The 72089-nt window shown below is 44.2% G+C and overlaps 10 non-coding genes and 1 pseudogene across 10 annotated transcripts; 4 read left to right on the top strand and 7 right to left on the bottom strand.

Moving 5' to 3' along the window:
* Positions 1-6606: 6606 nt before the first annotated feature.
* Positions 6607-6694, bottom strand: trnap-cgg (transfer RNA proline (anticodon CGG)). Its single transcript is given in 2 exon segments — positions 6607-6642; positions 6659-6694. It is a non-coding gene; the product is annotated as a tRNA-Pro (tRNA).
* Positions 6695-15673: 8979 nt separating this feature from the next.
* Positions 15674-15755, top strand: trnas-uga (transfer RNA serine (anticodon UGA)). The gene has a single exon. It is a non-coding gene; the product is annotated as a tRNA-Ser (tRNA).
* Positions 15756-19904: 4149 nt separating this feature from the next.
* Positions 19905-19978, bottom strand: trnat-agu (transfer RNA threonine (anticodon AGU)). Its single transcript has one exon. It is a non-coding gene; the product is annotated as a tRNA-Thr (tRNA).
* A 9406-nt stretch (positions 19979-29384) lies between these two features.
* Positions 29385-29466, bottom strand: trnas-gcu (transfer RNA serine (anticodon GCU)). Its single transcript has one exon. It is a non-coding gene; the product is annotated as a tRNA-Ser (tRNA).
* A 3287-nt stretch (positions 29467-32753) lies between these two features.
* On the bottom strand, positions 32754-32827 carry trnat-ugu (transfer RNA threonine (anticodon UGU)). The gene has a single exon. It is a non-coding gene; the product is annotated as a tRNA-Thr (tRNA).
* Positions 32828-37799: 4972 nt separating this feature from the next.
* On the bottom strand, positions 37800-37872 carry trnav-cac (transfer RNA valine (anticodon CAC)). Its single transcript has one exon. It is a non-coding gene; the product is annotated as a tRNA-Val (tRNA).
* A 12616-nt stretch (positions 37873-50488) lies between these two features.
* Positions 50489-50561, bottom strand: trnar-acg (transfer RNA arginine (anticodon ACG)). The gene has a single exon. It is a non-coding gene; the product is annotated as a tRNA-Arg (tRNA).
* Positions 50562-53191: 2630 nt separating this feature from the next.
* On the top strand, positions 53192-53283 carry trnar-ucu (transfer RNA arginine (anticodon UCU)). The gene is given in 2 exon segments: positions 53192-53228; positions 53248-53283. It is a non-coding gene; the product is annotated as a tRNA-Arg (tRNA).
* Positions 53284-54862: 1579 nt separating this feature from the next.
* Positions 54863-54934, bottom strand: trnaw-cca (transfer RNA tryptophan (anticodon CCA)). Its single transcript has one exon. It is a non-coding gene; the product is annotated as a tRNA-Trp (tRNA).
* An 8392-nt stretch (positions 54935-63326) lies between these two features.
* On the top strand, positions 63327-63411 carry trnak-uuu (transfer RNA lysine (anticodon UUU)). The gene is given in 2 exon segments: positions 63327-63363; positions 63376-63411. It is a non-coding gene; the product is annotated as a tRNA-Lys (tRNA).
* Positions 63412-70690: 7279 nt separating this feature from the next.
* LOC137335664 (zinc finger protein 585A-like) overlaps positions 70691-72089 on the top strand; it is an 18143-nt pseudogene continuing 16744 nt past the window's right edge.

Below are 72089 nucleotides of genomic sequence, written 5' to 3'. Positions count from 1 at the left end.
TTTGGGACCGGTTCGGCGGAAGATGGGATGGGTAACACCGGACCAAGACTGATGTCCTCATGGGGGCTGTTTGCTAGTGCTGTTAGGGAAGGTTAAAACTAGAATGGCAGGGGGATGGGAACCAGAGCAGGAAGACGGAGGAGGGGGAAACAATGATAGAAACAAGACAGAACGGGAAGAAGCAATAGTGGCAGGCAGAGAAAACATGGTGATAAACAAATAGGGCCATAGTGCAAAATAATACTAAGCTGACTAGCAATCTTGAACAGTCTAAATGTGTTAATGTGCGGATCATTTGCAATAAGGTCGATGAATTTACAGCTCAGATAGATATTAACGGGTATGATATAATTGCGATTATAGAGACATCCAGGGGTATTCAATATTTAGGAAGGACAGGCAAAAATGGAAAGGAGGTGGGGTAGCGTTATTGGTAAAGGAGGAAATCAATGCAATAGTGAGTAAGGATATTGGCTCGGAAAATCACGATGTGGAATCTGTATGGATGGGGTTAACACCAAGGAGCAGAAAACGTTGGTTGGGGTTGTTTATTGGCCCCAAACAGTAGTGGAGGGCATTAAACAGGAAATTAGAGACACAGGTAAGAAAGGTAAAACATAATCTGACTTAAATTTACATACAGCTTGGTCAAACCAAACTAGCAATAATAAAGTGGGGGAGGAATTCCTGGAGTCTAGAAATAAATCATGTACACTCATACATTGATGAACCAACTAGCGAACAGGTGATCCTAGATTGGGTATTGTGCGATGAGAAAGGATTGATTAACAATCTTGTGCGGGCTCGCTTAGGGAAGAGCGACCATTACATGATAGAATTCCTCATTAAGATGGAGAGTGAAGTCGTTAAATCCGAAACTAGGGTACTGAATCTAAATGAAGGAAATTACGAAAGTGAGTTGGCTAGGATAGATTGGAGAACTTGACAAAAAGGGATGACGGTGGACAGGCAATGGCTAATATATGAAGAACATGTGGAGAAATTATAACAATTATTAATTCCTGTCTGGCACAAAAATAAAACAGGAAAGGTGGCTCTACCGTGGCTTACAAAAGAAATTAGCCATTAGTATTCGTTCCAAAGAGGAGACATATAAAATTGCCAGAAAAAGCTGCAGGCCTGAGGATTGGGAGCAGTTTAGAATTCAGCAAAGGTGGACTAAGAGGGGGAAAAGTAGAGTATGAGTAAACTAGCCGGCAACACAAAAACTGACTGCAAAAGGTTCTATAAATGTCAAGAGAAAAAGATGAGTGAAGACAAATGTAGGTCCCTTACAGTCAATTGCGGAACAAAGAAATGGGAGAACAATTAAACACATACTTTGGTTCTGTCTTCAAAGGAGGACACAAACAACCTTCCAGAAATGTTAGGGAAGTAAGGGTCCACTGAGGGAGAAACTGAAGGAAACCAGGATTAGTTTTAAAGAAAAAGTGCTCGGGAAATTAATGGGGCTAAAAAATCTACATCCCAGAGTACGAAACGAAATGGCCCTGGAACTCGTGCATGCATTGGTGATCATCTTCCAAAATTCTACTGACTCGAACGGTTCCTACAGATTGGAGGGTGGCAAATGTAACCCCACTATTGAAAAAACGAGGAAGAAAAAACAGGGAATTAAAGATCAGTTCGCTTAACATCAGTCGTGGGGAAAATGCTCGAGTCTATTTTAAAAGATGCGATAACAGAACGCTTGGAGGGCATTAACGGGATTGGACAAAGTCAGCATGGGTTTATGAAAGGGAAATTATGCTTAACAAATCTACTGGACTTTTTTGAGGAGGTAACTTGTAGAATAGATAGGGGTGAACCAGTGGATGTGGTGTACTTGGATTTTCAGAAGGCTTCTGATAAGGTCCCACACAAGAGGTTAGTGTGCAAAATTAATGCACATGGGATAGGGGGAATATACTGGCATGGATTGAGAAGTGGTTGACAGACAGAAAAGAGTAGGAATAAATAGGTCTTTTCCCGGGTGGCAGGCAGTGACCAGTGGGGTACCGCAGGGATCAGTGCTTGGGGCCCAGCTTTTCACAATATATATCAATGATTTGGATGAGGGAACGTAATGTAACATTTCCAATTTTGCAGATGACACAAAGCTGGGGTGGAATGTGAGCTGTGAGGAGGACGCAGAGGCGGTCCAATGTGATTTCGACAAGTTGGGTGAGTGGGCAAGAACATGGCAGATGCAGTATAACGTGGATAAATGAGGTTATCCACTTTGGTTGTAAAAACAGAAATGCAGATTATTATCTGAATGGTGATAGATTGGGAAAATGGCGAGGTGCAACGAGACCTGGGTGTCCTTGTACACCAGTCGCTGAAAGCGAGCATTCAGATGCAGCAAGCAGTTAGGAAGGCGAATGGTATGTTGGCGTTCATTTCAAGAGGATTTGAGTGCAGGAGCAGGAATGTCTTACTGCAGTTGTACAGGACCTTGGTGAGACCACATCTGGAGTATTGTGTGCAGTTGTGGTCTCCATATCTGAGGAAGGATGTCCTTGCCATGGAGGGAGTGCAATGAAGGTTTCCCAGACTGATTCCTGGGATGGCAGGATGATGTATGACTAGGCCTGTATTCACTAGCGTTTAGAAGAATGAGGGGTGATCTCATCGAAACATATAAAATTCCAACAGGACTAGACAGACTAGATGCAGGGAGGATGTTCCCGTTGGTTGGGGAGTCCAGAACCAGGGGTCACAGTCTCAGGATAGGGGGTATGTCATTTTGAACCAAGATGAGGAGAAATTTCTTCGCTGAGGCTGGTGAACCTGTGGAATTCTCTACCACAGCAGGCAGTGGAGGCCAAGTCATTAGATGTATTCAAGAAGGAGATAGATATATTTCTTAATGTTCAAGGGATCTGGGGAAAAAGCGGGAACAGGGTGCTGAGTTAGACATCAGCCATTATCATTTTGAATGGCGGAGCAGGCCCGAAGGGCCGAATGATCTACTTTTGCTCTTATTTTCTATGTTTCTATGAAATTGATAAAGATAAAACAGTCTGAACCCCCAACAGAATATGACGTGTAGCATAGATATTAATGAGAGGAAGTGAGAAGCGTTCCCGTGGATTGGCTCCGTGGCTCAGTTGGTTAAAGAACTCCGGTCCTGGATTCAACTCCCCGTGGTGCTTTTGTGGAATTTATGATATGTAATGAATTTGACCAGCAAAAACAGCGTGCGGTGTTTGTACTTTGTTCAGGGTCCAATACGGAACTTCTCAGAATATCTCTTCAAAATGCCCTTTTATTTTACAGACTGACCTCTCATAGAATGTGAGCGTAACATCTCAACCTAAGGACAAGTTTTTGTTTCTGGGCTCGTTGAGGTCGGGGTATAATTCTCGATTCGAGGTTCATATTCCGGAGAATCCCCATTTTAGCCTGAGAATTGTTATCTTTAGTTGCGGTTCAGACTTTGCAAAGAGGGAAAAGAAGTCCACAAATCACACCACCTCAATCTCAAACGCCTTCGGAAGAAATTCAGTTCAAACAATCACTACCTTTCAAGGCACGTCAATGACCTACACGTTCATTGAACGAGCTTTGCTTGCAATTGCATTCGACCTTGAAACCGGTCTGGCCTTTCATCTCATTGAAGCAGAGTCTGGCCGCTTTATATCTGTGAGCATGTCATTGACGAGGTTTGCTTTGATATTGGTCTCTTTCAATTTTAAAAATTTCACCAAGCCTCAGGGAAAAGAAACCGAAAATCGAATTGTCACTGCAAGTGAAGAATTGAAGGGATTGGTGCAACAAGCAGATCTGGAAAATGCACAGTGCGGTCGCTCAGGAATTTCAAATCCACCCTCTCGCCACTCAGCGATCATATTAACTGAACTTTACACTGGCCCAGTGTCACCGCGCTGAAATCGAGTATTTCTCCGGCACGTTTCTCTTAACTTCACAGTTGCTGGTTTAAGAGTGAAGACCAGCTCGTTGGATTTTCACTCCTGCAAGCTTCAACCATTCATTTTGGAGAAGTAAACTGACAGTAGACAGCTGTTATATTGGTGGCTGCAATCTTAAAGTTTAGCTCAGTAAATTATTGGTTTAGCAGGTGATCTCTTCGTCTGTTTCGGTGGTGCTATCACTTCGCGAGAAAGTTTGATGGTTCGAACCCTTATTTCATTGTCCCTAAGGATTCATCGCCTCAAATTTCCAGGGTTTCAATGTGTGTTTGGTCTGCAAGAAAATGTTTCGTGATCATAGCCGGCTGCGCAGGGCTGATATTCCACCACTTACCCTGTGGTCGGAAATCAGGCACATGAAACATTTAAAGGAATGAAACATTGGCTTCACGGAAATCACAATTCAGAACCCATTTCTTTTAATCGGGTTTATTTTAAATCAGTTAACGCCTGCCTTAAATAGTTGACTCAGGACTGTCTCACAAACAGGTTAAATCTTCATAGAATAATTACCACAGTCATTTTTAGACTGGACGCCGGACGGCGACTTTGCTGTCAGTGAAGAGAGACGGGAAAGACCAAAGTGCCGTTTACCACTCTCAGTGTGGCCCTGAAGGACTGTGTCCAGGCTGAAGTTCTGTTCCCAATGGCCGATCCTCCTCCCAGATTGTCCTTTCTGAGCTCTCGCCAGGTGATGCTAAACACTCAGGTGGGAAAAACCAAAATCCACAACAAGGTGTTTAAAACAAAGCTGATTTATTTAACAGATATCCAGAATATTAAACTCCAGCTCAGTTATAGGGGTTATTAATATCAGCAGTCCTGGATGCGATTAACAGCAGAATCCAAGCCCTGCAATCAGATGTGAACTCGCTCAGCACGTCTGATGATTGAGCGAATCCTCCACACACGGATCACAGAATCATCGAAAGTTACAGAACAGAAGGAAGCCATTCAGCCCATCGTGTCTGTACCGACCGAAAAAGAGCTACCAACTTAATCCCACTTTCCAACACTTGGTCCATAGACCTGTAGGTTACGGCACTTCAGATGCACATCCAAGTACTTTTTAAATGAGTTGAGGTTTTCTGCCTCGACCACCCTTTCAGACAGTGAGTTCCAGACCCCTAACACCCTCTCCGATTCTGTGTATCCTGTTACTTTTTCACTGCTGTCCGGAAGTCTATGAACAACTCCACCAACGTCTTGCATTCTATTCTGTTGCTAATTTCTACGCAAAGCCTTTCTACTGCGTGCTCACCTTTACTGATATCTCTTCTTTCTAATGCAGTAATAGTATCACTCCTAAATATCGCTACTCCACCGCCATTTCCAATGTCCCTATCCTTTCTAAACGGCTTATAACTTGAAATATTTATCTGCCAGTCATGCCAAGTTTGTAGTCAGGTCTCAGTGATGAGCACTACGTCATGCACTATAAGCTGAATTTACGCTTCTAATTCACTTGTTTTATTTCTTATGCTACGTACATTAATGCATAGAACATTTAATTGGGCAATAGAACTTGTAACACCCTTATGCCCTGATGTTGTGTTTAACACACTTCGTAAATAATGTTGGTGAGCTGCAGACACAAGTGGTAACATCGGATTATGTTATAGTGTCAGTAATGGAGACCTGGCTCAAACAAGCGGAGGAATGGCCACTTAAATATTCCTGGCTGCAACGTATTCAGGAAAGGCAGGGAAAAAAGTGGGGGGAGGGGGTAGAGGGGAGCAGGCATTATTGATCAAAAATACTGTTACAGCGGTAGAAAGGGTCGCCATGCTTAAGGGTTCAAAGGCAGAATCTTTTTGGTTAGAATCAAGGAACAATTGAGGAGCTATTACGCTGCTGGATGCATTCTACAGGCGACCAAATAGTGGGAAGGAGAAAGAGGAGCAAATTGGCAGGTAAATTGCAGAAAGATGCAATAATTTTAGAGTAGTGATAAAAGGGAACTTCATTTATCCGAATATAGACTGGGAAGTAGCAGTGTAAAAGTAAAAGAGCGCGAGCAATTCCTGAAATGTGTACAAGAGAAATTTCTTAATCCGTATGTTTTCAGCCCAACGAGGAAGGAAGCAGTGTTGGATTTATTTAGGGGAAAGAAATGGGGCAAGTGGAGCATGATTCTCTGGGGGAGCATTTGCAGCAGGTTTAGTGTAGTTATGGAAAATGCAAGGAAAAATCAGGTATGAAAATACTCAACTGGGAAGAGCGAATTTCAGCGAGTTGAAAAGGGATCGGGTCCAGGTGGATTGGAATCAAAAATTGGCAGGTAAAACAGTAAATGAGCAATGGGAGGCTTTGAGTGAGGAGATAGTTCGGGTACAGACTGGATACATTCTTACTCGAGGAAAGGTTGGGCATGGAAAACTAGAGCTCCCAGGATGACAACAGAATATTTGAGACAGCATTTTGTACATTCTGAATACCAATGTCTGGACAGGTGTGCCCGCGGTTATCAACCACAACCTCGTCACCTCCACGCTGACAAATAAAAAGCGGCCACATTCTGCTTCAGTGAGATGAAATCCGAGAGCGGTTTCAAGGTCAATTGCAATTGCAAGCAGAATGCATTCAGAGGACGTGAGATCATTGAGATACCTCCAAACACCCTGCCAGTTTGAACAGCAGCTCAAGATCAAAAGTCTGGGGGGGAAAATGAGGGCTCGTCCGGGATTTGAACCCGGGATCTCTCACATATTTTAAACAACAAACCCGAAGCGAGAATCATACCCCTAGACCAACGAGCCCGCTGAAAAAAAAAAACAAGTAGTGGTTTCTCAGTATCAGCGGCCACTTTCCCCAAATCTCCCTTAAAGTACCGTAAACAAAAATGTGTCCGTACATTAGTGAAGAATCATAAAGCCAATTTCTTCACTGTTGTGTTTTGTTTAGGTCTCCTTACGCTGATAAAGATGATTGGGGACAGTTGATGAGTTATGGGTGTGAGGGCGCAGAAACTCCGGTGTGAGGGCGCAGAAACTCCGGTGTGAGGGCGCAGAAACTCCGGTGTGAGGGCGCAAATACTCCGGTGTGAGGGCGCAGATGCTCGGATTTAATGGTGCAGATACTCCGGTGTAATGGTGCAGATATTCCGGTGTAATGGTGCAAATACTCGGATTTAAGGGTGCAGATACTCGGATGCAGGGATTTGTTGCCGCGACTGAAATGCGGCTAAGAACTGTTGTTATTATCCAAGGCAGCGCTGCAGGATCCTTTCATGATCTCTCACAAATCAACTGAAACCCATCGGAATGTGAATACAATTTTGGGTTTCCAAAATAAAAGGGAGTGACATTCATTGTGGAAACAGTCTGGCGTCACTCACTGCAGAAATATCCATGTCAGTGTGAAGCGGCTCTCCTGCAACCTTCGGACCTTGTCTGTCAAGAAGAATTCAGATTTCCGCGAAGCCAATCACAGGTCAAATGGTGGAAGATCGGCCGTGCTCAGCTGGCCATCGAAACCGGGCATTTGTTTTGCAGCCAAAACAAACATCAGAACCAGGAAATGCGAGACCATGAAGATAAAAGTTCCCCCACCGTCCCTGGGTGGGATTTAACCACCAGCCGAACGCGCTAACCGATTGCGCCACAGAGACAGCACACGTTTGTGTTGAACTCCTGAATCAACGAACGAAAAATTCAGGTTGCAGCGATCAAAATAAATTCTCTCTGCTATCAGTTTACTTTTCCAAAATAAAGTGTGTGAAGTTTGCACGAGTGAAAATCTGTGCTCTATTATTCCTGAACATTAAACTCACCTTGCCATTAAACACCTGTATGTTGGAAGACTCCGTCCCCTCGTGGTCGAGAGGATTGATTTTTGAGCTGTGATTCTCCATTCTCTATTCCAGTAATATTCAGGTTTGCTGAAAATGAGATGAGATGAAATGAGCAGGTCCGACGAGCAGGTCTGTGACACGACTCGTTGTTTACAAAGATGTCTCTTGCACTTACAGTGAAGCGGACGGCAGTTTTCACTCTTAAACCAGCAACTATGATGTTCAGAAAAAGTGTGGTCGAGAGATACTCGATTTCAGCGCGGTGACACTGGGTCAGAGTAAAGTTCAGTTCATGCGATTGCCGAGTGGCGAGAGGGTGGATTTGGAACTCCTGTGCGGCTGCACTGCGAGTTGTCCAGATCTGCTTGGAACGATATTCACTTCAATTTCTCACTGACAGGGACAATTTGATTCTAAGTTACTTTTTCCCTGCTGCTTGGTGAGATTTCAAAAGTTGTAAACGACCCATACCGACCCCAAACTCTTCACTTGCACTCTGACAGATGTAACGCGGTCACACTCTTCACTTCAGTGAGATGAAAGCCGGGAGCGATTTCACCGTCGAATGCAATGGCGAACAAAACTCATTCCAAGAAAGTGCAGGTCATTGAGGTGCCTTTAAATTCCTGATTGTTTGCACTGAACGTCTTCCCAAAGCGTTTGAGATTCACGTGGAGCGATTTGGGGACTTATTTTCCCTCTTTGCAAAAGTTTCAACCGCAGGTCAAGATCAAAAGTCGAGGGCGGAATGAGACGCCTTGTTGAAATTTGAGAACCAGGGAAGCAGACTTTGGAGCAAGGTTCTGTTTATTGAGAGAAAGCAGATGAAATATTCATCCCGGAACGATCCAGAATCTGATCAGCTCGAAAAGTAACGGTTACCCCGTGATTTGAACACGCAGCCTTCTGGTGACGCAATAATTCATGAAGATTGAAGCAGGAAGTTGAAAAGTGGGAATTGATCGATTCAGTGAGTGGGCAAAACTGCGGCAAATATAGTTCAATGGGGGGTGAGCGAGATCATCCAATTTAAATCTAAGAAAGATAAATTAGAATGTTTTCTATATGGTGAGAAACTGGGAACTGTGGAGGAGCAGAGAGATTTAGGGGTCCCAGGACAGAAAGCGCGACCAACTAGCGTTCAGGTACAGAAATTAATTAAAATGTCTAATGGACCGTCAGTACGGCCGGTTAACTCAGTTGCTTCGAGTGTGTTGTAACACCTTAATCACGGATTCGATTCTTATAATTTACTTTACTTATTTCGGCTTTTTATAACTTTTAAAATCGAAGCTTTACAAAAAAATAGATAAAGACAGATTCGAGGGGACAGTTTTTTGAATAATATCCATTGTCACAATGCCTCTGGACAGGAGGAACACGTCTTTCTTTTTATTCGGGTTTTTTTGGCAACTGACCCTGTGACGCAATGGCGACTGTGTTGGACTTCTACTTGTTTTGTTTGATAAGCCATTCAAAGGTTGTGGATTCGAGTTGCAACGGCGTTGGATTTTAGTTCGGGAGCTGGGAAGTGAAATGTTGCAGCAAAACCGCAACAGGATCATTAATGTCCGTCAAGGATGTGAAACTGCCCCCGACACTTCATCTTACACAAGTGGCTCCAGTCACACCCGAATTCATGATTCTTAAACCACTCTGAGCTGGATTGGCGAAACTCTCTCAAGAAGGAGACTCAGCGCCTGCTCAGACCGAAAGTCAATCTGCTGGACTTCCGGCTCTGTCAGACTGCATGTTCCTTCAGACAGGTTTCTAACTGGACACATGCATCCTGCTGCCGTGTGAGCATTGGTGCTTCAGGGGTAGAATTCTTGCTTGTGGTAATTCTATTCCTGTAAAACTAGCTCCTGAAGTGTAGGATGGAAAGTATCCTGGCTGAGCGGCCTCTGGCGCTGGTTTAAAGCTCCAGTTAAATCCCACGATTTGAAGATGGATCAAAGTCATAGTTTGTGTCTACAAAATTGCAGCCTCCCTCCTGTGAACAAGTAATACTAAACATCTCATCTGCTCTTGCAACCGCGTAGTCCGGAGGAACCACATGGCAATTCAGATAATTAAGTGAATTTTGGAACACACCAATTGGAGCTTCAACTCCGGTCGAAATGTTCAAAAGGAAAAGGATTGTTTGACCTTGGTGAGACTCGAATTAAAAACCACGGCATTTCCCGAGCCTGTAACTCATATAAGCACCGATTGCGCCGCGAGAACCCGGTCACTCTGATCACCTGTCCCACTCTGCTGGAAAGAATATTAAGGTGAGATTTCCTTTCCTGTGGAAACGTGTCCTGCCCCCGTGATGAAACTAATATCTGCACTTTCACTTTCAGCAACTTTCACATCCTCTGCTCCATCGCACTGCAATCGGGTTTTCTGTGAACAGGTCAATATGGATATTTGCAGAAATTCTGTCAGTGGTAAAATTCGAATCGAGAAACGCCCCAGACATTGAAACCGGCGATTCAAACCATTCGCTCACACTTCCACAAAACAAAGCCAATCTTTAAAGGTCTGTTTAATGATCAAACAAATTAATTGAAGCCAATTGACCGCATTTGCCTCGTGCTGGGGTTGTTTTTATTTATTCGTTCATGGGATGTGGGCGTCGCTGGCGAGGCCGGCATTTATTGCCCATCCCTAATTGCCAATGAGAAGGTGGTGGTGAGCCGCCTTCTTGAACCGCTGCAGTCCGTGTGGTGACGGTTCTCCCACAGTGCTGTTAGGAAGGGAGTTCCAGGATTTTGACCCAGCGACGATGTAGGGACGGCGATATATTTCCAAGTCGGGATGGTGTGTGACTTGGAGGGGAACGTGCAGGTGGTGTTGTTCCCATGTGCCTGCTGCTCTTGTCCTTCTAGGTGGTAGAGGTCGTGGGTTTGGGAGGTGCTGTCGAAGAAGCCTTGGCGAGTTGCTGCAGTGCATCCTGTGGATGGTGCACACTGCAGCCACTGTGCGCCGGTGGTGAATAGAGTGAATGTTTAAGGTGGTGGATGGGGTGCCAATCAAGCGGGCTGCTTTATCTTGGATGGTGTCGAGCTTCTTGAGTGTTGTTGGAGCTGCACTCATCCAAGCAAGTGGACAGTATTCCATCAAACTCCTGACTTTTGCCTTGTAGATGGTGGAGAGGCTTTGGGGAGTCAGGAGGTGAGTCACTCGCCGCAGAATACCCAGCCTCTGAACTGCACTCGCAGCCACAGTATTTATGTGGCTGGACCATTTCAGTTTGTGGTCAATGGTGAACCCCAGGATGTTGATGGTGGGGGATTCGGCAATGGTAATGCCGTTGAATGTCAAGGGGAGGTGGTTAGACTCTCTCTTGTTGGAGATGGTCATTGCCTGGCAGTTGTCTGGCCACTTATGAGCCCAAGCCTGGATGTTGTCCGGGTCTTGCTGCATGCGGGCTTGGACTGCTTCATTATTTGAGGGGTTGCGAATGGAACTGAACACTGTGCAATCTTCAGCGAACATCCCCATTTCTGACCTTATGATGGAGCGAAGGTCATTGATGAAGCAGCTGAAGATGGTTGGGCCTAGGACACTGCCCTGAGGAACTCCTGCAGCAATGTCATGGGGCTGAGATGATTGGCCTCCAACAACCACTACCATCTTCCTTTGTGCTAGATATGACTCCAGCCTTTGGAGAGTTTCCCCCCTGATTCCCATTGACTTCAATTTTACTAGGGCTCTTTGGTGCCACACTCGGTCAAATGCTGCCTTGATGTAAAGGGCAGTCACTCTCACCTCACCTCTGGAATTCAGCTCTTTTGTCCATGTTTGGACCAAGGCTGTAATGAGGTCTGGAGCCGAGTGGTCCTGACGGAACCCAAACTGAGCATCGGTGAGCAGGTTATTGGTGAGTAAGTGTCGCTTGATAGCACTGTCGAGGACACCTTCCATCACTTTGCTGATGATTGAGAGTCGGATGATGGGGCGGTAATTGGCCGGATTGAATTTGTCCTGCTTTTTGTGGACAGGACATACCTGGGTAATTTCCCACATTGTCGGGTAGATGCCAGTGTTGTAGCTGTACTTGAACAGCTTGGCGAGAGGCGCAGCTAGTTCTGGAGCACAAGTCTTCAGCACTACAGCTGGGATGTTGTCGGGGCCCATAGCCTTTGCTGTATCCAGTGCACTCAGCCGTTTCTTGATATCACGTGGAGTGAATCGAATTGGCTGAAGACTGGCTTCTGTGATGGTGGAGATATCGGGAGGAGGCCAAGATGGATCATCCACTCGGCACTTCTGGCTGAAGATGGTTGCAAACGCTTCAGCCTTGTCTTTTGCACTCACGTGCTGGACTCCGCCATCATTGGGGATGGGGATGTTCGCAGAGCCTCCTCCTCCCGTTAGTTGTTTAATTATCCACCACCATTCACGACTGGATGTGGCAGGGCTGCAGAGCTTTGATCTGATCCTTTGGTTGTTGAATCGCTTCGCTCTGTCCTTCGCATGTTGCTTCCGCTGTTTAGCATGCATGTAGTCCTGAGTTGTAGCTTCACCAGGTTGGCACCTCATTTTTGGGTCCTCCTGGTGCTGCTCCTGGCATGCTCTTCTACACTCCTCATTGAACCAGGGTTGATCTCCCGGCTTGTTGGTAATGATAGAGTGTTCCCCTTAGAGCAGAGAAGGTTCAGAGGCGATTTGATCGAAGTGTTCAAAGTCATGAAGGGTTTAGATAAAGTAAATCATGAGAAGCTGTTTTAATTGGCGGAATGGTCGGGAAGCAGAGGACACAGATTTGAGGTGATTGCAAAAGAACAGGCGAAATGAGGAAAAACTTAATTACGCAGCGAGTAGTTATGATCTGGAATGCGCTGCTTGAAAGAGTGGTGGAAGCAGATTTAATCGTGACTCAAAAAAGGAATTTGAAGGGGAAAAATGTGGAGCACCGGGAAAGGACCGGGGAATGGGACTCATTGGACTGATCTTACAAAAAGCAGTCACGTGCTCGATGGGCCGAATAGTCTCCATTTCTGCTGTAACTATTCTATGATTCGATGGACAGAAGCGGCCTGAATGAATTGGCGATTGTTTGTGGGTAGCAGGGAAATTTTCGACTGGTTGTCCGGTTGTGTTACTGACGGCTCCTTGTTCTCGGATTATGGTTTTCATTTTGGGTGTTTCACTGTTTGATCCCAGAACACTCCTGTTTCACTATTTCCAGTGAAGATTCACTTATTTCTTTCTCACATCTTTTCAGCGTTGCAGAAAGCAGGATTGATTTAATCCTCGAGCATGTTTGAGGTCCAGAGGCCGGAATGCAGCCATTTTATCGACGCAACACACATGGAGAAAGTAAAATGTCTCTCGGCGGTATGCAGATTGAAACTGAAGGTGAATTTATCCCAATTCAGGCGATCTCAGAGGTGCAGAATAAAAATGCTCCTTAATTGGTCGGGAATACGAACCCTGTTCCCTCGCGTGGTAAGTGCAAATTCTACCAGTGAAACAGCAACGTTTGCATGGTATCGGACTCTCTGTGTCCAGTTGGAAACCTGTTTAAAACAACATATAATTTCACAAATCTCCTCTGAGTACCTTGCGCATTCTGATTTACAGCCGTGCATTACTAGCACTCGCTGCTTGTGATGGCCGAGTGGTTAAGCCGTTACATCTAAAACTCGACAGGGTCTTTCGGTGAATCATTGGAATCCTGCTCGTGGCGCTATTGTTTACAGTTTTGTTCAATGCTCAAATAAATATGAACTGGAGATAACGGGCCGCATTTCCTTCTCTCAGACAGATCCTCCACCGCGGCAGAGCCTTTTAATTGGGAGCCCAATGGTCTCTTGCAAAATTTCAAGGTGCTTGAAGGAAACTTCACAATAATCCACAACTGGAGTATTGTGTCCAATTCTGAGCATCGCACTTTAGGAAGGATGTGAAGGCCTTAGAGGTGGCGCAGAAAAGATTTACTGGAATGGTTTCAGGGATGAGGGACTTCAGTTACTTGTATAGACTGGAGAAGCTGGGGTTGTTCTCCTTAGGGCAGGAAGGTTGAGAGGAGATTTGATAGAAGTGTTCAAAATCATGACGGGTTCAGATAAAGTAAATAAACAGAAACTGCTCCCGTTGGAGGAAGGGTCGAGAACCAGAGGACACAGATTTACGGTGGTTGACAAAAGAACCAAAGGCGATATGAGGAAAAACGTTTTAAATCAGCGAGTAGTTATAATCTGGAATGCATCTCCTGAAAGGGTGGTGGAAGCAGATTTAATCGTGACTTTCTAAAAGGAATTTGATTAATATTTGAAGGAAAAATATTTGCGGGTCTGCAGGGAAAGAACGGGGGAATGGGACTAACTGGATTGCTCTTAAAGAGAGCCGGGGCAGGCTCAATGGGCCGAATGGCCTCTTTCTGTGCAGTAACGATTCTATGAGTGTATGATTCCATCTCTCTCAAGCTTCATTTCAAATTCTGCTAACTTGATATTCAGGCTTTTTTTTCTTTACTTTCACCTCTCTATCTCTCCCTGTCTCTGTCACTCTCTGTTTTCCCCTGATGGACTTCTCAAGCTTCCTTGAACGGCCAAAGCTCATCGAACCTGCGACACCAGCAGAGAACGGTAAAGATCGAAAGACTGAGACGGGAGGAAAAGTAAAGGACCAACCCAGATGATGAATTCTTAGCCAATGTCCACATATTGATGTCGCTTCGTCCTCATAGTGAAATCATCAGTACTTTTAGCCCAGTATAAAAACAAAATCTTGTATTTATAAAGCGCTTTTCACGACATCAAGACCTCCCAAAGCGCTTTACAGCCAATGAAGTATTTTTGAAGTGCAGTCACTGTTATACTTGTGGATAATCTGCGGATGCAGAGACAGACAACAATGTAGCTTTAGAGCAATTAATTCTGCAAAGTCTCACTTGATATTACAACTCGCACATTCGAAACGAATGTGGTAAAGAGATGCTAATATTGTTGATGTGAAATAGTTAATGTACGTCTTCACATTGCCGTACATCGGAATAGAAAAAGTGATCGGATGGACAGAATGGTGTCCGATCGGCTGTGGGTGGCACGGAATTCTGCATTGGTTGCACCCCTCTGTTATCAGTGGCTCGTTGGTCTTCGGGTATGATATCTCGCTTTGGGGATTTGCTGATTGTTATGTGAGAGGTCCCGGACGAGCCCTGCGGTGTTACCATTTTTAGTTCAAAATCACTAATTGGCTTCTCACGTCTTGTCAGATGTGTGGTCGGCAGGATTGTCTGAATTTCAGTGCATGGAGGACAGAATGCAAAGGTTCTGTCGACGACAACACACATGGAGAAAGGAAAATGTCACAAGATGGTGTTCAAATTGAAGCTAAATGTGAATGTATCCGAATTCACAGGACCACATGAATGGAGAATGAAAAATGCTCCTCTTTTGAGCGGTGATCGAACTCGGGCCTCCCGCGCAGAAAGCAAAAATTTGATCACTGAAATAACAAAGTCCGCACAGCTGCCGGCGGTCTGCGCTCAGTTCGAAACATGTCGAAAAGAACATACAGTCTCAGAGTTCTCCTGTCATAACCTTCTTCATTCTCTTCTGCAGCCGTGTCGGATTTGTCGCTTGCAGCTGCGATGACCCAATGATTAAGAAGTAGGACTTGCAATGTGATTTTCCAACCCAGCTTCGACGCAACACACGTGGAGAATGGAAAATGTCTCAAATGGTGCGCAGATTGAAGCTGAGGGCGAATGTCGCACAATTCACGCGATCTTATGAATGGAGAATGAAAATAATCCGAAACGAACCGGAAATCGAACCCCGGTTTCTCACGTGATAAATGAGAATTCTGTCACCGAGACAGCAAAGTCAGCACATTAACAAGCTGTAAGTTTCCAGTTGGAAACCTGTCTGAGAGAACAAAGTGTCACAGATCTCGTGTGATAACCCTACGCATTCTGATTTATAGCTGTGCATCATCGATGCTTGCCGCTGCGATGGCCGAGTGGTTAAGGCGTTGGACTTGAAATCCAATGGGGTTTCCCTGCACAGGTTCGAATCCTGTTCGCAGCGCTACTTTTTAAAGTTTGTTCAGTGTTCAAATTAATCTGAACTTGAACGAACGGACCTTGTTCGCTCCCTCAGAGAGGTGCTCCATCGCCAACGACGCTTTTAACTCGGAGCCCAATGATCTCTTGCAAAATTGCAAGACACGTGAAGGAATCTCTCCCAAGCTCCATTCTAAATTCTGCTCGTTCGCAGAACTTGACATTTATACAATTTATTTCTGTGTTTTAATCTCTCCCTGTCTCTGTCTCTTGACTTTGCCTGTTTTCTCCTGATGGACTTCTCAGGCATCGTGAACAGCGAAGAATGATGGAACCTGCAACACCAGCAGAGAAGGGTAAAGGTGGAAAGACTGAGACGGTAGGAAAAGAAAAGGTGCAACCCAGCTGATAAATTCGAAATTAATGTCCACACATTTATGTTTCTTCCCCTCACAATGAAAAAATCAACAATTTGAGCACAGTACACTTATGGTAGAGTGTATAATATGCGGATGTTGAGACCGACAATCGAACCTTTGCCGTGGTGATGAAAGCGCCGAATCCAAAACACTAAACCCCAAGGAAACGCTGAAAATTCTTTGCTGCGAACAAGCAGAGCACCGCAGCCTTTCCGACTTGGCCCTTTGTAATTCAGGTCATTTTCCTGCCAGACAAACTGCTCGCACAAAATGGCATTTTCTGTTCGAAATAATACCGCGACAGATGTGATGTTCAGGCAATGACAGCACCAAGTGCAAGTAGGCATGGACATGAAATGGAAAGTGAGGTAAAATACGACCACAAGCTGCTGATGGACATGTTTCCATTTCCAAAATTCACGCACTGAATGCAGCTCCTTGGAAAACTGCAAGGCCACGCAGGTCCATCGTGAATCGTTTGAAGCAACTGGCAGTTTAAAGTGGCATCTCCTGCTGCTTCTGTGGGGAGTGAGAGACAGACACTGTCGGTATTTGCGTGCAGTTTGATTTTGCACAGAACTGCACAGAGAAACAGCAAATATACCGGGGCTGTGAGATGTTCTATATTATTGATATTTAGCCACAGGAATATCCGCGGTCAGAAGCTGAAAAGAAGGAGAGATAAGAGGCCTGAGAATAAACACAGAGCTGAATGAATCATGAAAGAGCGAAAGAAAAAATAATGTCATCAGTTCCACTTTCTCTCGTGCGCAATCTTGGGAGCTCCCCAATGGCCCGGTGGTGAGAATTCGGTACTCTCACCGCCGCGAGGTTCGATTCCCAGTCAGGGAATTAACTTTAAAAAGATATATGAACGGATTAAATTAATTACATGAAGCTAATTAAATCCTGTTCGTAGTTGAATCCCTGTTTTAATCACCATGAATCAATCGATAACTTTCTATTTCAGACTGAAGGCGATGTTGACGTGGTTACCGAGAGACAGGCAAAACTTTAATTAGATTTTTATGCTTTGAATGTGATGAATTTTTTTCATTTTATAGACTGCATCTTAAGATTGCGATTAAAAACGCAGTGTCGCTGTTTATCACAGGAGCGCCCGAACTGGTTCTCCGATCAAGATGAAAGTAACGCAACGAGGAACTTCTGATACAACACGAAAGGCATCGGGCGATGACAAAAATCCCCACCGTTTTGCTTTTCCAAAATAACGGGTGTGAAATTTATTCTCTGAACATAGGAACAGTCTGGTCTCACTCACTACAGAAATCTCCATGTCACAGCGAACCAGCTCTCCTGCTGTGAATGCGGCCTCCCTTCGGGCCTTTCGGGGGCTTGTCTGTCAAGGAGAATTGTAATTACCGTGAAGCCAATGTTCCATTCCTTTATATGATTCATGTGCCTGATTCCCGACCGCAGGGTAAATGGTGGAATATCAGCCCTGCTCAGCTGGCAATGATTCCGGTACATTTTCTTGATTCCAAAACATGCGTTGAAACCCTGGAACTTTGAGGCGATGAATCCTGAGGAAAAATAAAATAAGGGCTCGAACAATCAAACTTTCACGCTAACGGATAACACCGCCGAGAACAGGTGAAGAGATCACCTGTTAAACCAATAATTCACTGGGCTAAACTTTGAGATTGCAGCGACCAATCTAACAACTGTCTACAGTCAGTGAAAAATGAATGATTAAAGCTTGTAGGAGTGAAAATCCAACCAGCTAGTCTTCACTCTTAAACCAGCAACTATGAAGAAAAACATGCCGGAGAAATACTCGATTTCAGTGCGGCGACACTGGGCCAGAGTAAAGTTCATTCAATATAATTGCCGAGTGGCTGGAGGGTGGATTTGGAACTCCTGACCGATTGCACCACGCATTTTCCAGATCTGCTTGGATCACCAATCCCTTCAGCTCATCACTTAGAGGGACAATTCGATTCTAGGTTTCTTTTTCCTGACGATTGATGAAATTTTACAAATTGGAAGCGATCAATATCAAAGCTAAACACGCCACCGACATGCTCACAGATACAAAGCGGCCACACTCTGCTTCAATGAGATGAAAGTCAAGAGCGATTTCACGGTCGAATGCAATGGCTAACACAATTCATTCAACGAAAGTTCAGGTCGTTGAGGTGCCTTTAAAGTCCTGATTGTTTCTATTGAACTTCTTCCCAAAGCATTTGAGATTCACTTGGAACGATTTCTGGACGTTATTTTCTTTTGTGCAAAAGTTTCAACTGCAGTTCAAGATCAAAATTCCTGGGACGACAGTTGTTCACAATTTATCGGTGCTGGGACCACTGCTGTTCACAATTTATCGGTGCTGGGACCACGGTTGTTCACAATTTATCGATGCTGGCACAACTGTTGTTCACAATATATCAGTGATGGGACCACTGTTGTGAACACTTTATCAGTTGTGGGACCACTTTTGTTCAAAATTTACATTCATGATTTGGACACGGGAATCGGAAGTACAATTTCAAAACTTAGGGACGACACCTAATTGCGAGCTATAGTTAATACAAAGAAAAATGCGAATAATAAAGGAAGACATTAGTAAATTTGCAGAATGGGCGTGTAAATGGCAAATTAATTACAATATTTGTTATATACTCCCTTGCCTTTTTGCCCCCCCCCACTAAATGCATTACCTCACACTTCTTCAGATTGAATTGCATTTGCCACTTTTCTTTCCACCTGTCTGCTCTATGGATATCTTCCTGCAGTCGACAGCTTTCCTCCTCACTCTCAACCACAGGAACAATTTTTGTATCATCTGCAAATTTCTTCATCATGCCCCCTACATTTAAATCTAAATCAATGATCTGTACCATGAAAAGCAGGGACCGAGTACGAAGCCGCATGGAACCCCACTCGAAACAGCCTTCCAGTCACAAAAGCACCCGTCGACCACAACCGCTTGCTTCCTGCCACTCAGCCAATTTTGGATTCAACTTGCCAATGTCCATTGGATCCAATGGGCTTTTACATTTTTGACAAATCTGCCCTGTAGGACTTTGTCAAAAGCCTCGTTAAAATCCATGTTGATTTCATCAATCGCGATACCCTCATCGATCCTCCTTGATACCTCCTCAAGTAATTCAATTCAAACGACCATCCCTTAACAAATCCACGCTGACTGTCCTTGATTAATCCGTGCCTTTCGAAATGACGATTCATACTTCAGCTCGAGTTCAGGCCGACTGGCCTGTATTTACTCGATCTATCCCTGTCTCCCGTTTTCAACAATGGTACAACGTTAGCAATCCTCAAATCCTCCTGCACGACACCTTTTGCCAGGGTGGATTGGAAAATGATGGTCAGAGCCTCCGCTATTTCCTTCCTTGCTTCTGTTAACATCCTGGGATATATTTCATCTGGACCTGCAGATTCAGGTCGAGCGATTTGAGGACTTCTTTTTCCTCTTTGCAAACGTTTGTCCGGCAGGTCAAGATCACAAGTCTTGGTCCAAATTCGGACGACGTCCGGCTTTGAACCTCAAATCGTGAATTATACCCCGATCCCAACGAGCCCAGAAACAAGAACGTGTCCTTTCATTAACGTGTTGCAGACACATTCTCTGAGAGGTCTGTCTGTGGAATGAAAGGGCGTTTTTGAACAGTCATTCTGTTATCCGTTTCCTCCTGAAACCTGAACAAACACGAACACCACATTGTTATTTTGTCGCTTTATTGCATAAATTAGGTAAAGTAATGAGCTGCACAAGGCGCTGCTGGGAGTTGAACCCAGGATCTCCTGTTTACTAAACAGATGCTTTAACCAACTAAGCCACAGCGCCAATTGATGACAGGGTGCCCCCACCTCCTCACTAATATCTATCAGCGACACTTCACTGTTGGGGGTTCAGGCCGTTTTATCTCTGTCCATTTCGCTTGTCCGTTCACCTGTGCATCCCGACACTGACTGCATTTCTCGCTGTGTTTATCTTTGTGTATCCTTCAGTGCGTTGATAAATGGATGATTATGTGTGATTGTATTTGTGACATTAAATAAATCAGGGCTTCAGAGAATTCTCGCTCTGACATTGGAGAACTATTGAGCCGAACTTTACAGCGGAGTGTTGTTTATTGTGGTGCTGAAACTAAAAAAAAGCGTAAGAGGAGCAAAAAGGGAAAAGGAGAAAAACTTGTGAGGGAAAATGTGGACAACTCTCAAGGTTTTTACGAGTATATTAAGAGAAAGAAGGGAGGCTGAGAGTAATGTGGGCTGCTTAAAGACAGATGGAGGTGATATTGTAATTGAAAATCAGGAAATGGCAGAGTTGCTAATTTTTTACTTTGCATCGCTCGTCACAGAAATGGATGACGCTAACATACCAGAGACACGAGGAAAACTGTTAATAAATCAAGGGGATTCAGTAAAAGTAAAATAATGGCAATGGAGAAAAAGAGGAGGCGAAAGATCGACAAATCTCCAGGACCTGATGGTTTCCACCCCAGGGGATGAAATGGAACAGGTGAGGAAATTGTACACACTTTAGTCATGATCGATCAAAACTCTCTTGATTTAGGAATTGTTATTTAACGAAGCGCATCTTGATTGGAGGCTTCTGTTTGAGAAAGATCTCGAAGTGATAATTGAGAGACCGAAAATAAAGCTGTTTGGCAGGAGCGCTGATGCTGTCGGTTGTTCGCTGCTCTCGTATTGTACAATTGTTAAGCGTGCGTTACTTATTTATAGCAGTATGGGCTCCAGAAATGACCAGGTTGTGAGTTCGAGCGTCTTCTAAAACAATCAAACCTTTTTCTCTGAACATTTTGATCGGAGTTCAAGGTACAAATGGTATCTTCCATAACGCATCTTGTTAACAACCAGTCGTTTTTACAACACGCCCTTGTGGGACAAACGTATGGAGGTCAACAATCGGCTTCTTAGTTTTCCCATGTGGGCACTTGGGTTCCTCTGGCCTACCGTCTTTCAATAGCAAGTGCCAGTTTACTTGTTCAAAGGGGGAGAGGGGGCTTTTAGCGGCAGCTCATATGGCAAAGGGGCCGGTACAAGATCTTTAAATCTAAAGAACCAAACAAACAATTATTTTCTTTAAGCCGATTTTGATCGGTTGGAAGTTTCGTGTGGGGAAAATTTGGAAGAAAAATATGCTGCCTGGTTTCACTGTGTAACGGGTGAAATTATTCAGCTCACAGATGTTAATACGCTGAAAGGTCGAGAGGCCGTTTCCAGCTCCCGTGTGGGACAAGTTCAGCTTTTGAGCCGGTGGGTAAAGTGTTATTTTAATTGCTGCTAACGAATGACAAGACATTTGGCACAAACAAGAAGAATTGTAAACTCACGAGTTCACTGTTCATGTTTCTTACATCTTGTTCAACAGAAACAAGGATTCTCCTCAACACGTTGCTGAGAATTTTATCAAACGGTCCTCACCCTTGCTCGACGGCTGCAGGGTTAATTCAGAGATCTCCCATGAATATGTACGATGGGAGCTTATGTAGTATCGAGCCTGGGTAGCTCAGTCGGTAGAGTATCAGACTTTTAAAGTGGGTAGTGAGCTGAAGGTCCAGCGTTTAACTCCATGTCCAGGCTCCAAATTTCGGAACAGCTGGCAAGCTGTGTCTTTGCAGGGGGACCTGCGATGTGTTGTCAAAGTTTCGATAGTATCTTGTTTCCCAGGGATGGGCAGTAATGCGCTGTCTGAGGCGGTTTCCGATCAGGAATTGAACTTTATTGTGTTAGTTCACTGTATTAATTTCGCAAAACTCATTCAACTCTGTAAAAAAGACGAATATTTGTTCAAATCGCCATTGATCATCCAGTAACTTTCTGTTTCCGGCTGAAAGAATTGCTTACTTTTTTTATCCGCTCATTCACCAGGCCGAATTTAGGGAGTTCAGTGGGGAAGTGAAAAAGGAAATGAGAGGCAAGGAGAATTATGACTATAGACTGACGGCCAACATAAAAGGGAACCCAAGAGACTTCGACAGGCATGCAAACAGTAAACGGGTAGTCAGAGGAGGGGTGAGGCCGATTAGGCACGATAAAGGAGATCTACTCATGGAGGCAGAGGGGATGGCCTGGGTACCAAATGAATACTTTGCATCTGTCTTTACCAAGAAGACAGAGTATCAGCAAAGGAAGTTATCGTTGAGATACTGGATTGTCTAAAAATTGATAAAGAAGAGGCACTTGAACGGCTGGCTGTACTTAAAGTAGATAAGCCACCACGTCCGGATGGGATGCATGCTCGGTTGCTGAGGGAAGTAAGGGTGCAAATTGCAGAGGTACTGGCCATAATCTACCAACATCCTGAGATATGTGTGTGGTGCCAGAGGACTGGAAAGTTACAAAGATTACACCCTTGTCCAAAAAAGGGTGTACGATTAAACCCAGCAACTATAGGTCAGTCAGTTTAACCTCAGTGGTGGGGAAACGTTTCGAAACGATAACCCGGGACAGAATTAACAGTCACTTGGACGAGGGTGGATTGATTAGGGAAAGGCAGCACGGATTTGTTAAAGGCAAATTGTGGTTAACAGGCCTGTTAGAGTTTTTTGATGAGGTAACAGAGAGGATAGATGAGGGCAATTTGGTTGATGTGGTGTATGAGGACTTTCAAAAGGTGTTTGCTAAAGTGCCGCATGGTCTGCTTCTGATCAAGATTGCGGCCCATGGAATAAACGGGGCAGAAACAACATAAATGCAGAATTGACGAACAGAAGGAAACAGATTACTGGTGAACGGTTGTTTTTCGAACTGGAGAGAGTTGTACAGTGGTGTTCCCCAGGGATCATTGCTGGGACCACTGCTTTTCTTTTATATATTAATGACTTGGACTTGAGTGCACAGAGCACAATTTCAACATTTGCAAATGAAACAAAACTTGGAAGAGTCGTAAAAAATGATAAGGATAGCGATGAACTTCAAATGATATAGACATGCTGGTGGCATGGGCGGAGACGGGTCAGATGAAATTTAACGCAAAAAAAATGCGAAGTGATACATTTCGGTCGGAAAAACGAGGAGAGGCAAAATAAACTCCAGGGCACAAATGTAAAAGCGGTAGAGGAACAAAGAGGGGTTTATGTGTACAAATCGTTGAATGTGGCAGGGCAGGTTGAGAAAGCGGTTAAAAAGCATACCGGATCCTGGGCTTTAGAAATAGATGTATAGAGTGTAAAAGTACAAAAGTATAGAAGTCAGGATGAAACTTTATAACACACTGGTTCGAACACAACTGAAATTTTGTGTGGGGTTCGGGACACCGCACTTCAGGAAAGATGTGAAGGCCTTCGAGGGGGTGCAGAAAAAAATACTGTCATAATTCCAGGGATAAGGGACTTTACTTACGTGGATCGACCGGAGAATCTGAGGTTGTTCTCCTTGGAACAGAGACGGTTTTGTCGAGATTTGATAGAGGTATTCAAAATCATGAAGGATCTCGGCATGGAAGATGGAGAGAAACTGTTCCCATTGGCGGAAGGGTCAAGAACCAGAGGACATAGATTTAAAATGATTGGCAAAATAACCAAAGGTGACATGAGGAAAAACTTTTTTACACAGCGAGAGGTTCGGATCTGGAATGCGCTGCCCGAGGGTGTGATGGAGGCAGATTCAATCATGGCCTTCAAAAGGGAGCTGGATAAGTACTTGAAAGGAAACAAAATGCAGGGCTTCGGGGAAAGGCGGGGGAGTGGTTCCAGCTGGATTGCTCTTGCAGAGATCTCGCACGGACTCGATGGCGCGAATGGCCTCTTTCCGTGCTGTAAGCTTTCTATGATTCAATTCTATGTGTTGGTTGCAATGCAAAGGGAACAGAGCGTGCCATAAATCGACACGACTCTGAGTATCCTCACAAGCAATGTATTTTAAGAGCAACTAATTCTGAAACGTCTTACTTGATATCTCAAGTCGTGCACTTGAAAGCAATTTGGTAAAGGGAGACTAATATTGGTGAATGGAGATAGTTGGTGCACAACTTGATATTGCTGTCCACCCGAACAGAAAACGAGATTGAATGGATCGAAGTGGTCTGAAAGGATGGGCGATCGGCTGTGAGACGCAACCAACTTTTACACTGGCTGCACAACTAAAGTAACAGCGGCTCGTTGGTCTAGGGGTATGATTCTCGCTTAGGGAGTTTCATTGAGTGATATGCGAAAGGTCCCGGGTTCAAGTCCCGGACGAGGCCGTATGTGTTTAGACAATTGGTGAAAAGTCACATCTTTTCAGTTTTGCTGTTGGTGGAACTGAATTATATCCGGAGGATGTTTGAGCTCCAGTGGACTGAATGCCGAAGTTTCGTCGACGCAATACACATGAAGCAAATAAAATGTCTCAAGATGATGAGGAGATTGAAACTGAATTTGGATTTTTCCCAATTCAGGCGGATATTAGATGACGGGATAGAAAGCCACATATCCAAGTTTGCCGATGACACCAAGATGGGCAGCATTGTGAGCAGTGCAGATGGAAACATAAAATTACAGAGAGGCATTAATATAATAAATGCATGTGCAAAATTGTGCAAATCGATATGAATTTCGTCAAGTGTGAGGTCATCCACTTTGGACCTAAAAGGATAAATCAGAGTACTTTCTAAATGGTGAAAAGATCGAAACAGTGGAGGTCCAAAAAGACTTCGGTGTCCATGAACATACATCATTAAAATGTCATGGACAGGGACAAAAAATAATCAAAAAGGTGAATGGAATGTTGGTCTTTATATCCAGAGGACTCGAATACAAGGGGATAGGCATTATGATACAGTTATACAAAGCTCTGGTTGGACCAGACCTGGAGTATTGCCTTCGGATCTGGGCAACGCACCTTAGGAAGGATATATTGGCTATGAAGGGAGTGCAGCGTCGATTTACTAGAATGTTTCCTGGACTTCACAGTTTAAATTACGCGGAGAGATTACATAAACTCGGGTTTGCCTCGAATTCAGTAGATTAAGTGCTGATTTGATCGAACATTTCAAAATATTAAGGGGAACTGATGGGGTAAATAGAAAAAAAAGATTTCCGCCCGTTAGCGTGTCCAGGACTCGGGGACGCAGCCGAAATATTAGGGTCAGGACTTTCAGGAGTGAAGTTGGGAAACACCTCTGCAAGCAAAGGGAGGTCGAAGTTTGGAACTCTCTTCCGCAAACGGCAGTTGATGCGAGCTCAATTGTTAATTTTAAAACTGAAATTGATAGATTTTTGTTAACCAAATGCATTAAGGGACATGGGGCTAAGGCGATAATATGCAGTTAGGTTACATATCAACCAGGATCTCACTGAATTGCGCATAAGGCTCGAGGGGCGAAATAGTATACTTTTGTTCTTCAGCTCCTCATTGTTACAGAATGATCCTGCATTGTATCGGGAATCGAACCAAGGTCTCCAGCGTAACAGGTAAGAATTCAACCCCAAGCACCATCAATGCGCGCGTTTGTAACTGCAGCATGTGTCCATTTGGAATCCGATCTGAATGAACATGCCGTTTACAGCTGCGGTGGCCGAGTGTTTAAAGCGTTGGACTCAAAATTCAATTGAGGTTTTCCTGCCCAGGTTTGAATTCTGCTCGCAGAGCTACTGTTTAAAGATCCCTTCAGTGCTGAAATAGATTAATTGGAGTTAATTGACCGCATTTATCTCTCTCCCAAAATGAGAGATTCTCCAGCGAGGCCGGTGCTTTTAACTTGTGTTCAATCTTCTCTTGCAAGATTTCAAGACCCAAGAAGGAATCTCTCCCAAACTGTAACATAAATTCTGCTAGTTTGCAAAACCTGACATTTATACTCTTTATTTTCTTTGCCTGCATCTCTCTATCTCTCCATGTCTCCGTCTCTTGTCTCTCTGTATTGTCCACAATGGACTTCTCAGGCTTCCTTGAACGGCGATGGCTGATCTAACCTGCAACAATAGCAGAGAAGGGTAAAGAAAAAAAAGACTGAGGAATTCGGAAAAGGAAAGGTGCAACCCAGCTGATAAATTCGTAGCTAATGTTTCCACATTCGTGGCTCTTCGTTGTCATGGTGAATGAAAGCAGCAATTTGAGTAAAGTGTACTTATGGTGGAGTGTAAACTATGACGATGCCGAGACAGACGACAATGTCGTTTCAGAGTAATTCATTCTGTAAAGTGTTACTTGATAATACAAGTCGTACATTCAAAACAAATTTGATAAAGAGAGACTAATATTGTTGATCTGAAATAATTAGTTCAGTACCTGATATTGCTCTACATCGTATATCGTACAAGAAAGCGAGTTTGAATGGCCATGGTGTTCTGAAAGGATGGCGGATCGGCTGCGTGGCAGCGAAATTTTACAGTGGCTGCACGGCTCTGTTACCAGTTGGACTTTGGATCTGATTCTCGCTCAGGGAGTTTCACTGGTTCAAATCCCGGTATGAGCCCCCTTGCGTCCCCATTTTTCGTCAAAAACCACCAATTGGCTTCTCACATCTTTGAAGCAAGTGCAGAAGGCAGGTTTGACTTATCTCCAGCCGAGCATGTTTGAACACCAGAGGGCAGAATGCAGAGGGTTTGTCCATGAAAGACACGTAGACGAAATGAAGATAATCTTTCAAGAAGTTGTACAGATTGAAGCCGGCACATGAATTTATCCCAATTCAGGCGATTTCATGGGTACAGATACAAAAGGTAAAGGAAGCTGCATTGGCCTGGAACCAAACCCCTGGTTTCCCGTCGGCAGGCGAGGGTTCTACACTCAACCACCAATCCACACACGGCTGCAGGCTGCACGTGTAGCGTTGGATACAAGTCTGGAACATGCAGTCTGGCAGAGTTCCTGTGATAAGCCTGCGCAGTCTCCAACCGCGTGCGACGTGTAGGTGACCAAACGGGTGGGTCAAGCATGGTCTTGAAATTCACTGAGATTCGAAATCACTTCACACCGCCACTGTAAAATGGTCAAATAAATAAGAGCTGTAGTTATCAGGCAGTGTTTACTTTTTTCAGAAATAATGTAAGAATCCAGCCCTATGTACACGTCTAAGATTTCACGACATGCGACGAATTTCCTTTAAGCTGCCACCTAAATTCTGCTCAATCACAGAATTGGAGATTTATACTATTTTTCTTTGCATGTATCTATCTATCTCTGTCTGCGTTTCTTCACTTTCCCTGTTGATCCCCAATGGACTTATCAGGCTTCCTTCAACAGCCAGGTCTGCAAACCCGGGATGGGAAAAGGCTGTCGGTTCTTCGTCCAATTGTTGGATTTCGACGGGATGAGATTTGCTATTTTCCGTCTCCGTTTTCGGAAAAAATAAACCCAGATGGGATTCTCCCTCCTCGGGTCCCGTCACCTCCGGGTAATGGGAATGAACCCGATCTAGCACTCGATTTTATATCTGTATTCTCATTGTTTAACAATAAAATTATGGGGATATATTTATTTTGAGGACACATTTTAGAAATGAACACATTACAGACTTATTCGAAAACTAGAAGCACGTGGGATTAAAGGGTCGGTGGAAACGTGGGCAAGTAATTGGCTAAAGGATAGGAGGCCGAGATTCGTGGTGAACGGATGTCTTTCTGACTGGAGAGAAATATGCAGTGGGATCCCCCAGGGTTCGGTATTAGGATTATTGCTTTTCTTGTTATATATAAATGACTTGGATGTGGCAATAGGGAGCACAATTTCGAAGTTTGCGGATGATACAAAACTTGGTAATGTAGTAAATAGTGAGGAAGATCGCAGCAGACTTCAGGAGGACAACGACAGACTGGTGAAATGGGCAGTCACGTGACAGATTTAACGCCGATCAGTGTGAAGTGATGCACTTTTGGAAGAAGAACATGGAGAGGCAGTATAATCTAAATGGAACAATTTATGGGGGGTTGCAAGAGCAGAGGGACCTGGGGGAGCATATTCAGTGAACAGGGCAAGTTGATAAGGTAGTTAAGAAAGCGTATGGGATACTTGGCTTTGTAAATAGGGGCATTGAATATATTAAAAAGGGAAATCATACTAATCCTTACAAATCATTGGTTCGCCCTCAGCTGAAGTATATTGTACAGATCTGGGCACCACACTTTAGGATGAAAAGGCATTGAAGAGGATTCAGAGCAGGTTGACCTGGATGTCACCAGTGATGAGGGACTTCAGTTATGTGGAGAGATTGGAGAAGCTGGGATTATTCTCCTTACAACAGAGATGGTTAACGGGAGACCTAATAGAGATATTCAAAATAATGAGGGGTTTTGAAAGAGCGAGAAGGGAGAAACTGTTTCCTCTGGTAAGTGGGTCGGTAACCGGAGATCACAGATTGAAAATAATTGGCAAAAGAACTGGAAGGGAATTGAGAAGAATTTTTTTCACACAGAGGGTTGTTAAGATCAGGAACGCACTTCCTGAAAGGGTGGTGGAAGCCGATTACATAGGATCATTTAAAAGGCAATTGGACATAATTGAAGAGGACTAATTTGCAGTGTTATGGGGAAAAATCTGGGGTGTGGGTCTAATTTGGACAGGTCTTCGAAAAAGCTGACACTGGCACGACGGCCGAATGGCCTCCTTCTGTGCTGTAAGATTCTATGATTCTATGATTACCTTCTGAATCATTGCAATTGAGGCTATTCAGTGTTGAGCAACCAAGAAAATTATAACCGTGATATTCGGCTTCTCCATTCCCTTATGAATATCGCAGCTTACAATGTCCAGGCGGGGGTGGGACTGAATGGGGGATAGAGTGCGGAGATTGGAATGGAAGTCCAGCGGAATGAACTTGGTCTCATCAGTTTTTGTTATTTTTCCTACCAGTTGCCCGAAGCAGGCGGTGAACCTTCTTCTCGAGAGAGGATCGTTATTTCAGTTCAGAAGGAAAAAGGTATCAAGAAAATCGGGTAAAACGCACACAGAATGATCCGGGACTTACAGCACACCCCTTTTAAACAGACACAGATACGGAATAATCCGGGACTAACAGTACGTCCCTTTTTAACGGACACAGACACAGAATGATCCGGTCATAAATCTTCATTGTGGTCCATACGTTTCTCTTACGTTGACCATAAGATTTACTCTATTTACAATGACACCAATGTACAATCTGATACTTCGCGACCTTACAATCTCAACACCTTCCTGGAAGGAACTGTTGCTGACTTCAGCAAACAATGCAATACCCACGGTCTGCCGTTTCGAGAAGGATGGGACTTTGACCCGATCTTCTGGGTGGACTGAATGAGAGAAACAAAACTTGAACAAAATACCGACGAGAATAGGATTCGAACCCACGCGTGCATAGCACAATGGATTAGCAGTCCATCGCATTAACCGCTCGGCCACCTCGTCGCATAAGGAAATAACCGAAAGGGCCTTTATTCAAAATGAAAATACTGGCTATGTTGCCAGCCTGAAATAGAAACTGCAAATGTGTTTATCCTCAGCAGGTCAGGCAGAATCTTTAGACACAGAAACAGAGTGAACGTTTCAGGTCGATGACCATCACATGAGTATTCCAACTCACTCAACTTGCGCCTTGCAGATGGTTGAACGGCTTTCGGGAATTAGAAGGTGAGTGACTTGGCTCAGAATATCCAGCCTCTGATCTGCTCTTGCAACCACAGTATTTATGTAGCTGGTCCAGTTATGTTTCTGGTTAATGATAACCACTAGTATGTTGATGGTGGGGGTTCGGCGATGTTAATACCAAATCCCAACAGAAGACATTTACTGTAAAGAGTCCAGGGATATGGGGTATTAATTTCATGGATAGACTGGAGAAGCTGGGGTTGTTCTGCTTGGAACAGAGACGGTTACGAGGAGATTTGATAGAGTTATTCAAAATCATGAAGGATCTGGACAGATTAGATAGAGAGAAACTGTTCCTATTGGCGGAAGGTTCAAGGACCAGAGCACATAGATTTAAGGTGTTTGGCAAAAGAACCAAAGGTGACATGAGGAAAAACTGTTCCACACAGCGAGTGTTTAGGGTCTGGAATACACCGCCCGAGGGGGTGGTGGAGGCAGATTCACTCATAGTCTTCGATAAGGAACTGGATAAGTATTTGAAACGAAAGAAAATACAGGGCTACAGGGATAGGGTGGGGGAGTGGGTCTATCTGGATTGCACTTGCAGAGAGCCGGCACGGACTCGATGTGCCGAATGGACTCTTTTCGTGCTGTGACCTCTCTCTGATTCTATTCTATTTGTGGGAGGCGATGCAAAGCGACCGGAGCGTGACGGAAATCGACCTGCTCATGTACATTCCCTGATAATAAATCCTTGTGTGATGCAAAGAAGAAATTCATAATTATGTTAGATATCTTTTATATTATACTGACTATAAGAGGTGCTCGGTTCACCAGGGCGCCATTGTGCACATTGGTTGATACTTCACCGAGATCACACCTTACAGTCCCAACACCTCCGTCTAAGAAACAGTTGGGTGGCAATCCAGACTTTGCTGAATTGTTCAAACAGGTGTAAACCAGCAATGCAGAAAAGCACTTCTTGTCAAAGAAGGGTTTTTGGTGAGGCGGCCAAAATGAAAAACTCTACAAATTCTGGCAGCAGTGAGATACGAATCTACATAATTCGGAGATGTAAGTCCGCATCTTGGACAGCGCAGTTACTCACGCAAATAGTAAACCATTCAGTTCTGATGATAAAGGTCATAGAGCTGGAACGTTCCCTCCGGTTCTTTCTCCACAGGTGCAGCCTGACCTGCTCAGCGTTTTCAGCATTTTCTGTTTTTCATTTTTGTGCTTTCACAATGGCTGTTGTCCTGAAAACACCCAATTTGACCCAAGGACGCAGCTCGCACTTTACTTTCCTCACGCGCTTAAAGTCTGCCGTTTCCGAACAAAATCCCCTCCGCGCCGAGCTTTACAAGGACCTTTCGCTCACGGCCAACCTCCTGTAATCGACACCTTTTCACCATTGCCGCTCTTTTCATTTCTCCTCATTACTTTTCAATCGGACATTTCCACAGACATATTAAGATCAAGCGGAACATTTCCGACCTTCCTGCACCGCCCAGATTGCCAAAAGTGCACCTTTCAGCCGTCATTCGCAGCTGTGCAGCGCCGCCCGTCTCTCCCGCACATCAACTGCTCGGGGAAAAGCGCCAACGACCATGAAAACAAAACCCAGTTCTTCAGTTAACATCCCGCGTATCACAAGATACCCCATGGAAATTTCACGGAAAAGTATGCGCTGTCCTTCCGAATGCCAGCCCTGCTTTCTTTGAGCTTGTCTCTGGATCAGATGGAAATGTATCGACTGGTTTCAAGGCACAAATGGACATTGATGCGAACGGGACATGTGCCCCCGAGAAACAGCGGTCAATGCAGTGCAAACTCAAAGGTGTAAGACTTTGAAAGTGAATGTTAGAGTAGGCAAGGCCGCAGTAAAGTGTCAATGAAATAGACCATGATTGTGGAAGGAAAAAAATCTGGAAGAAGCGGCGGGTCTGAATTATGGATCTTTCAGCAGAGAAACATGAGAGAACAAAGACAGGACACAGACAAAGGTGCTGGAGGCAGAAAGAAAAAGAATGAAATAATAGAAATGAAAAGAGAGTGAAAGAAAGGATAGGATATAAGGCGATGAAAGAAAGAAAGAGAGAAAGAAATAAGGGAGCGAGAAAATCAAGCGTGCAATACTCAACCCGCAAACGGGCGCTGCTCCCAATCGGCTACACTTCGCCCCACAGAACCTCATCCCATTCACATCATCCTACAATACACTGTCAATGCTGTGCAGTGAAACAGAGAATTTAAAGGTATAAAGACACTCACATCGTCCTACAATACACTGTCAATACCTGTGTAGAGAGCCAGAGGGTTTAAAGGTACAGAGACACTCACACACCGTCCTACGATACACTTTAAATACACGTGCAGTGAGACGGCGAGTTTAAAGGTACAGAGATACTCACCTTTTTTTTTCAAAAGTAGCACATCCCAGAAATAAGAGAGAGCGTGGGTCAGTCTCCCTCTCCTTGTGCAGCTGAGGCTTGTCAGCCAACAGTCCCCTCCTCCCAGTATTGGCTGTGGAGGAAGTACAGTGTAGATTTAATGGAATACCTTCAGTCTGACCGAGGTTAGGCTGACTGGCCACAAATTACTCGATCTACCCCTTTCTCCCTTTTAAACAACGGTACATCTTTAGCGGTCCTCCAATCCTCCGGCATCACACCTGTAACCAGGGAGGATTGGAAAACGATGGTCAGAGCCTCCGCTATTTCCTTCCTTGCTTCTATTAACATCCTGGGATATATTTCATTCGGGCCAGGGGATTCAGGTGGAGTGATTTCGGGCTTTCATTTTCCAGTTTGCAAACGTTTGTACCGCAGGTCAAGATCACAAATCTCGGTCCAAATTAGGACTACTTCCGGGTTTAAACTTCAAATCGTGAATTATCCCCCGACCCCAACGAGACTGGAAAGAAGAACGTGTCCTGAAATGAACATGTTACAGACACATTCTATGAGAGTTCTGTCAGAATAATGAAAGGGCGTTTTTGAGCAGTCATCTTGATATCTGTTTCCGACTGAAACCTGAAGAAGTACAAACACCACAGTGTTATTTTGTCGCTTAATTCCACAAATTAGGTAAAAATAATATGTTGTATAAGGTACTGCTGGGAATTGAACCCAGGATCGCCTGTTCACAAGACAGATGCTTTAACCAACTAAGCCACAGCGCCAATTGATTGCAGACTGCCCACACCTCCTCTCACTAACATCTATCAACGACACGTTACTGTCTGTTCGGGGTTCAGACCGTTTTATTTTGTCTCTTTCGCTTGTCCGTTCACCTGTGCATCCCGATACTTCCTACATTTCTCGCTGTGTTCATCTTTGTGTATCCATCAGTGCGTTGATACACCGATGATTATGTGTGCTTGTGTTTGTTATATCAACTAAATTCGGGGATCAGACAATTCTCTCTCTGACAGTAAAGAACTATTGAGCCGAACTTTAGAGCAAAGTATTATTTATTGCGGTGCTGAAAATAAAAACCGGAAGAGGAACAATCAGGGAAAAGAGAAAAACCTTTGAGGGAAAATGAGGACAACAATCAAGGTTTTTACCAGTACTTTAAGAGAAAGAAGGGTGACTAAGAGTAATGTGAGCCCCTTAAAGACAGATGGAGGTGATATTGTAATTGAATATCAGGAAATGGCAGAATTGCGAAATATTTACTTCACAGAACAAAATGAAGCTAACATACCAGAGACACGAGGACAACTGTAAATAAATCATGGGGATTCAGTATAAGTAAAATCATGGCAATGGAGAAAATAATTAGAATAAAGATAGACAAATCTCCAGGACCTGATCGTTACCACCCGAGGGGACTAAGAGGAATAGGCGAGGAAATGGCACATGTTTTAGTCATGATCGTTCAAACTCTCTTGATTCAGGAATTGTTCCTTTGATTGAAACATTGTCAATGTCACTCCATTATTTAGGATGGGTAGGAGAGATGAAGTTGGAAATTATAGACCCATTAGTCTGACGTCTGTTGTGGGGAAGTTACCAGTATCCATCATTAGGGAAAGAATGCCTGAGCACTTGGACAAATATGAAGTAATCAGACAGAACCAGCATGGATTTGTAAAGGGTAAGTCAAGTCCAACAAAGCTAGTTGAACTTTTTGAAGATATATCTAACGTGGTAGATAATGGAATGTCTATGGGTGTTATATAATATTGAATTCCAGAGGGATTCGATAAGGAACTACAGAAGAGACTGTTAACATAAATGGGAGTGCGTAGAATTTAAAGCAACCTATTGAAACGGGTAGGGAGTTGGTTAGAAGGTGGGAGACAGAGACCCGGTGTATAAATGACGTAGACGACGGAATAGACTGCCGTATATCCACGTTTGTCGCTGACACCAAGTTAGGTGTCACACTGAGTCGTGTAAATGGAAGCATAAAGTTGCAAAGGGAAATTGAAAGATTAAGGGAGTTGGCAAAATTGTGGCAGATGGAGTTACATAGAATTACAAAGAATGTACATCACGGAAAAAGGCAATTCGGCCCAACTAGATTATGCCGGTGTTTATGCTGAAGACACGCCACCGCCATCCCCTCTTCATCTAACCGTATGAGCAAACCCTTATAATCCTTTCTCCTCCATGTGTTTATCTAGCTTCGCCGTAAACGAATCCATGCTATTCGCCTAAACTACTCCTTGTGGGAGCGAATTGCACATTCTAACGACTCTCTGGGTGAATGTGTTCCTCTTGAATGCCATATTGAATTAAATAGTGAATACCTGATGTTCATGGCTCCAATGATTTGGAGTCCTCACCTCCGCAAGTGCAAACACCTTATCTACGTCGAACCTATCAAACCCTTGCATAATCTTAAAGTCCTAGATCAGGTCACCCCCGAGTCTTCTCTTTTCTATACAGAAGAGCCCCAGTCTGTTCAAACTTTCAAAATGGGCAAGTGTGAGCTCATTTACTTTGGACCGAAGCAAGATAGATCAGAGTATTTTCTAAATGGTGAGAAGCTAGGAACTGTGGAGGAGCAGAGATATTCAGGGGTCCAAGTACAGAAATCGCTCAAAGCCAGTGGAATGGGAGAAAAATTAATTTAAATGTCTCATGGGATGTTGGCCTTTATTTCAGGGAAGCCGATATTCAAAGGGGGGAAGTATGTGACAGATAGAAATCCCTGCTGAGAAACAATTTAAAGTATTGCATTCAGTTCTGGGCACCACATCTCAGGAAGGAAATGTTGGCCTTGGAGGGGGTGCAGCGCAGATTCACCAGAATGATACCGGGGCTAAAATGGTTAAATTATGAAGACAGGTTATGCGGAGGTCGGTCCTCATTTTTCTCTTATGAATCCGGCCACAACCGTTTTCTGTTGACGGGAGCGCGTCTGATACTCAGTCAGTCAGAATCGGATGCAAATCACATCACGGGCACAGCGGCTCTGGGACTGACGACTGGTTTAGCATTGAGTTTTTTTATGGGATAGGCTGTACATTGTTTGTATAATAATAATATTAATAAGTTGGATACAATGAAGGTTTTTTCCGTTGTTTCCCGTTTCCACCCTCACCAGTTTTATGTAGTAACAGGTAACAATGTTTAAGGGATGTGATGTACAGTGTTGGAAGTATCAGTGTAATTTAACTTGATACATTGAAGAATCTCTTGTCTATCCCAGGCTCTTACCTCAGGTTGAGACCCTCACCTAGTTTAAAATCGGTGACTCACTGATATCAATAAACCAGTAACAACCCCGAAACCTCAGCGGGTATATTTGTTCCGATACTTAGTGACGGTCCCAATTTGCATTGAAATTCCAATCAACAAATCCCAGAGGCTGTTTCGGGTTTGACAAACTGTGAAATAGATTGTTTTAAACGCCGAAAAAAAGGGGAAACCTGGTGGTTGATATCAAGTTTTATACATTATCTCTGATCTGATTGGTGCGCCTTTCCCTTCAATTCACGACTTACAGGAAAAACTCGATTTTACAGTCAATTTTCGGGTCATGACGTATGGTAATATTTCAAATATTTGATATCGACCTTTATCAATCCCAATATCGTCACCTACACGTTTGACAAATGCAAAGCGGCTTCAATCACGGTTTTGCTGACACAACTCGTTCAAAGATACTGTCGGTAATTCGAGGGTCTTTCAAGTCATGACACGAACGTCACAGTTCGCGCTGCCGTTTTCCGCAAGACGCTTCAGATTCATGGGGAATGATTTCGGTCTGGCGGTTAAATCCGTTCCCTCTTCACAAATCCGCGATTGACCACGTGTCTTTTAGTATTTTTGATAACCGATACCAAATCGGCTTGCTCTGTACTGTACATTACTTTTTAAATATTACAGCTAAGCAGAGCACTAGAGATGTCACAGCTGTGACTTTGACTTTTCTCCCTCTCGTCTCGATCTCACCGGCAACTGTCACTAACCACAATCTTCTATCACACTTCTCCATCAGAAAGTTCCGAGCCTCGGTTTTCAAATGAAATAACGCCCATCTCTTCAATCAACGACATCCCAGGGAGAGTTTCCCAATTTCGTCTCACACTTTGCCCAAATCCTCCTTAAAGTACCATCAAAAATTGTCCCTAAGTTAATAATAATAAAATTAAAAGTTCTTATCTTCTGGGGTTTTGTTTCAGATTCCACGGCTTTTAAAGGTCACTGCGGATATTTATCAAAGCGCATCTTGATTGGAGGCTTCTTGGAGAAATCGGAGAAAGATCTCGAAGCTCTTGAAGCGCAAGCGGTCAGCGTGCGGCACTTTTATCAGCTTCAGAAATGCCCAGGTTGTGAGTTTCAGCCTCACCGAGAACAGTCGAACATTTTACTCCGAACATTTTGACCGGAGTTCAAGGTACAACTGGTCTGTTCCGTCACGCATCTGCTTCTTAGTGTTCCCATGTGGGCACTTGGGTTCCTCTAGACTCCCGTCTTGCAACAGTAGGTGCGAGTTTAATTGTTTACAGGGGAAGAGGGGGCGATTAGCGTCAGCTGATGCCGCAAAGGGGCCGGTACGAGATCTTTAAATCTGAAGAACCAAACACACAATTCTTCTTTTCGTGAAGCCGATATTCATCGGTTGGAAGTTTCGTGTGGGGAAAATTTGGAAGGGAAATATTCTGCCTGATGTCACTGTGTAACGGGTGAAATTATTCAGCTTACAGATGATAATACGCTGATAGATCGAGAGACCTTTTCTAACTCCCGTGTGGGACAAGATTAGCTTTTGAGCCACTGGGTAAAGTGTTATTTTAATTGGTGCTAACGAATGACAAGACATTTGGCACAAACAGGAAGAATTGTAAACTCACGAATTCGCTGTCTGTTTCTTACATCATGTTCAACAGAAACAAGGATTCTCCTCAACACGTTACTGAGAATTTTATAAAAGGGATTTCACCCCAGTTCGACGTCTACAAGGGATAATTCAGATTCCTACCATAAATCTGTATAATGGATCTTTTTGTAATATTGAGTCTGGGTAGCTCAGTCGGTGGACTATCAGACTTGCATAAGCGGCCAGTGATTTGAGTGTGCAGAGTTTAAATCCTTGTTCAGACAATAAACTTTGAAACAGCTGGCAAGTTCTGTGTTTGCAGCGAAGCAAGAACACTGCGGGACAGATGATGCCTGCGATGTGTGGTGAAAGCTTCGGTGGTATATTGTCCGCCAGGGATGGGCAGTATTGCGCTGTCTGAGGCGGCATTTGCAGCTTTCCGACAGCAACCTGTGATTGGAGGGAGCGGGGCCGGACAGGCGGCCTGAATGTCGTTGCTGTCGTGGCCGCACTCAATCCGGGAGCTGGGGAACATCGAACTTCGAAAAACTGATGTGTTTGTTGCCGCGGCTGCAATGCTGTTTCGAACTGTAGTTATTAACCGAGGCCGCTCTTCAGGGTCCTTTAATGGTCTCTCACAAATCAACTTAAACCAGTCGCAATGAGGAGCTTTGAGAGGGAAATTCTGCACAGTCAGGGCAGGAAACTGGAGTGAGGGAGAGACATTTTCGGAATTTTTGTAATGTTTGAGTGTGTGTCGAACTGGACAGATAAAGGAAAATATACCGGTTCTGTATTTTATTCATATTTCACCACAGAGTGAATTCTTGCGTTTTTTCATATTTATTGATTTTTAGTGGATAACGTTTTGAAAATGTTTCCGCCTGGTTTCGAACCGGGGACCTTTCGCGTGTGAGGCGAACGTGATAGCCACTACACTACGGAAACGCTGCTGTGCAAACAGTTATAGGAAATGCTCGGAAGATAGTTGCCGTCTACAAATGTTCTCAGTGCTGGGAGACGGGCCGGTTCTCCTTCAGGAAATTAACTTTTACAAAATAGTTTGCTCTATTAATTTCGCAAAAATCATTCAACTAAGTAAAAAGACGAACAGTTGTTCAAATCGCCATTAATCAACCAATAACTTTCTGTTTCCGACTGACGGAAATCCAACATGTTTTTCATTCATTCATTCACCAGGCTGAATATAGAAAGTTCAGAGGGGAAGTGAAAAAGGAAATAAGAGGGGCAAAGAGAGAGTATGAGAATTGACTGGCGGCCAATATAAAAGGGAATCCAAAAGTCTTCTACAGGCATGTAAATATTAAACGGGCAGTAGGAGCCCTACTCTGATTAAGGACCATAAAAGAGAACGATTCACGGAGGCAGAGGGTGATGGCCGAGATACTAAATGAATACTTTTCATACGTCTTTACCAAGGAAGAAGATGCTGCCAGAGTCTCAGTAAAGGAAAATATGGTTGAGATACTGGATGGGCTAAACATTGATAAAGAAGAGATACTTGGAAGGCCAGCTGTACTTAAAGTAGATATGTCAACCGGCCGGATGGGATGCATCGTCGGCTGCTGAGGGAAGTAAGGGTGGAAATAGCAGAGCTGCTGGCTATAATCTTCTAAACATCTATAAATACGGGGGAGGTGCCAGAGGACTGGAGAATTGCAAATGTTACATCCTTGTTCAAAAAAGGGTGTCAGGATAAAGCCAGCATCTATATGCCAGTCACTTTAACCTCAATGGTGGGGAAACTTTTAGAAACGATAATCCGGGACAGAATTAACAGTCACTTGGACGACTGAGGCTTGATTAGGAAAGCCGGCATGGGTTTGTTGAAGGCAAATCGTCTTTAACGAACTTGATAGAGTTTTTTGATGAGTTAACAGAGAGGGTTAATGAAGCAACGGAGTTGATGCGGTGCATACAGACTTTCAGAAGGTGTTTGATAAAGTTTCGCAGGATAGGCTTATCAGTAAGATTGAGGTCCATGGATTAAAGGGGGCAGTAGAAACATGGATACAGAATTGGATAAGGGACTGGAAGCAGAGAGTAGTGGTGATTGGTTGTTTTTTGGACTGGAGGGAGGTGTACAATGGTGTTCCCCAGGGGTCAATGCTGAGACCACTGCTTTTCTTGATTTATATTAATGACTTGGACTTGGGTGTACAGGGCACAATTTCAAAATTTGCAGATGACACAAAACTTGGAAGGGTAGTAAACAGTGTGAAGGATGGTGACAGACTTCAAGAGGTTATAGATTGGCCGGTGGCATTGGCGGACACGTGGCAGATGAAATTTAACGCAAAGAAATGCGAAATGATACATTTCGGTAGGAAGAACCAGGAGAGGCAATATAAACTAGAGGGTACAACTCCAAAATGGGTACAGGCCCAGAGAGATCTGGTGGTTTATGTGCACAAATCGTTGAAGACTTCAGAACAGGTTGAGAAAGCGGTTGAAAAGGAAATTGGATCCTGGACTTCATAAAAAGAGGCATCGAGTAACAAGCTATGGAAGTCATGATGAACCATTATAAAACACTGTTTCGGCAACAACTGGACTATTGTGTCCGGTTCTGTGCACCGCAGTTCAGGAAAGATGTGAAGGCCTTACAGAGGGTGCAGGAGAGATATACTAGAATGATTGCAGGGATGAGTGACTTTAGTTACTTAGACAGACTGGAGAAGCTGGGGTTGTTCTCGTTGGAACAAAGAAGGTTGCGGGGAGATTTGATAGAGGTATTCAAAATCATGATAGGTCTAGACAGAGCAGATAGAGAGAAACTGTTCCCAATGGTAGGAGAGTCGAGAATCAGAGGACATAGATTTCAGGTGATTAGCAAAGGAACCAAAGCTGACATGAGGGAAAACTTTTTTAAACAGCGAATGGTTAGAATCTGGATTGCACTGCCCGAGGGGGTGGTTAAGGCAGATTCAAAGGAAACTGGATAAGTGCTTGAAGGGAAAAAAATTGCAGGGCGAAAGGAAAAGGACGGGAGAGTGGGAATAGCTGGATTACGATTGCATGGAGTCGAATGGCGTCCTTCCGTGCTGTAAACTTTCTACGATTTCTTTGGGATGTGAGCGTCGCTGGCAAGGCCAGCATTTATTGGCCATCCCTAATTGTGCTTGAGAATGTGGTGGTGAGCCACCTCCTTGAACCGCTGAAGTCCGTGTGGATGAAGGTTCTCCCACATTGCTGTTAGGTAGGGAGTTCCAGGATTTTGACCCAGCGACGATGAAGGAACGGAGATATATTTCCAAGACAGGATGGTGTGTGACTTGGAGTGGAACATGCAGGCGGTGTTGTTCCTATGTGCCATATGCCCTTGATTTTCTAGTTGATAGAGGTCGCGGGTTTGTCGAAGAAGTCTTGCAAATTGCTGCAGTGCAAACTGTAGATGGTACACACTGCAGCCACGGTGCGCTGGTGGTGAAGGGAGTGAATGTTTAGGGTGATGGATGGGGTGCCAATCAAGCGGGCTGCTTTGTCCTGGATGGTGTCGAGCTTCTTGATTGAAGCTGGAGCTGCACACATCCAGGCAAGTGAAGGGTATTCCATCACACTCCTGACTTGTACACTGTAGATAGTAGAAATACTTTGGGGAGTCAGGTGATGAGTCTCTCGACGCACAATACCCGGCCTCTGACCTGCTCTTGTCGCCACAGTATTTATCTGGCTGGTCCAGTTCAGTTTCTGGTCAATGGTGAGCCCCAGGCTGTTGATGGCGGGGAGTTGATGGCGATGATAATGCCGTTGAATGTCAAGGGGAGTTGGTTAGACTCTCTCTTTTTAGAGTTGGTCATTGCCTGGCACTTGAATGTTACTTGCCACTCATCAGCCCAAGGCTGATTGTTGTCCAGGTTTTGCTGCACGCGGGCACGGACTGCTTCATTATTTGAGGGATGGCGAATGGAACTGAACACTGTGCAATCATCAGCGAACATCCCCATTTCTGACCTTATGATGGAGGGAAGGCTATTGATAAAGCAGCTGAAGATGGTTGGGCCTAGGACACTGCCCTGAGGAACTCCTGCAGTGATGTCCTGGGGCGGAGATGATTTGCCTCCACCAACCACTACCATCTTCCTTGGTGCCAGGTAAGATTCCAGCTACTGGAGAGTTTCCCCCCTGATTCCCGTTGACTTCCAATTTCCAAGGGCTCCTTGAAGACACATCGGTCAAAGGCTGCCTTGATGTCAAGGGCAGTTACTCTCACCTCACCTCCGGAATTTAGCTCTTTTGTCCATGTTTGGACCAAGACTGTAATGAGGTCTGGAGCCGAGTGATCGTGGCGAAACCCAAACTGAGCATCGGTGAGCAGGTTATTGGTGAGTGAGTGCCGCATGATAGGACTGTCAACGACACCTTCCATCACTTTGCTGATGATTGAGTGTAGACTGATGGGGCGGTAATTTGCCGGATTGGATTTGTCCACCCTTTTGTGAACAGGACATCCCTGAGCAATGTTCCACTTTGTTGGCTTTCCACCTTGGTTACCAAGTGACAGTCTTAACTTTAATGAGTTTGTTGTGTTTTTCCTGTGTTGAATTGTCACCCGTTCTCATTTAAAGGCGGTATTTTAGGACTTGGTTAAAAAATGTTTCGTGCTCGTGATGCATGGTATCTGGTGCAGACTTTGTTAAATTCCCCACCTTAGTAATACAGAAGGGCAACGTCTGCTCCAGTCTATCATACAACCCCAACTAGTGCCGCCTCAGTTAAAGTACATTAACTAGTGCCCCCCACTCTTGTATAACCTCAAGTGAGTACATACAAAGAGTGTGTGTTTGTTTGACTGTGTTGTTTATGCAAAAGCATCCGCCAATCTTTCCGTTGCTGTGGAAAGTTTGTTGGAGACGAAAATCGAATCCCACGCTGACAGTCCTGAAGCATCAATGTCCGGACTCAGTGCACTCGGCCATGCTCTATGTCAATGTTGTCCAAGAGAAATTGCTGACTAGCCGCAAATGTGGCTATGGTGGCATTGTCTAAGTCACATGAACGAATTTTAGCAGAAAACATCTTGCACACACACAATAGACAGTGAGGTGTACTTCATATGTGTCTGTTTCATAACAAACATCTACCACCATTCAGTAACCGAGGAAGTAAAGCACTCACAACGATCAAAAACATTCACACACTCTGCTTTTCACCATTTTATCAACAACACACAAAAAGTTTAAAGTCCACATGCGAATATGAGTATTGAGATCACAGGCCTAAAGACGTGTCCATGATTCATTTTTATTTAATAATCGCAATTGTAAATTGCCACATCTGGATTCCCATTTAGCCAGATGAGGCTCGTGGCAAAGGTATTGGAACAACTGGTCAATGCCACAATGGACTGATTCCACGGGCCGTGTTCTGATGACCTCAAACACTGCACATTCTTACAACAAATAAAAATAAACCTGCCGTGGACAGATGTTGGGTTGGTTTTCTGGAAGCAACAAATCAACTGGGCAGAAACATTACCTCCAGCCTCAGGTACAAGAAAGAATTTCGTACAAGCAAAGAACTGAATGTGAAGATTGAGGATTCAAAACCACAACACCAGGCGAAACTGCGATCTGAATACAGCGCCGTCAACCGCTGGCTTATCCTGACTCCAGAATCTCGAGTTTATTGACCCCGATTTTCTCAGTGAGGCCCAATGGCAGTTTCACACTCTCTGGTTCTCGCTAAATCCTGCTGGAAGGCCGAGTGATCAGAATATAAACTCCCCGGAGTTTCCTCTGCCTGTGCTCGGTGTATGGGGACGTTTGGTCGGGCCGTGGTATCCACTTTCCCAGGGAGGGGCAATAATGCTCGGTCTGAGACTGCATTCGCTGCTTTCCCTCGGCAGCGGGTGATTTGAGAGAGCAGGGCCGGACAGGCGGCCTGAATGGTGCTGCTGTCACGGCCTCACTCACTCCGATAGCTGGGGAACAACAAAAAACTGATGGGATTGTTGCTGCATCTGAGATGCGGCTTAGAACTGCTGTTGTTCACGGAGGCAGCGCTGCAGGATCCTTTAATGATCCCTCACAAATCAACTGAAACCTGTCGGAATGTGAATACCATTTTACTTTTCCAAAGTAAGGGGAGTGACAGTCATTGCGGAAAAATGGGAAACAGTTTGCATCTCGCATCACTGCAGAAATATCCACGTCACAGCGAGACAGCTCTCCGGCAAACAGTGAGTCTCCTCTTCGGACCTGGTCTGTCAAGAAGAATTCTGATTACCTTTAAGCCAATCTCGGATTTTATATTTATTGTTCGTGTGCCTGCTCTCCGATCGCAGGCGAAATGTTGGAATATCAGCCGTGCTCAGCTGATAGCAGCACTTTAGAAACCCGGCAATGCGAGACAACGAATGTTAAGGTAACAGTCACCCTCTGTGAGTGGAATTGAACCACCAACCATTATTAATTAACAGGAACCAATTGCGCGACAGAAACACGACGTCTTGCGCACTGAACCATTAATTCACCGAGCGAAAGCTTCAGCTTGCAGTGATCAATGTAACAGCTGTCTGACCATCAGTTTACTTTTCCAAAATAAAGGGTGTGCAGTTTGCACGAGTGAAAATCTGTGCTGTGTTATTTCTGAACTTCAAGCTCCCCTTTCCCCTAAATGCCTGTATGTTGGAAGACTCAGTCACCCAGTGATAGACAGCATTGATTTTTCGAGCTGTGATTCACCATCCTCTATTTTAGTAATGTTCAGGTTTTTTTTATTCGTTCATGGGATGTGGGCGTCGCTGGCGAGGCTGGCGTTTATTGCCCATCCCTAATTGTCCTTGAGAAGGTGGTGGTGAGCCGCCTTCTTGAACCGCTGCAGTCCGTGTGGTGACGATTCTGCCACAGTGCTGTTAGGAAGGGAGTTCCAGGATTTTGACCCAGCGACGATGAAGGAACGGCGATATATTTCTAAGTCGGGATTGTGTGTGACTTGGAGGGGAACGTGCAGGTGGTGTTGTTCCCATGTGCCTGTTGCTCTTGTCCTTCGAGGTGGTAGAGGTCGCGGGTTTGGGAGGTGCTGTCGAAGAAGCCTTGGCGAGTTGCTGCAGTGCATCCTGTGGATGGTACACACTGCAGCCACAGTGCGCCGGTGGTGAAGGGAGTAAATGTTTAGGGTGGTGGATTGGGTGCCAACCAAGCGGGCTGCTTTATCTTGGATGGTGTCGAGCTTTTTGAGTGTTGTTGGAGCTGCACTCATCCAAGCAAGTGGAGTATTCCATCACACTCCTGACTTGTGCCTTGTAGATGGTGGAAAGGCTTTGGGGCGTCAGGGGGTGAGTCACTCGCTGCAGAATACCCAGCCTCTGACCTGCTCTCGTAGGTTTGCTGGAAATGAGATGAGTTGAAATGAGCAGGTCCAACGAGCCGGTGTCTAACACTACGCGGTGTCTGCAAAGTTGTCTCTTGCACTTACAGTGAAACGGACGGCAGTTTTCTCTTTTAAACCAGTGGTTATGATGTTGAGAAAAAAATGTGCCCGAGAAAGACTGGATTTCAGCGGGTGACTCTGGGCCACAGCAAAGTTCAGTTAAAATTTATGATTGCCGAGTGGCTGGACGGTGGATTTGGAACTCCTGTGCGGCTGCACTGCGCGCTGTCCAGATCTGCTTGGATCGATATTCCCTTCAACTCATTACTAACAGGGACAGTTCGACTCGAAGTTTCTTTTCCCCGGCGCTTGGTGATATTTCAAAAATTGGATAAGACTCGTGCTCAGCCCAACCTCGTCACTTACACGCTGACAGATACAAAGCGGCCATTCTCTGCTTCAGTGAGATGAAAGGCGAGAGCAGTTTCACGATCAAATGTAATGGCGAACAAAACTCATTCAAAGCAAGTGCAGGTCACTGAGGTGCCTTTAAATTCCTGATTGTTTGCACTGAACTTCTTCCCAAAGCGTTTGAGATTCAGGTGGGGCGATTTGGGGACTTATTTTCATTTTATGCAAAAGTTTCAACTGCAGTTCAAGGTCAAAAGCCCTGGGACCACTGTTGTTGACAATTTATAGCTGCTGGGACCACTGTTGTTCACAGTTTATCGGTGATGGGACGGTTTTTATTCACAGTTTATCGGTGCTGGGGCCGTTTTTGTTCACAATTTACCTGGACTGGGACCATTGTTGTTCAAATTTTTTCGGTGCTGGGACCACTGTTGTTCAAAATTTACATGAATGATTTAGACACGGAAATCGGAAGTACAATTTCAAAATTTGAGGACGACATCTAATTGGGAGCTGTAGTTAATACAAACGCAAAATGCGAAAAATACAGGAAGACATCAGTAAACTTACAGAATGGGCGTGTAAATGGCAGATTAATTTCAATATAGATAAGTGTGAGGGGGTGCATTTTGGTAGGAAGAATAAGTAGGCCACATACTGCTGGATAATAAGAGTCTAAATGGAGGAGAGGAGCAAAGGGATCTATGGGTACCGATAGACAAATCATTAAAAGTCACGACACAGGTTAATAAGGCTATGAGAAAGCAAACTAAGCACTGGGGTTCATTTCTAGAGGGATAGAATTGAAAAGCAGAGAAGTTATATTAAACTAGTAGCGATCCTCGTTTAGACAACATTTCGAGTACTGGGCACAGTTCTGATCTCCATATTATAAGAAGGATAAAGGGACATTGGGGAAGATGCAATAAGATTCACAAGGATGATATCAGAACTGAGAGGATATACTTACCAGGAAAGGCTGAACAGGCTAAGGCTCTTTTCTCTAGAAAAGAGAAGGCCGAGGTGTGACCTGATAGAAGTAATGAAGATAATGAAAGGGTTTGATGGGGCAGACGTAGATAAAATCTATCCACTTGCCTTGTGGGGGTGTCCAAAACTAGTGGTCATATGTATAAGATAGTCACTAATAAATCCAATGGGGAATTCAGGATAAATTTCTTCACCCAGGGTGTGGTCGGAATGTGGAGCATGCTGGCACAAAGAGTAGTTGAGGCAAATAGCACAGATACATTTAAAGGGAAACTAGTTAAGCACACGAAGGAGAAAGGATTAGAAGGATATGCTGATCGGGTTAGATGTGGAAGGGTGAGAGGAGGCTCGTGTGGTGCATAAACGCCAGCATTGACAAGTTGGTCCGAATGGCCTGTGTCGGTGCTGTGGACTCTATGGAAAAATCGAGGGTAGAAAGAGACACCTCCCTTTAACTGGGGAACTCGGGAGACAGAATTTAGAGCAAGGTTCTGTATATTTAGAATGAGCAAATAAAACATTCATTCTGAAACATCCAGTATCCGATCAGCTCTAAAAGCACCTGTTAGCCCCGCGTGATTTGAACACTCAGCTTTCCTGTGACACAATAAGTAATGTGGATGGAAGCAGGAAGTTGAGAAGTGACGTTGATAGATTAAGAGAGTGGGCAAACTGCGGCAAATAGAGTTCAATGTGGGAAAGTGCGAGGTCATCCACTTTGGTCCTGAGAAAGATAGATCAGAGTATTTTCGAAATGGCGAGAAGCTAGGAATTGTGGAGGAGTAGACAAATTTAAGGGTTCATGTACATAAACCACTGCCAACGAGCGTACAGGTACAAAACATAATTCAAATCAATAACGGAGTATTAGAAAGGCTCGTTAGCTCACTCCTAATCGCGGGTTTGATCCCCGTACGGGCCATCAGAAGCTCACTGGATTCGTTTCCGTTTTTTGCAACTCTTAAAATCCAACATTTACAAGCGAATCCACACTCCGAGTCAAGGGAATTTTTCTGGTTAACACCCATTGCATCTTTGCCCCCGGGGCGGAAAAAACAGATCTTTCTTTTTATGTGTCTTCCTCTGGTTTGCAGATAAACGTTTAACTCGGGGCCTGTTCCCATTAATGGCCAGAAGCAATAACAGACAGACTGGGCGGGTCTGACCGCACCGAGATCTGGAAAAGGCAACAGTTTCGGACAAATGCATCAAATCAAATGGTCACCTGGAACCGGGGGAGACAAAACCAAGAGAAAAAGGCAGAGGGGAATAGAAAAATAAAAGCTAAAGGAATATGATCGAACTTTTCCCAAACTTGATTCCTTTCTATTCTATCCCCAATCCTCCAGTGGCGGATGTAAAATTTCACTGTAAATGAACGCAAGAATCGATCCAAATCTGGTTCTGGGGAATGAGGTGGGCCAAGTGGAGCAAATGTCAGTGGGGGAACGTCTAGGGAACAGCGATCATAGTGTCATAAGGTTTAGAATCCATAAGGTTTATGGAAAAGAACAAGGAGCAATCTAGAGTAAAATTAGTTAATTGAGGAGGGCCAATTTCAATGGGTTGAGAACGCATCTGGCCAAGGTAAATTGGAATCAAAGATTGACATGGAAAACTGTAACTGAACAATGGGCGGCCTTTAAAGAGGTGATGGTTCAGGTACAGTCTAGGTCCATTCCCACGTGGGGGGGAAAGTAGGGCAAATAAAGCCAGAGCTCACTGGATGATGAAAGAGATAGAGAGTAAGGTGAAACAGAAAGAAGAGGCGCAGGACAGATGTCAGGTTGATAATACAAGTGAGAACCGGGCTGAATGCAGAGAGTTCAGAGGGGAAGTGAAAAGGAAAAAAAGGGGCATGGAGAGATTATGAGTATAGACTGGTGGCTAACATAAAAGGGCATCCAAAAGTCTTCTTTTGTCACATGAACAGTAAACGGGTAGGAAGAGGAGGGGTGGGACCGATTACGGACCAAAAAGGAGAGCTACGCATGGAGGCAAAGGGCATGGCTGTGGTACAAAATGAGTACGTTGCATTTGTCTTTACCAAGGAAGAAGATGCTCCCAAGTTACAGTAAAAGAATGAGTTGAGATACGAGATGGGATATAAATTAATAAAGAGGAGCTATTAGGAAGGCCAGCTGTGTTTAAAGTAGATCAGTCACCTGGTCCGGATGGGATGCATCCTAGTTTGCTGAGGGAATGAGGAGTGGAAATTGTGGAGGTACTGGCCATAATCTTCCAACCACCCAATACGGGGGTGGTGCCAGAGGACTGGAGAATTGCATATATTACACCCTTGTTCAAAAAGGTGTGTATGGATCAATCCAGGAACTACAGGCCAGTCAGTTTAACCTCGGTGAAGGGGAAACTTTTAGAAACGATAATCCGAGACAAAGTTAATCGCCAATGGACAAGTGTGGATTAATTAAGGAAAGCCAGCACGGATTTGTTGAAGGCAAATCGTGTTTAACTAACTTGATTGAGTTTTTTGTTGAGGTAAGAGAGATTCGATGAGAGCAATGTGGTTGACATGGTATATCTGGACTACCAAAAGGCGTTTGATAAAGTGTTGCATAATAGGCTTGTCATCAAAGTTGAAGCCCATGGAATAAAAGGGGAAGTGGCAGTACGAAATTGGCTAAGTGACAGGAAACAGAGAGCAGTGGTGAACGGTTGTTTATCAGACTGGAGGGAGGTGTACAGTCGTGTTCCCCACGGGTCGGTACTAGGACCACTGCTTTTCTAGATATATATTAATAAATTGGACTTTGGTGTACAGGGCACAATTTCAAAATTTGCAGATGACACAAAGCTTGGAAGTGTAATGAACAGTGAAGAGGATAGTGATAGGACAAGACAGGCTGGTGGAATGGGCGGACACATGGCAGATCAAATTTAACGCGGAGAAAAGCGAAGCGATACATTTTGGTAGGAAAAACGAGGAGATGCGAATTAAACTAAAGGGTTTAATTCTAAAGGAGCTGCAGGAACCGAGAAATCTGGGGGCATGTGTGAACAAATCTTTAAACGTGGCAGGGCAGATAGAGAAAACGGTTTAAAAAAGCAGATGGGATCATGTGCTTCACAAATCGAGGCAAAGAGAACAAAAACAAGGAAGTTACGATGAGCCTTTCTAAAACACTGGTTCGGCCACAACTGCAGTATTGTGTCCAGTTCTGGGCACCGCACTTTGGGAAGGGTGTGAAGGCCTTAGAGAGGGTGCAGAAAAGATTTTTTAGAATTGCTCCAGGGATGAAGGACTTCAATTACGTGGATAGACTGGAGAAGCTGGGGTTGTTGTCCTTAGAGCAGAGAATGTTGAGAGGAGATTTCATCGATGTATTTAAAATCATGAAGGGTCCAGACAGAGTAGATAGAGAGCAACTGCTCCCTTCGGCGGAAGGGTCAAGAACCAGAGGACAAAGATTTATGGTGATTGGAAAAGAATGAAAGTCGACATGAGGTAAAACGGTTTTGCACAGCGAGTGGTTGAGGTCTGGAATTCACTGCCTGAGTGAGTGCTGGAGGCAGATTCAATCGTGGCTTTCAAAAGGGAATTGGATAAGTACTTAAAGGGAAAAAATGCAGGGTTACGGGTAAACTGCGGGGGAGTGTGACGAGTTGGATTGCACTTGCAGAGTCCCGACATGGACTCGATGGGCCGAACGGCCTCCTTCCGTTCTGTAACCATTCTAGGATTCAAAGAAGCGGAAACTAAATAACTCAAACTGCCGAGACCCGAGATCTTTAGACGTTTACTCAAACGCCCTCGCAACTGAGCTATTTCCACCCCAGTGTTAATTAAACTTTGTGTACTTATGTTGGAAGAACATATAACCCCAGGGGGAATTGCCCCTCCCGGTCATTCCGCACCTCATGTATAAACATCGCACTCATATATACACACCCATAGTTCATATATAAACATCGCACTCATATATACAGACCCGCAGTTCATATATAAACATCACACTCATATATACACACCCACAGTTCATATATAAACATCGCACTCATATATACTCACCCATAGTTCATATATAAACATCTAACTCATATATACACACCCACAGTTCATATATAAACATCACACTCATATATACACACCCACAGTTCATATATAAACATCGCACTCATATATACTCACCCATAGTTCATATATAAACATCTAACTCATATATACACACCCATAGTTCATATATAAACATCGCACTCATATATACGCACCTACAGTTCCTATATAAACATCGCACTCATATATACACACCCATAGTTCATATATAAACATCACACTCATATCTACACTCCCACAGTTTATAAAAGAACAGCGTACTCCTACTCCACACCCTGTTTATATGTATCCAAAGTCCTGTTGAGAGTTCTCACCAAAGTCTGAACGCTGAAATTTTAACTGTTTTCAAGATACTGTCGGTCCTACTTCGTATTTTCAGCATCGGATTTCCTGCAGACTGGCAAAGGGAGCGGAATAGCGGTCCTGCCGGTGAATGCTGCTTTTAACGAAAGTCTCGGCGTCCAGGAGCGAGCGGCGATTGGAAAGCTCTTGTGTCACACGAAGTGTCTGAACGGCCCGGATCCACCTGAAGATCATCAGCGCGGTGCCTCCACCTCGTGCTGCAATGTTCGTGTGTCTGACATCAAACTAAAAGGCGGCTTGTTGGAAAACGTTGTGGTCACAGTTTCTTTTTGTAATTGAACCTAAATCTTTCAAGATGGAATGTTTTATTTGCTGCTTCACCATAAACAATATCTAATTCCGAAATTTGATTCTTCGTTCCCCAGTGGCAGACATAAAATTGCATGAAACCGAGCCAGGTAGGAGTCGAACCTACAATCTTCTGATCCGTAGTCAGACGCGTTATCCATTGCGCCACTGGCCCATCTGATAATAGCTAGTGTGTTTTATTTCATTTTTCCTTTAGAATCAACCGACAGGTTGACACAGATAAACACAGCGAAACAGACAAGAGAAACAGAAATGAAACAAACGGCCTCAAACTCCAACAGACAGTGGCGAGTATCTGACAGGTATCAGTGAGAGGAGATGGTGATTTTGCAACTTGATTTGGCTCCGTGGCTTCGCTGCTCAAAGTGCCTGTTTCGTCGGGTCCTTTATTGACTTTAGCCTCCGATGTGATATTTACCCATTTTGTGAGTTAAGCAACAAAATAATATTTAACAAAATAATATTTGTATTAGTTTCGGAATCAACAAGGAAAGGATTCCAGAACTGCAGTGCGGAAGTGCTCCTTCATTATACAGACGGACTTCTCATACAATGTCTCCGAAACACGTTTCGAGGATACTGTTCCAGAGGGCTGATTTTACAAACTAATTTAATTACAACCAGCAACCAATCTCCATTAAAAGTTGCGAAGCGATACTCGTTTCAGAGCAGTTTTCGCAAAATTAGTAGATCTGATTTTGAACACATCTTAGTATTAATGAGAATATCAGGCACAAGACAATTGGGATGGAACCGTCTCTTACAATAAGTACGAAGTATAATCGATTACAAAGTGAAACAGCCAATCCAATCTCTCAGTCTCTTTATCTGTCACTTTCTCGGTGAGTGAACCTTAACCAGCAGAGGAAGCGAAAACAAAGAACTGAGCAGTTTTGTTTGTTTCCTTTTCCTTCGGGCGAGTACAGTTGAAGAGAATGATTTCTGTTTCCTGCTGGACAAATAACTGGAATGAGCAGTGTATCTGGTTCCCATGGTACCCAGTGAAACATCCACGTTTATATCTCACATTCACACTGATACCTTCCTTCCTTCCTAATTATAGGAAACTTTTGGTGAGGTTCAATCACACTTCAGAAGTCCAGAAGCAAAAAGAAAGGTGGACACCTCATGGTGACGTAACCTATAGGCGAGAGAGGTTTGCAGGTTTACCTGGAGCTGTAAATGTATAAACTCCTTCCAATGTACAAACTCCCCTCACCAACAGTAATTCAATTCTAACTGATCTGAGACTTTGGTCATTTATGGTGATTATACTTTGTAGAGTTAAAGCAGCAGTAAATCCGTTGTGTGTTATATACATAGCCGTTCAGTCAATCTTAAACATTGTCATCCGACCTACCATGAGCAATGCCACACGGGGTATGTTAGGTTACGGACAGTTCTGCCTCCAGCAGTTGTTCTCTCGGTCACACATCCGGCATCACCTCTCGGTCTCACACTTCAGAGTCACGCCTGAATATAACCACATTTCTGCTTCAGACGTTTACCTGAAGATCAACAAATCACAAGTCAAGAGGAAGGGAACAAACAAATCAAATATTTAAGAACGTTAACAGATAGAAAATTCACCATAAATGACTGAGAAAAAATGAAGCAAACGGATCAAGATGAACAATTATCAAAAGGTAACAATTAAAGAAAGGAGAAGTGGAACCGATCAAATCGCTCCAAATAGTTTTTGAAAAATCCTTTCGATTTTCATCTTAGTTTCTCCGTTAAGTTGGGGACTTACATCTACAAATATTTTTCGTACCATCATAAAGACAATTAGAATAAAAATTTTCACAAATTAGGCCTTAATCTTACTTATACGATAGCGTGTTATGTGTTTGTAAAATCTGCAATTGTTTTACCATTCTTTAAGTTTAGCGAGATGCTCTGAATATGTGTTCTACATTGAAACTGAAGTGGATTAATAAAATAAAATGAAGAAATTTGTTTAAGAGCATGAAGAGCTGACTTTCCATGTTGGATATCGCGATATATTTATTTACGCAACTGTCATTTGTGAAATGAAGGAATGTATTTATTTCTATATCTGTACAGGTAAGGAAATCCCCATTGGATCATTTCCAGGAACCAATCAAGTACTTAAATTAGTTTATCAAACCCGAAACACCCTTTGGGATTTGCCGATTGAAAATTTGAATGGAAATCGCGACCATCACAAAGCATTGGAACAAATATACCCGCTGAGGTTTCGGGGTTGTTACTGATTTATTTCTATCACTGAGTAACCTATTTTACACAGGGTGAAGCTACAAATCGAATGATAAGAGTCTGGGTTGGAGAAGGAACAGATGAAAGTATCAAATTTAATTACACTGATTCCACAAACACTGCACACCACATCCCTTAAACATTGTGAACTGTTTCTACATAAAACTGGAGAGGGTGTGAATGGAAAGTAACAGAAAAAAAAGCTCATTAATGCATCAAATTTAATTTTGATATTTTTGCACAAACACTGAACATTCCATCCCTAAAACACTGTCCCGATCGAAAATCAGTCGGCAGGACGCTGAGCCACGGTGAAAATGCTGTGATTTCAACCTGGTTCAAAACACACAGCCTTCTGACGTGGAGTCAGACACGACTGTTCTTGTACCAGGCCCGCAAGTGAGCGGCTGGAGCAGGATCCATTGGAGGGCGATCGGTGCAGACCACCGCCGCGGCTCTCGGAATGTGAGAGGCGGAAGCAGCAGCAGTCAGACGGCCTCAACCACAGCACAGTATCCCTGCTCTCTTTCACATTGCATCACTGACTCTGTGGCGCAATGGATAGCGTGTTGGACTTCTACTTCGTGGTTGGAGGAGATATTCAAAGGTTGTGGGTTCGAGTCCCACCAGAGTTGGATTTTAGTTCAGGGATCGGGAGCTGGGAAGTGAAATTTTGCAGCAAACCCGCAACAGGATCATTAATGTCCGTCAAGGATGTGAAACTGCCCCCTACACTTCATCTAACACAAGTGGCTCCAGTCACACCCGAATTCATGATTCTTAATCCACTCTGAGCTGGATTGGCGAAACTGTCTCAAGAAGGAGACTCAACATCGGCTCAGACCGAAAGTCAATTTGCTGGACTTCCGGCTCTGTCAGACTGCACGTTCCTTCAGACAGGTTTCTAACTGGACACATGCATCCTGCTGCCGTGCGAGCATTGGTGCTTGAGGGGTAGAATTCTTTCTTGTAGTAATTCTTTTCCTGTAAAACTGGCTCCTGAAGTGTCGGATGGAAAGTATCCTGGCTGAGCGGCCTCTGGCGCTGGTTTAAAGCTCCAGTTAAATCCCACGATTTGTAGATGGATCAAAATAATAGTTTGTGTCTCGAAAACGGCATCCTCCCTCCTGTAAACAAGTAATACTAAACATCTCATCTGCTGTTGTAACAGCGTAGTTCGGAGGAACCACATTGCAATTAAAATGAGTAGATGCATTTTGGAACACACCAATTGTGCCTTCAACTCCGGTCGAAACGTTCACAAGCAAAAGGATTGTTTGAGCTAGCTGAGACTCGAATTAACAACCTCGGCATTTCCCGAGCCTGTCCTGTCATATAAGGACCGCGCACTGACCGATTGCGCCGCTGGAGCCCGGTCACTCTGATCACCTGTCCCACTCTGCTGGAAAGAATCTTAAGGTGAGATTTCCTCACCTGTGGAAACGTGTCCTGTCCCCGTGATGAAACTAATATCTGCACTTTCACTTTCAGCGTCTTTCACACCCTGTGCTCCATCGCACGACAAGCGGGTTTTCTGCGAACAGGTCAAAATAAACATTGCCAGAAATTCTATCAGGAGAATGATTTGAACCCAGCCCCCACGCAGCGATTGGATTTATTGCCTTAAAAGCAGTGAGTTCCGGTTGCACAACGCCTTACCAGTCTTTCACGTTTTGTTTAATGCCGAAATAAATAGATTGGAGCTAATTTACCCCGTGCTGGGGTTGTTCTCCTTCGAGCAGAGAAGGTTCAGACGTGATTTGATCGAAGTGTTCAAAGTCATGAAAGGTTTAAAGTTGATAAAGAGAACCTGTTCCCATTGGCGGAAGTGTCGAGAACCAGAGGACACAGATTTGAGGTGATTGCAAAAGAACCAAAGGCGACATGAGGAAAATCTTTTTTACGCAGCGAATGGTTATGATCTGGAATGCGCTGCCTGAAAGGGTGGTGGAAGCAGATTCAATCGTGGCTTTCAAAAAGGAATTTGATAAATACTTGAAGGGGAAAATGCAGGGCCACGGGGAAAGGGCCGGGGAATGGGACCAATGGGATTGTTCTTACAAAAGGCAGGTAAGGAATTGATGGGTCGAATGGCCTCCTTCTGTGGTGTGTTCATTCTGTGATAAATATTATTTTACCCACAGTGAACAGACCATCCCGAAAAGACTGCCCCGCGATAAAACAGAGTGACGCTGAAAGGTTGCGAAAATGAGATGACCCCGACGTGATTCGAACACGCATCCTTCTGATCTGGAATCAGACGCGCTACCGTTGCGCCACGAGACCCACAGGCGCTAGTGAGAGCCGGATCCATTGGAGGGAGATCGGCACGGACCGCCACAGGGACTCGAAGAAGCGGAAGCAGCAGCAGCAACAGCGCAGGAGCCCCGCTCTCTCATCCAGCCGTTCCCAGCGGAGAGCTGCCAGTCCCGGCCTGAGCCCTGTCTGGGAGCCGCCTGTCAATCTTAACAGAACGGGACCGATCCAGTTTCAGCTCACACACAAACTCATGACAGATTCACTTATTTAAACCGTGTTTAGAATCAGTGAATTGGGATTTAATTCAATCCTCATCTGCCCGCCGCTCTGTCAGTTCAGGACTTTATTTGAACCGACACTTGGAGCTCTGTTTTAAAGGGTGCCGACTGTTTAAGCATTTCTCAGTCCCACCACGAACACTTTTTGCTGCTAACTTCTGCTTAATACACTACTTGGTGTATTCTATAGGCCACCAGCTCGTGGGGCGGATATAGAGGAGCAAATTTGCAGGGAAATGACACAGAGGTGCAAAAGCCATAGAGTAGTGATAACAGGGGATTTCAACTATCCTAATATAGATTGGGATAACCAGAAAATAAGGCGCAAAGAAGGGGAAGAATTTTTGAAATGTGTTCAGGATAACTTTCTCGACCAGTACGTTTCTGGCCCACTGAGGAAGGAGGCATTCCTGGACTTGGTTCAAAGGAATGAGGCGGGCCAAGTGGAGCAAGTGTCAGTGGGGGAGCATTTAGGGAGCAGCGATCAGTATCATAAGGATTAGAATAGCTATGGAAATGGACTCTGTCCACTCGAAAGTAAAAATACTCAATTGGAGGAGGGTCAATTTCAGTGGGATGGGAATAGATTTGGCCCAGTAGATTGGAATTAAAGATTGTCAGGCAAAACTATAATTGGACAGTGGGCGGCTTTTAAAATGATGATTCGGATAGAGAGAAGGTACATTCCAACGAGGGAGAAAGGTAGGGCAACTAAAGTCAGAGCTCCCTGGATAATAAGAGAGATAGAGAGTAAGATGAAGCGGGAAAAAGTGGCGTATGACAGGTGTCAGATTGATAACACAAGTGCCGACCAGAGAGAATAGAGAAAGTTCAGAGGGGAAGTGAAAAAGGAAATAAGAGGGGCAAAGAGAGAGCATAAGAATAGTGGAAAACATAAAAGGGAATCAAAAAGCCTTCTACAGACATGTTAACAGTAAACGGGTAGTAAGAGGAGGGGCGGGGACGATTAGGGACCATAAAGGAGATCAACTCATGGAGGCAGTGGGCATGGCAGAGGTACTAAATGAGTACTTCGCATTGGTCTTTACCAAGGAAGAAGATGCTGCCAGACTCTCGATAAAGGAAGATATAGTTAAGATACTGGATGGGCTAAAAATGAGAAAGAAGAGGTACTAGAACGGGTTGCTGTACTTAAAATAGATAAGTCAACTAGTCTGGATGGGATGCAGCCGAGGATGCTGAGGGAAGTAAAGGGGGAAATTGCAGAGGTGCTCGCAATAATCTTCCAGACATCCTGAGATATGGGGATGGTAACAGAAGACTGGAGAATTGCAAAGTTTACAACCTTGTTCAAAAAATGGTGTAATTTAAACCCAGCAAGTATAGACCAGTCAGTTTAACATCGGTGATGGGGAAAGTTTTGGAAATGATAATCTGGGACAGAATTAACAGTCACTTGGACGACTGTGGATTGATTAGGGAATGCCAGCACGGATTTGTTAAAGGCAAATCGTGTTTAACCAGCTTGATAGAGTTGTTTGATGAGGTAACAGAGAGGGTAGATGAGGTCAATGCAGTTGACGTGGTGTACATGGACTTTCAAAAAGCGTTTGATAAAGTGACACGTGGTAGGCTTGCTATCAAGATTGCAGCCCATGGAATAAAGGGGGCAATAGCAACATGGATGCAGCACTGGCTAAATGACAGGAAACAGAGAGTTGTGGTGAATGGTTGTTTTTCGGACTAGAGGGAGGTGCGCAATGGTGTTCCATAGGGGTCGGTGCTGGGACCACTACTTTTCTTGATAGATAGTAATGACTTGGACTTGGGAGTAAAGGGTACAATATCAAAATTTGCAGATGACATAAATCTTGGAAGGGTAGAGAACAGTGAGGTGGATCGACTTGAAGAGGATATGGACACGCTGTTGGCATGAACGGACACGTGGCAGATGAAGTTTAACACTGAACAATGCGAGGTGATGCATTTCGGTGGGAAAAACGAGGAGAGGCAATACAAACTAGAGGGCACAATTCTAAAAGGGTTAGAGGAACAGAGCGATCTGGGGGTATATGTGCACAAATCGTTGAAAGTGGCAGGGCAGGTTGAGAAAGTGGTTTAAAAAGCAGACGGGGTCCTGGGCTTTATAAAGAGGGGCATAGAGTACAAAAACAAGGATGACATGATGAACCTTTATAAAACACGATTTCGGCCACAAATGGAATATTGGGTCCAGTTCTGGGCAGTGCACTTTTGGAAGGATGTGAAGGCCTTGAGAGGGTGCAGAGGAGATTTACTACAATGATTCCAGGGATGAGGGACTTAAATTACATGGATAGACTGAAGAAATTGGGATTGTTCTCCTTGGAACTGAGAAGGCTGAGAGGAGATTTGATAGAGATATTCAAAATTATGAAAGGCCTAGACAGAGTAGATCGAGTGAAACTGTCCCCATTGACGGAAGGGACATGAACCAAAAGGCATAGATTTAAGGCGATTGGCAAAAGAACCAAAGGTGACATGAGTAAAAACTTCTTTACACAGCGAGTGGTTGAAATCTTTGCTTTTTGTGCTTTGCATGTGATGAAATGTCATCATTTTACAGACTGTATCTTAAGAGTGGGATTAAAAGTTCAGTGCTTCTGACACCAGGAATCTGGTGCAGCCGTTGTTAAATTTATCAAAGCAAGCAATTGTCGCCGTTTATCACAAGAACGCCCGAACCGGATATGCGGTCAAGATGAAAGTAACGCAACGAGAAGCATCTGATACAACACGAAAGGCATCGGACTGTGACAACAATCCCCACCATTTTGCTTTTCCAACATGAAAGATGTGACATTTATTCTCTGAACATAGAAACAGTCTGGTCTCGCTCACGACAGAAATCTCCACGTCACAGCGAATTCACCTTTCGGGACCTTGTCTATCAAGATGAATTGTGATTTCCGTGAAGCCAATGTTCCATTCCTTTATACGTTTCATGTGCCTGCTCTCCGATCACAAGGTTTTTTTTAGTCCACAGGGTAAATGTTGGACTAACAGCCATGCTCAGCCGGCAATGATCACGGTACATTTTCTTGCAGACAAAACACACAATGAAACCCTGGAACTTTGAGGCGATGAATCCTCAGGAAAAATAAAATAAGGGCTCGAATCAATCTAACCAATAGCACCAACGAGAAAGGTGAAGAGGTCACCTGCTAAACCAGTAATTCACTGAGCTCAACCTTGAGGTTGCAGTGACCAATATAACAGCTGTCTCCTGTCAGGTTACTTTTCCGAAATGAATGGTTGAAGCTTGCAGGAGTGAAAATCCAACGAGCCGGTCTTCACTCTTAAACCAGCAACTGTGAAGTTAAGAGAAACGTGCCGGGGAAATACTCGATTTAAGCGCGGTGACACTGGGCCAGAGTAAAGCTCAGTTAATATGATCGCCGAGTGGCGAGAGGGTGGATTTGGAACTCCTGATCGACCGCACTGTGCATTTTCCAGATCTGCTTGGAGCACCAATCCCTTCAATTCATCACTTACAGGGACAATTCGATTCTCGGTTTCTTTTCCCTGAGTTTGGCGAGATCTTCAAAATTGAAAACAATCCATATCAGAGCGAACCTTGTCACCGACATGCTCACAGATACAAAGCGGCCGCACTCTGCTTCAGTGAGATGAAAGACCAGAGCGATTTCAAGTTGGAAGGCAATTGCAAAGAAAGCTCTTTCAATGAAAGTGCAGGTCATTGAGGTGCTTTTAAAGTCCTGATTGTTTGAACTGAACTTCTTCCGAAAGCGCTTGAGATTCAGGTGGAGTGATTTGGGGTCTTCCTTTCCCTCTTTGCAAATGTTTGAACGGCACGTCAAGATCAAAAGTCTCGGGCCAAATTTGGGTTTCTCCGGGTTATGAAACTCGAATCAAAAATTGTACCCCGCCCTCAACGAGCCCAGAAACAAGAACGTTTCTTCACATTAATGTGTTCGCGACACATTCTATGAGAGGTCTGTCTGTATAATGAAAGGGGATTTTTGAAGAGAGATTCTGATCAACTCCGTGTTGCTCCTGAACAAAATACAAACACCAAACTGTGCGTTTTTGCTACTCAAATTCAATAAATATCACGAATTACACATAAGTACCGTTGGAAGTTGAACGCAGGAACTTCCTGTTTAACAAGACAGGCACGTTAACCAACTTAGCCACTTCTGAGCCCATTCACGGCCGCGTGTCCAACCTCCTCTCATTAATATCTACGTCACATTCTTTTGCGGGCTCAGACTGTTTTATCTTTGTCCATTTCGCTTGCCCGTTTCCCTGTGAATCCCGATACTGACTGCGTTTCAGACTGTGTTCATCTTTGTGTGTCCATCAGTGTGCTGATACACAGATGAATATTTGTGCTTGTGTTTGTTTGTTACATTAAATAAATTAGGGGATCAGACAATTCTCGCTCTGACACTGAAGAACTAATTGAGCAAATTTCACAGCGAAGTATTGTTTATTGTGGAGCTGAAACTAAAAAAATCGTAAGAGGTGCAAAAAGGGAAAACGAGAAAAACTTGTGAGGGAAATTAAGACAACAATCAAGGTTTTTACACGTACATTAAGAGAAAGAAGGGTGACTAAGAGAAATGTGGGCCCCTTCAAGACAGATGGAGGTGATATTTTAATTGAAAATCAGGAAATGGCAGACCAGCTGATACTCACAGAAAAGCATGAGGATAATCGACCAGAAACACGAGGAAAACTAAAAATAAATCAAGGGGATTCAGTGTAAGTAAAATAATGGTAATGAAAAAAATAATGAGACTAAAGATGGAAAAATCTCCAGGATCTGATGGTTACCACCCCAGGGGATTAAAAGGAGTAAGTGAGGAGATTGTACAAGCTTTGGTCATGATCTTTCATACTGTCATGATTCAGGAATTGTTCCATGGATTGAAAAATTGCCAATGTCATTCCATTATTTAGGAATGGGAGCAGAGATAAAATAGGACATTATAGACTTTTAGTCTGATGTATGTTGTGGGGAAGTTACCCGTATCTGTTATTAGGGAAAGAATGACTGAGCCCTTGGATAAATATGAATGGATCAGACAGAGCCAGCTGAACTTCTTGAAGATGTAACTAACGTGGTAGATAATGCAGTGTCTATGGATGTTATATCGACTTCCAGAGGCATTCGATAAGGTACCACGTAAGAGACTGTAAACAAAAATGAGAACACATGGAAATTAAAGCTTCCTATTGACATGGGTAGAGAGTTGGTTGGGAGGTAGGAGACAGAGAGTAGGGATAATGAATCTGTGCTCAAATTGACAGGATGTGATTAATGGTGTCCCCCAGGGATCTGTACCGGGGCATCAGCTTTTTACTATATGTATAAATGAGGCAAATGAAGAAATAGAGAGCCATATATCCAAGTTTGTCGACGACACCAAGTTAGGTGGCACAGTGAGTAATGTAGATGGGAGCATAAAGTTACAAAGCGAAATTGATAGATTAAGTGAGTTCGTAAAACTGTGGCAGATGGAGCTTACATAGAATTACATAGAATGTACATCACAGAAACAGACAATTCGGCCCAACTAGACTATACCGGTGTTTATGCTGCAGACGAGCCTCCTCCAACCCCTCTTCATCTAACCCTATGAGCAAACCCTAATATTCCTTTCTCCTCCATGTGTTTATCTCGCTTCCCCGTAAATGCATCCATGCTTTTCGCCTTAACTACTCCTTGTGCGAGCGAGTTGCACATTCTGGCGAGCATCTTTGTAAATATGGTTCTCTTGAATGTCATATTGGATTAATTTGTGACTATCTTATACTTATGGCCCCAATTTTGGACTCCTCCCCACAAAATTGCAAACACCTTATCTGCATAATCTTAAAGTCCTATTTCAGGTCACCCTCAGCCTTCTATTTTCTATGGAAAAGAGCCGAAGACTGTTCAATCTTTCAATATGGGGAAGTGTGAGGTCATCCACTTTGGACCTAAGCAAGATAGATGAGAATATTTTCTAACTGGTGAGAAGCCAGGAACTGTGGAGGAGGAAAGATGTTTACGGGTCCAAGTGCAGAAATCATGAAAAATCAGTGGACAGTGACAAAAAATAATTCAAAAGGCTCATGGAACTTTGGCCTTTATCTAAAAGGAGCTGGAATTCAAAGGGGTGGAAGATATTTTACAGTTATATAAGCTCTGCTGAGGCCACATTTCTAGTACTGCATTCAGTTCTAGGCACCACACCTCAGGGAGGATATATTGGCCTTGGAGGGGGTGCAGCGCGGATTCACCAGAATTATACCGGAGCTAAAATGGTTAAATTATGCGGACAAGTTGCAAAGAAAAGTTTTGTATTTCCTTGTGTGTAGAAGATTAAGTGATGATGTATTCGAGTTGTTGAAGGTGATTAAATGAACCAATGGTGTGTGTGTGAGCTGTGAGACAGCTTGAAAAACCAATCCTCTCCACCACTGGGGACTGGGTCTTCCAACAGACAGGGATTTTCACTCGTGCAAGTTTCGTCCACATTTTCTGCTCTTCATTTCTCCGACCTGCTTGTTGCGCCTTTCCCTTCAATTCAGGACTTACAGGAAATACTCGATTCTGCCGTCAATCTTCGGGTCACATGGTGACATTTCAAATAATTGAAATCGACCCTTATCAACCCCAATATCGTCACCGACACGTTTGACGAATGCAAAGCGGCTTCTATCACGGTTTTGCTGCACAACTCGTTCAAAGATACTGTCGGTAATTGGAGGGTCTTTCAAGTCATGACACAAACATAACAGTTCGCACTGCCGTTTTCCGGAAGACGCTTCAGATCCATGTGGAATGATTATGGTCTGGCGGTTAAATCTGTTCCCTCTTTACTAAAAATACTAAAAGTCCCCCCTTTGAACCCGGGACTTTTAGTATTTTTATAACCTATACCAAACTTGTTTATCCTGTACTGTGCATTACTTATTAAATATTACAGGTAAGCAGAGTACTTGAGCTGTCACAGCTGTGACTTTGACTTTTCTCCCTCTCCTCTAGATCTCCCCGGCAACTGTCACTAACCAACTGCAATCTTCTGTCTCACTTCTCCATCAGAAAGTTCCGAGTCTCGGTTTTCAAATGAAATAACGCCCATCTCTTCAATCAACGACAGCCCAGGGAGAGTTTCTTAGTTTCAGATCCCACTTTCCCCAAATCCTCAAAGTAGCATGAAAATAATTGTCCTTAAGTGAATAATAATAATATAATTAAAAGTTCTTATCGTCTGGGGTTTTGTTTCAGATGCCACGGCTTTGAAATGTCACTGCGGATGTTAAACGAATCGCCTCTTGGTTGGAGGCTTCTGTGTGGGAAAGATCACGAAGCGATAATTGAGAGACCGAGGATGAAGCTGTTTGATGGGAGCGTTGGTGACACAAACTGTGCGCGGCTCCAGTGGCGCAATCGCCCAGCGCGCGTTATTTCTACAATAATTATACCCTCGAGAAATGCTGGAGTTGTGAGTTTCAGCTCCATCTAAAGTTGTTGAACCTTCCAAACATTCTTGATTGGAGTTCAAGGTACAACCGGTTCCATAACGCATCGACTTCTTCATGTCCCCATGTGGGCACTGAGGCTCCTCTGGCCTCCCGTCTTGCAACAGCAGGTGAGAGTTTATTTGTTCATAAGAGGAGAGGGGGCGATTGGCGAGAGCTGAAATGGTAAAGGGGCAGGCACGAGATGTTCAAATCGAAACAACCAAAACACAATTCTTCTTTCCGTGAAGCAGGTATTCATCGGTTTGAATTGTCGTGGAGGGAAAATTCGGGAGGCAAATCTGCTGCCTGGTGTCACGGTGTAACGGGTGAAATTATTCAGCTTTCAATTGTTGATCGGCTGAAATGTCGAGAGGCCTTTTCCAGCTCCCGTGTGGAACAAGTTTAGCTTTTGAGCCATTGGGTAAAGTGTTTTATTTTTATTGCTGCTGAGGAATGACAAGACATTTTGTACAAACAAGAAGAATTGCAAAATCACGAGTTCACTGTCCATGTTTCTTACATCATGTTCAACAGAAACAAGGATTCTCCTCAACACGTTGCTGAAAATTGGATAAAAGGGATACTCCCCCAAATTCGACAGCGACAAGGATAATTCTGAGTCCTACCATGAATCTGTATGATGGAAACCAATTTGACAGCGAGCCTGAATAGCTCAGTCGGTGGAGCATCAGACTTTTAAAACAGGTAGTGATCTGAGTGTCCAGGGTTCAAGTCCCTGTTCAGGCTAAAAGTTTTAAAACAGCTGGCAAGATCTGCTTTTCCAGCGGACCAATATCAGCGAAAGGAGCAAGAGTTGGCCATGCAGTCCCTGGAGCCTGCTTCGCCATTTGATAAGGTCATCGCTGATCTTCGACCTCAACTCCACTTTACCGACCTATCCCCATATCCCTTGAGTTCTTTTGTGTCCAAAAATCTATCTACCTCAGTTTTGAATCTATTCAATGGCTCAGCATCCACAGGCCTCTGGGGTGGAGAATTCCAATGATTCACAACCCTCTCAGTGAAGAAATCTCTCTACAAAATGGCCGGCCCCTTATCTTGAGATTATAACCATTAGTTCTAGACTCTCCAGCGTGAGGAAACAACATCCCAGTATGTACCCTGTCAAGCCCTCTAAGAATTTTATATGTTTCAATGAGATCACCTCATTATTGTAAACTGCAGAGAATATAGGCCCATTCTACTCAATCTCTCTTCACAGGACAACCCTCTTATCCCAGGAATCAATCTAGTGAACCTTTGTTGCACCCACCCGAAGACAAGTGCATCGATCCGCAGATAAGGAGATCTGCCAGGTGAATTCGATGTTTGTTGCAAACACGGAGAATTAATGAAACCAAGACTTCCCTGCAGAGCAAGGAGTTGGAAAGAAAGATGCTGGGCATTGAGAGGCGAAGGATTTTGTATGTTGCAGGATGAATGGACAAAAGGATCTCAACTCCCTGCTTCTTTTCTACACTGATAAATCGAGACAAAAATATAATCTCCGTGCTTCTTTCAGATAATGAATGTCTGAATGCTCAAGAGATCACTGATCCAAGCCAATTATCTCCACTCGCACTCTTCTTCCACGTTGCTTAGCTTTGAAATTGTGCATTTTTTCACACTGGGATTCAACTTGAAGAAAACGAAGCTGTGATCAGCTGGTGTTGTTCAGGAAACTGAGTGCAAGAAGATACATAAAAGGCCAATGATAACAGTGACTGTTCGAACACTGTGAGCTACAGTTAAAGATTAGCAACATTTAAAGTGTCAGGCAGCAGATATTTTCCAAGTCATGACAGAAATGGCAAGAAAATTTCACACTCTGGATCTTGACCCTTCCCCTGGGATTCTCACTTTGAACAAGTGGGATTTGTTTTGAGACAGGATGTCCCAGCTCTCCACCTTTAAAGGGACAAGGACAGGACCAGATGTGCTGAATGGCATTTCTTTTTGACTTCACTGCAGTGCCTAGAAACCCTGCTCACTATGGTCTGTGTGTGTTTGATGGGACAGCATAGAGGGTGTGGAGGGAGCTTTACTCTGTATCTAACCCGGGCTGTCCCTGCCCTGAGAGTGTTTGACGGGGCAGTGTAGAGGGAGCTTTACTCTCTATCTAACCCGTACTGTCCCTGCCTTGGGAGAATTTGATGGAACAGTGTAGAGGGAGCATTACTCTGTGTCTAACCTGTGCTGTCGGTATCCTGGGTGTGATTGATAGCCCAGTCCTGAGGGAGCTTTACTCTGTATCTAACCCGTACTGTACATACCCCAGGAGTGTTTGATGGGACAATTTAGAAGGTACTTTACTTTGTATCTAACCCGTGCTGTACATACCCGAGGAGGGTTTGGTGGTACAGTGAAGAGGGAGCTTTACTCTATATGTAACGCGTGCTGTACCTGCCCTGGGCGTGTTTGATGGTGCAGTGCAGAGGGTCTTTAGTCTGTATCTAACCCGTGCTGTACCTGACTGGAGAGTGTTGACACTGGGTGCTCACCTCGATGAGAACAACATTTAACCCGAAGATGATAAGATACACCCATCTGCTCCTCCCCTGTACACAGACCTTGGGAGACATTGAGTGTACCTAACATATTTAGACAATGCCCATAATCAATTTTTGAACACCTCCCTCAGATCTCCCCTTACCGTTCTTTGTCCTATGAAAAGAGTCCCAGTTTCTCTAATCTCTCCTCATATCTAAAGTCTCTCGTCACTGATATTTCACATTTCAGTGAATCATTTCTGCACTCTCTCCATGGCATTGACATCCTTCCGAGTGTAAGATCCCCAAAACTTGACACAATATTCTAACCGCAGCCTAACCAATAACTTGTACAGGTTTACATGGCCTCTGTCCTTTTGTACTCTATACCCCTATTTGTAAAACCGAGGATCACATGTATTTTTCAACCACTTTATCAACTTGACCTCCCACTTTTAAAGGTTTGTGTATCTGAACACTTTGCAGGTTTAGAGATATTAACATAACATGGCTACAATACATTGACATTAAATGTCAGATATAATGTGTATTATGGGAAAGAGAAGTTTAATCTGAGTTAGAAACTCAAACAGGCGCTTGACTGCAGGCAGGTCGTCATGGCAACACTAATCAGCCATTCCATTCCACAGAATCGGCTGGTTGGAATCTCTAATCCGATAAGGGGAAGGAACAGGAATTCGTCTGTTATTAACCATAATATAAACCTGAACCAGAGTGAGCAATATAGTAGATTAGATTGTAATGTGTGATGCTTATTTAATGAATATGAAATGTTATCTCCTGATGTTAAGTAGCATACAGGGTAAGATAAGGCAGAAAAGGAAAGCTTATGTCAGACACCGAGAGCTCAATAATACAGAAAGCCGAGAGGAGTATAAAAAGTGCAGGGGTGAAATTAAAAAGGAAATTAGGAAACCAAAGAGAGAGCATCAAAAAATATTGGCAAATAAAATCAAGGAAAATCCAAAGATGTTTTATGAATACATTAAGAGCAAGAGGAAAATGAAGGAAAGGGTAGGGCCTTTTAGAGACCAAAAAATGAACCTATGTGTCGAGGCAGAAGATGTAGGTCTGGTTCTTAATGAATACTTTGCTTCCGTCTTCACAAAAGAGAGGGATGGTGCAGACATTGTAGTTAAGGAGAAGGTGTGTGAAATATTGGGTGCGATAAACTTAGTGAGAGAAGCAGCATTAAGGGGTTTAGCATCTTTGAAAGTAGATAAATCACCAGGGCCGGATGAAATGTATCACAGGGTGTTACAAGATGCAAGGGAGGAAATAACGGAGGCCCGAACCATCATTTTCCAATTCTCAGTGGATACAGGCGTGGTGCTGGAGGATTGGAGGACTGCTAATGTTGTACTATTGTTTAAAAAGGGAGCGAGGGACAGACCGAGTAATTACAGGCCAGTTAGTCTAACTTTGGTGGTGGGCAAGTTTAAGAATCAATTCTGAGGGACATGATAAACCATCACTTAGAAAGGCACGGAGTAATCAAGGACAGTCAGCGTGGATTTGTTATGGGAAGGTCGTGTCTGACTAACTTGATTGAATTTTTTGAGGAGGTAACAAGGAGAGTCGATGAGGGTAATGCATTTGATGTAGTCTACATGGATTTTAGCAAGAGTTTTGACAAGATTGCACATGGCAGACTGGTCAAAAAGGTACAATCCCATGGGATCCAAGGGAGAGTTGCAAGTTAGATCCAAAATTGGCTCAGTGGCAGGAAGAAAAGGGTGATGATCGACTGGTGTTTTTATGACTGGAAGGCTGTTTCCAGTGTGGTTCCGCAGAGCTCAGTACTCGGTCCCTTGCTTTTTGTGATGTATATGAATGATTTGGACTTAAATGTAGGGGGCTTGATCAAGAAGTTTGCAGGTGATACAAAATTGGCCGCATGGTTGATAGTGAGGAGGAAGCTGTAGAGTGCAGGAAGATATCAATGGACTGGTCAGGTGGGCATAAAAGTGGTAAATGGAATTAAATCCGGAGAAGTGTGAGGTAATGAATTTGGGGCCAGCAAATAAGGCAAGGGAATACACAATAAATGGGAGGATACTGAACGGTGTAGAAGAAGTGAGGGACCTTGGAATGCATGTCCACAGATCCCTGAAGGTAGCAGGATAGGGAGATAAGGTGGTTTACAAGGCATATGGAATTCTTTCCTTTACTAGCCACGGCATAGACCAGGGAGGTTTTGCTGGAACTGTATATAACACTGGTTAGGCCACAACTTGAGTACTGTGTACAGTTCTGGTCACCACAATACAGGAAGGGTGTAATTTCACTTGATTGGGTACAGGGGAGATTTACGAGGATGTTGCCAGGACTGGATAGTTTTATGCACGAGGAAAGATTGGATAGGCTGGGATTGTTCTCTTTGAAACAGAGGAGGCTGAGGAGTAATTTCATTGAGGTGTACAAAATTATGTGTGGCCGTGATAGGCTGGGTAGCAAGGACCGATTTCCCTTAGCAGAGAAGTCAATAAACAAAGGGCAGGGCATAGATTTAAAGTGATTGGTAGTACGATTATTGAGGAGCTGAGGAAAACATTTTTCACCCAGAGGGTGATAGGTGTCTGGAACTCACTGCCTGAAAGGGTGGTCGAGGCAGAAACCCTGAACTCATTTAAAAGGTACCCGGATATGCACCTGAAGTGCTGTGACCGACAAGGCTATGGACCAAGTGCTGGAAAGTGGGATTAGGCTGGATGGGACGAATGGCCTCCTTCTGTGCCGTAAATTTTCTATGATTCTATGATTCTAATTAACAGTAAGCAGGGTAGTTCAGGGATCAGGAGAACACTACTGAAGAAAAGTAACTGCTGGGAACCAAGCAATGTGTCCTTGTAAAGCACAGATTAGGGAAGTTGCAGCTCCTGTGACAGAGATGGATCACAACAGGGTATAAAAATGAGGGGATACTGATGTAAGGGGCAGTTGGGACTGGAGACACCCGAGATCAAGCTCAGGGCGTACGTTGTTCCATCCAGAGGACTGATCTCGTCTACACGGGGGATTTGCATGTTTACTCTGGAACGGTAGAGGCAAGAGAATTTGCTCATATATTTCTTAATGAGGTATTAAAGTTGCTGACTCACAGACTTGTTAATAAATAAGACAATGCATTAGTTAGAAACTTACACACCTAAGTCTCTTTGCTGCTCGACTTTAAGACTTTGACCATTTAGTTTACATTTCATCTCATTTTTCTTCCTCTCAAAATGTATCCCGTCACATTTCTCTGCATTAAATTTCACCTGGTCCATTTACTCACCCGTGGACGTCACAATTGCCCAAGGTGCCAATTTTGGCGTCATCTAGAAATCTTCACCTTGTGTCCCACATACCCAAGCTCAGATCATTCTCTGTATTGAGAAGAGCCATGGTAACACTGACCCTGGGGCACACCACTGTTAATATCCCTCCAGTCTGAAGAACATCCATTAACCACTACTCTCTGTTTTCTGCCCTTCACACAACTTCCGATCCACACTGCCTCATTCCCGATAATACGGGCAGTATTAATTTTATCAACAAGCCTCCTGTCCGGCATCTTACCAAACACCCTTTCACAATCAATGTGCACAATATCCACGACATTCCCTTTATCAGTCGACTTGATCCATGTTGGCTGTTCTTAATTAATGTGTTTTTCTAACAAATGTTGAAATGCTTGCTCCACCTCATCTGCTTTGATCTGTTTCAAAACGCAACAGAAAGATCAAGTCGTCTTCTGGAGTTTAAGATAAATTAGATTTTAAAAATTATGTTTAAGACAATGACGGGCATCTGGGCTGAGACCCGCCCATTCTGTGCCGCAACTCTCGCCCCTCACACACTCCGATTGATTGGAGGACCAACTCACCCGCTCACCCCTCCAGTCAATTTCCGCTCCTCCTATTGATACGGAACTCTCCTTCATCACCATGGTGGGATTAGTGTTGACACTGACATCCTGAGGTGCAGTTCGAAAATAAACCTTAATTGAACCCGTCAGTTGCAACATTTAATAAAACGAAATTAATAAAAGTTACCATAAAAAATATTTTCTGGAGTTTACCAAAGTGGTGGAGCGTCTGCGCTGTATGTTTGTGCCAGTTTAAATGGCACGAAGAGCTGGGGTTTCAGTTAATTTTATTTTCCTTGGTCCAAACGCGCTCTCGCTTCTTCCAATGTATTTGCTTCTCAGCAAGATGTTAAGACCAGCAATGGCGGCGGCATCACCCAGCATGCAGCGCGGTACAGATTGTGCCCTATTTGAATCAGTGGAGCACAGAGCGCAGGCGCAGTAGTGACTCATTATCGGGCAGTGTGTCCTGAGCATGCGCGGTCAGTCGAGGCTGCGGGAGGAGCGCGTTCGGTGCAGGTGAGAGGATCGGAGCAAGAGGATCAATAAACCCCGGGGCCCGGGTCCGGGCTCAGGCCCAGGCTCAGGCTTCACAAACCCCGAGTGCGGCCCCAGACCCGAATATAAAACAGTGAACATTATCCCCCCCTCACTACCCGCCGGTTTCCGGTTTCTCCCGTTTCGCTCCGGACCAACTCTCAACAAAAGGACGCGGCCCCGCGCATGCGCGGTGTAATCTGGGAATTCTCAGGGAGCGTCTGTAAATGAAGGAGAAATGGTGATCGGTCAGGGAGCGTCTGTAAATGAAGGAGAAATGGTGATCAGTCAGGGAGCATCGGTAAATGAAGGAGAAATGGTGATCGGTCAGGGAGCGTCTGTAAATGAAGGAGAAATGGTGATCAGTCAGGGGGAATCTGCAAATGAAGGAGAAATGGTGATCAGTCAGGGGGAGTCTGTAAATGAAGGAGAAATGGTGATCAGTCAGGGAGCATCGGTAAATGAAGGAGAAATGGTGATCTCTTTTTCTTCAGTCATCCAGGGAGCTCGAGCTTTGGATGCTGTTCCTTTCCTCCTCGTGGGAATCTGTCTACTCTCTACCAAACCCACTCCTCCTCGAAGGCCTCCCATTGTTCAATTACTGTTTTGTTGCCAATTTTTGATACCAATTCACCTGGACAAGATCCCTTTTTAACTCATGAAATTAGCCCTCCTCCAGTTAAGAATTTTCACATTTGACTGTCCCCTGTCCTTTTCCATAACTGTTCTAAACCTAATGAGATTATGATCACTGCTGCCCCATTGAAACATGCTCCACCTGCCCCACTTCATTCTCCACACCGAGCCCACTGCTGTAATCACATTCACTCTCTCACACTCACTCTCTCACACTCACTCTCTCACATTCACTCTCTCACCCTTTCACTCATGGTTTAGGGCCACTCAAAGATGATGCGATGTGTTTGGATTTCAGCACAGGGAGGAGGGAGAGTGTGTGGGACGGGGATTTACAGCTTTGAGGAATAAGAGAGGAAAGAATGTTCCATAGAACGTCGAGTTATCTGATCTGAATTTTTATCCTGTACTTACAGTGATAACTTTTATAAACTCCTTTTACAGGGTATTAGAAGGGGAGGATTTGCAGACAGGAAACTCAAACCAAAGATCACGTCAAGATCTGACAGAGTCATTTGATTCATCAGGACTTGAAGATCATCGGCCTTTGAATGTGGAAGGAGAAATGTTTCTCTGTTCTGTCTCTGGGAGAAGATTTCAAACATCAGTGTGAGTGGAAAAGCACCGAGACACACACACCCGAGTGAGAGTGTTCCAGTGCACTGACTGTGGAAAGAGCTTTAACCAGTTACATAGCCTGAAAAAACATCACACCATTCACAGCGGGGAGAAACCGTACACGTGTTCTGTGTGTGGACGAGGCTTCAACTGATCGTCCAACCTGGAGAGACACAAGGACACCCGGACCACGGAGAAACCGTGGAAATGTGGGGACTGTGGGAAGGGATTCAATTACCCTTCACTGCTGGAAACTCATCGACGCAATCACACCGGGGAGAGGCCGTTCACCTGCTCCGTGTGTGGCAAGGGATTCACTCAGTCATACAGCCTCCTGATGCACCAGCGATTTCACTCTGATAAGCGACCTTTTAAGTGTTCGAATTGTGAAAAGAGGTTTAAAAGCAAAAGTAACCTGCTGACACACCAACGCATTCACACCGGGGAGAGGCCGTTCACCTGCACCGTGTGTGGGAAGGGATTCACTCGGTCATCTCAGCTTCTGTCACACCAGCGAGTTCACACTGAGGAGAGGCCGTTCTCCTGCTCCGTGTGTGGGAAGGGATTCACTGGTTCATCCACCCTGCTGACACACCAGCGAGTTCACACTCGGGAGAGCCCGTTCACCTGCTCCGTGTGTAAGAAGAGATTCACTCAGTCATCCCACCTTCTGTCACACCAGCGAGTTCACTCTGATGAGAGACCTTTTAAATGTTCTGACTGTGAGAAGAGGTTTAAAAGCAAAAGGAATCTGCTGACACACCAATGCACTCACACTGGGGAGAGGCCGTTCACCTGCTCAGTGTGTGGGAAGGGATTCACTCGGTCATCCATCCTGCTGACACACCAGCGAGTTCACACTGGGGAGAGGCCTTTCAACTGCTCCGTGTGTAAGAAGAGATTCACTCAGTCATCCCACCTTCTGCAACACCAGCAAGTTCACTCTGATGAGAGACCTTTTAAATGTTCTGACTGTGGGAAGAGATTTAAAATCAGAATTGAACTATTGAGACACCAACGCACTCACACTGGGGAGAGGCTGTTCACCTGCTCCTTGTGTGAGAAGAGATTCACTCAGTCATCCCACCTTCTGTCACACCAGCGAGTTCACACTGGGGAGAGACCTTTTAAATGTTCTGACTGTGAGAAGAGATTCAACAGCAAAATTGATCTGCTGTCACACCAACGCAGTCACACTGGGGAGTGGCCGTTCACCTGCACTGCATGTGGGAAGGGATTCACTCGGTCATCCACCCTGTTGATGCACCAACGCA

The sequence above is a fragment of the Heptranchias perlo genome, chromosome 20, assembly GCF_035084215.1.
Source record: "Heptranchias perlo isolate sHepPer1 chromosome 20, sHepPer1.hap1, whole genome shotgun sequence".
Taxonomy (NCBI): domain Eukaryota; kingdom Metazoa; phylum Chordata; class Chondrichthyes; order Hexanchiformes; family Hexanchidae; genus Heptranchias; species Heptranchias perlo.
Note: the sequence above shows the minus strand (reverse complement) of the source record. Positions and strands in the feature narration are given on the sequence as shown.